The sequence below is a fragment of the Sipha flava genome, unplaced genomic scaffold, assembly GCF_003268045.1.
Source record: "Sipha flava isolate LNK unplaced genomic scaffold, YSA_version1 68_pilon_pilon, whole genome shotgun sequence".
NCBI lineage: Eukaryota > Metazoa > Arthropoda > Insecta > Hemiptera > Aphididae > Sipha > Sipha flava.
In genome coordinates this window covers 535,177-607,265 of record NW_020273608.1, presented here as the reverse complement: position 1 = coordinate 607,265, position 72,089 = coordinate 535,177, and the positions used below count along the sequence as shown (strand labels likewise).

General features: G+C 31.5%; 1 protein-coding gene and 1 long non-coding RNA gene across 3 annotated transcripts; one reads left to right on the top strand and one right to left on the bottom strand.

Moving 5' to 3' along the window:
- Positions 1-25,554: 25,554 nt before the first annotated feature.
- LOC112691968 lies at positions 25,555-48,866 on the top strand. 2 transcript variants are annotated; one of them, XR_003149367.1, is made up of 3 exons: positions 25,555-25,659; positions 25,774-26,016; positions 48,828-48,866. It is a non-coding gene; the product is annotated as an uncharacterized LOC112691968 (long non-coding RNA). The 2 variants fall into 2 exon arrangements; XR_003149366.1 differs by lacking the exon at positions 48,828-48,866 and adding an exon at positions 27,613-28,047.
- A 12,794-nt stretch (positions 48,867-61,660) lies between these two features.
- LOC112691964 (LYR motif-containing protein 4) lies at positions 61,661-64,303 on the bottom strand. The gene is made up of 3 exons (XM_025566448.1): positions 64,061-64,303; positions 63,849-63,969; positions 61,661-62,012 (listed from the first exon to the last, which is right to left on the bottom strand). The coding sequence occupies exons 1-3, from the start codon at positions 64,141-64,143 to the stop codon at positions 61,941-61,943; spliced, it is 276 nt and encodes a 91-aa protein (XP_025422233.1). The 5' UTR covers positions 64,144-64,303; the 3' UTR covers positions 61,661-61,940.
- Between the last annotated feature and the right edge of the window lie 7,786 nt (positions 64,304-72,089).

Genomic DNA, 72,089 nt, shown 5'->3' with positions numbered 1-72,089 from the left:
GAAACGTGTTCCGTGCGTGTTTAATTACGGTTTTTTTTTTCTCGACAAATTATTTATTCCGCATCAATATTTATTTATCCATTCCATTGCGAAATTCGAACAACATTTAACCGTTCAATGCACGAAATAAAAACTTATTATTATTATATTATTACGACGAAGAATAAAATAGTTTATTGAAAAAATAATTAATTGCTTTCTCTCTCTCATTCTCACTCACTCTCTCTCTCTCTCTCTCTCTCTCTTTCTCTTTCCATCTCGATCATTAATTCGACGGTAAAAAAAAAGTTTTCCCTCAAATTCATACAGACCCTGATTTTATATGCAAAGAGCGAAAATTAATCACTCCTAACCGTGCTTTACGAACTAATTTCTTTGGTAAGAACTCGTTGTACGAGGAATATTTTAATCACAATGTAGTTGTACACGGAAATCCTTTTTGATCGGTATTTTACACCACGAATACAATTACCTGGTTAATTTGAACAATTAACGCAATTAGTTCACATAATATATAATGGTTACAGTCATATGAAATATAGACACGGAATTTAAATTGTCTGATATGCACGGACACGTTTAAATTATTAATAGAGCAACTATAAGTATTGGTCGATTATTTTGTATACTAATGTTTTTCTTTTGTAGAATTCCGTTCGCATTTTAACGTACCGCTTACCCGTTAAGTTTTGTAATAATTGTATTTTGGGTGTTCAATAATATTTTGATAAGAAAAAATTACAAAGTCAATGGAATTTGTCAATAATTAATTGGTTTGGTGTTTGGCATAGAATTACGTGAACAAATGTTCATTATGTTTGATACTGTATTACATTTATAGTACTGTGACATGATTTATTTACCTTATACCAACGTACATTATTATAAACTATTCAATTTCACATTCTACAGATTGATTTATATTTATTTTTCCACTACATCAACAATATTGTAGTATAAGCTTAATATTTAATCACCTTCTCGAAGGTCATGACCTCCGGTCGATATCTTGTGGTTACATGCACAGACACATAACACGATGTGCATCGATAAGTACCAAAATAATATGCGCGCACGGCTTAATGTTTTGAATATTGTATGATAAATTCGTTTGAAAACGAAATAAAAGTAAAAAAAAATACGTCCATTAGGAGGGGATTCAATACCGATGTATGTTTTCTTCGTTCACACGTGTAGTATAGGAAAAAACCAATCAGTTTTTGTCCATCAATACGGTTGATAAATTGTAATGATATGAAACAAAATCAATACCGACTTGAAGTCTGCTTGATATCGATTAGGCTGAAGTGTTTTATATTAACTATAAAATATTTGCATTACAATATTGAAATTAAATTGATGAAAGTTGAGGATATAAATCTAAAAGAGTGGCCTATTTTACATCAAGTTGACCATGCTGAACTCGAACGTGTTTTTAGATTCGTTATTGCCATTAATGTATCAAACCGTGATGGAGGACAAAAAGTTGGTAGTTTTTACTCTATGTCACGCGTCCGAAAGACGAAGACAACACGTACCGGTATCGAATCTCTTTAATCAATATTGCGTTTTAACGGCTAACTCGCGTGAGTCGAAAACGAACGGCCTATGATACGGGAACGCATAGGAGAAGATTTGTCCTCGTCGTACAAATATTACACTGCATTGGACATTGAACCGCGTAGGCAGCGGACACCGCAGCGTGAAATTCGTCTAAAACGCAATATCTTTTCGTTGACGCGCGGTCCTGTCTTAGATCGTTTCCTAAGCACATAGTACATGCGTTACTCGTGTGACGAGAGACGAGGACTGAATAAAAAATAAAATCCTCGGGGGTGGTCTTTCGATTTCAAGGACTGTACGAAGCGAAATAAAAATAACTAAATACATACACACTAATTCGACGAACACGAGGTATTTGTTTGGTTGACAAACGACCGAGAGAACACAAATTGAGATCATTTACTACAAGGACGATGACGATACACGCAGTAGTTAGTATACCGAGCTCAGACGTTACGGTATGGCATCAATTACACGTAGGCACATGTAATCCCGCGAGGACATAATACAGATCGCAATTGGTTTTCCGTTTGTTTGCCTTCGTGACAACAGCGAGTAGTATTATTATTCGTGCAATAACAATATGTACGTCCTGAACATCTTGGACGAAGGATAAACCGACGCGCAAAACCGTTTACGCAATAATAGCCGCGACGAGTGAGAGACGTGCATGTGTACGGCCGGCAAACGTGTACGAGTTCCATCGACGCGTGTAATAGATGCCTACCAAGACGCAGGGACATATTTTCGCTAAACGTCGTCTGATTGAATACGATACACCTATAGTATAGGCAATAATAAAAAAAAAAAATAAATACATTGTTGTTTATTATTTTCCGAAACTCCAAAACTTATTCAATGCTTATTTACTCAGCAGTTCACTGGGCTTCGCATTGAAAACATTTTTTTGACAATTATATCGTAATTATTATTTTTTTTAAAATTACGAATACCGTTAAAAAAATAATAATATAGTATAGGTTGATGTTTTATTTGAGATTTTATTTTATTTATAAAATTCTAAACATCCGATTTCTTTCTTTCGTGTGTACAAAGAGATTATAATATGTTGCCGTTCCCGAAATTCCAAGGAAAAAGTACACGTATTGAGTATCAATCTTAACATGATAAATACACTCATTTTGTGCATTGTACGTAACCGTTATTAATCATTGAAATGACAATTTAACCTCAGCCAACCTTGTGAATATTACTCAACTGTTTTGAAATCTTACTGAAATCTAATTTACTTGCACGTTTATGATTCATATTGTTCATAATATATAAATATAGTTATATTATATAATAGGATTTACATAGAAAACTCATTTTGAAACAGTTTTTAAGGTTTCTTATTAAAAAAAGTGTACAGAAACCTATGAGCGTTAATTAATACTATTGATTGAAGAAATGGGATCAATCATATTTAGTTTTGATTTCAGATTATTATATTATATCTGAACATAAAACGTTAGTTTTATTTTATCATCATACGAATACAATACTGTAGCACATATACTCACTACACATGTTAATTTTGTGTTGTTTCTATTAAAACCTCGCATTTTCGGAAAACAGTCACGTTGAAATAACCTATTGGGCGTTTTAATAAAAATTCGCAACTTCAGTATTCACCATTAAAAACTTTTTGCTTTTTGATTCATAGAAAAATTATGTCTACTACAGTGGCGCACACAGGATTTTTTTCGGGGGGGAGGGGGTCAAAGTAAAAATATAATACATTTTACAATTATCATAATTATGCAAATCCTTAATATATTTTGACTTAAATAATAGCATTGATAATAGAATAGACTATTCTATAATCAATGATACTAGGTATTCAACACTAGCTTTTCATATTTCAAACTTGTACAATTTGTAAATTTTAACCTAGACATCGGAGAAAATTTCGGGGGGGGGGTCGACCTCTTAACCCCCCCCCCCTACGTACGCCATTGGTCTACTATGAATACATGTTAGTTGTATAGGCACCTTTATACATGTAAGTGATAAGACACTAAGACTTACCTAAGACACTCGTTGTCATATCACCTAAATGACAAATAAAGATCGTTAGTATTCATTTTGATTTTCTACTAACAAGAAATTCATAAATAAATAAATAATAATAATATTAATTATAATAATTAATTATTAATTATAATAATAATTCAACATAAATATTTATAAAATGTAATAAGTAGAACGCAATAATCGAGTACCGATGGTCAACAACAATTACTGGTCACGACTATATACACTGTATCTATTTGCATTAAACAAACCGAAGCGTTTCACATTTAACTTCGAAAAACTAGACGTAATGAGATAAATGATTATTAGTAATAATAGTAATAATAATAATAACAGACTTGGGTAAAATAATTTTTAAAAATATTTAGAATAAATACTCGAATATTTACAAAAAATAGTATTCTAAATATGTATTCAAATACTTTCTACAAATTGTATTTCGAATACATTATTTAGAATACTTCAAAAGTATTCCAAATACTTTTAAAATACTTCTAGTTTTCATACTATAAAAATAATAGATGTCCACTTAACAGAAATATTTGTAATTGTAGACTAAATATATGTTATTTTATTGTACTTTTATCTGTTATTGTTTATGGTTTACAATAATAATAAATACCTGATATAAGCTTATACAAGATACGACGGGGTAATAAAATAAGTAAATAAGTAATAAAATTATTTAAAAAAGAGACGATTTGACGGTATTCGAAATACAGTATTCAGAACACTTGTTATAAGTTTTCAAAATACTTTATTGAATACTTTCAAAAAAAGTATTTAAAAAAGTATTTAAATATTGTATTCGGAATACTACCCAAATCTGATTATTATATTTTAAAAGTTTAAGATTGCTCAACAGTGTCTAATCAAATTCCACTAAAAACAAAACATTTACAGAAGTGGTTGCGATATTTACGTTGAATATATTAAAAACAAAATAATAGAAATCGTAACGTATCTTAATTGTTGACATGCAATAATAATATGCCGAAAGGCAATAGCTTATATTGGTGCTCTAATGAAAAAGATAGTATATATAAGTAATAATATTCTATGAAAATAATTTAATTTATCATGCAATAAACATCTTATAAAAATATTGTGCCATATATACGTATGTACAGTAAATCAATAATTTCGATGAGATTTATATTTTTTTAAATTTTTTTTTAAATCATCATAAATTACATAAAGAAAATGCTAAAATGGATTTACATTATTGTCTATTTTAAGTTAATAGCTTGTGTCAGAGATTGTGTTATATATTGATAATTAATGTAATTAAGAAATATTTGTTAACATTTTAAAATACATACCTACGCTGTATTCACACAACAAAATAAATTTGTTAAACAGGAAAAAAGTTATTCGTGAACTATGATATGGTACTTATGTTTAATATTCATATATTGTTAACAAGAAACAATTTATAACGAGTTATATGGATTATTTTTTCTTCAATTTGATGATATTAATACTTTTAAAAATAAATCACATGTGATTGCAACCTTGATTTGTTTTTATTTGTTAAATACGTATAGACAAATATCTCCGTACAAATAGAGATTTAATAATGTCGACGCCTATTATGTAGCAGTAGGTATTAAATCCTATAATTTTATTGCGTTTGAAGGCGATTAAATAAATTATAATACTTAAAAATTTTGTCTGCGAGAAAATTAATTAATTTAATAGAATTTTTATTTTTTTTTTAACTTTGCCGTCTACCATGAATACCTATTTATACAACACTAATATAAATTTCTAATTGTATATGATATTATTGTTTATAATTTTTTTTAACAAAATTTCAAACATTTTAGAATAAAAAAAAAAAAAAAAAAAAAAAACGAAATATTTTAAATCCATGAATATATTTTAAGCCCAATAAAGTGTGCATAAAAATGTAAATTCGTTTCTGTATAAATAAAATAACGCTGAAATCCAGTTCTCTGTTCACGTCCCTTTAAACTTTTAAGACGGACATCTGCATAGATTTGTATAGTGTAATACAAACGCTGAGTCTATGTGGAGAGGCGATCGATGAAATATAACGTACTTATACATATAGGTAGGCATAATATAGAATTATATAAGAACTGTTGATGTACATAGAAATATGTATGTATAAATAGTGTTGTTTGATAACTCTTGAGCGAAGCACAAGTGAACTTCAGTTTGTATCAAGTGGCACTACTACTCATAAATTGTATGGTACAGTTCACACATAAAAACACTATACAAAAGTTTCGAATTCGAGAAGATTGTTGAGCATGCTAGTCTATGAATATATTTGTAACTGTTTAGTGCGTCCCTGGACTAAAGTTATACCATTTATAACACTAATAGCCAAATAGCTAAAAATTATCAGTTACTGCGTTTACGAGCTCTTATGTGAATATTATGTTGCGTTTTACAAATCATATACCTGTAAGTAATATTTTTGTATTTTTTTTCGAGTGAAATTCGCGTAGAAAACAGAAGCGAACCCTGACACAGACACACGCACATACAACCATATATATGATATTAGTCATAACTATCGGGCGCGGGAAGGGCCACAACGGCCGTAGCGCGCGTGCGCTCCAAAGGAAAAGGGATCCCGTGTCTCCGGGAAGGGTAACCACGCGTACGGTGGTGGCGAAGCGTGGTGGAGAATGGCGGGCACGCAACGCCCGGGGCTGCAAAACTTTTACGAGCCCGACCAATGGGGAACCACCGGCATTACCCCGCCGGGACCGTCATCCCTTCTCGCGATCGCGAGAACCCCGCCGCCGAATCCCCGTCCGCCAGCCTACACGCATCGGCCCCCGGGGCGACTGTGTTTCACCCCTTCTAAGTATAAAACAAGGAAACCGCCTAGGCCGCCGTCTTCATTGTCGTTGTCGTCGTAGTATAGTCGTCATCATAATAATATATATACACACACACACACTCATAGTACAACGACGATGACGACGACGACGACGACGACGGTAGTAGCATACAACAATATATGTACAATTTCCCTCACACCCCAACCACGTAACACCCCGCACACCCCCGGACCAAGTGAATATTGTAGTGTTGCCGTGTGTGTGTGTATATATATATAGTCTCTCCTTCATCTCTTCTCCTTAAACTTAAGCTTTGTTATCACTCCTCTCGCATACACCCCCGCCACCGCCGTATCGTCGTCGTCGCACCCTCTTCTTCTCCAGTCAATCGCCGTCTCTCTTGCCTCGTACATTTCTGCGTGTCCGTCCGCCGTCCTCCTCACGCCACCGCGCAAATACACACTATGGATACTGCAACTTTCTCGTTCTCTCTCGTTTCCAATCCCTCCATTGTGCGCATGCGCATATCACGCGATCCCTTCTCCATCGTTACATATACAACACCGCACAAAGATTGTTTTTTTTTTATTATATCTCATTTATTTTTATTATTATTATTATTTTTTGTTTGTGTGTTCTTTTTTCCCACTCTAAACCTCTATATAGTTGTCTGCCACCACCACTACCACTGCCGACCCCACTGTCTGTATCCACCACACAATGTCGTTCTTGATTTTATTTATTTATTTCTGTATTTTTTTCTTTTATATTTTATATTTTTCGTAAAAAAAAAAAAGTCGACGTTTCACTTTTGTTATTCTTGGTGTATATGTTGCGTACACTATAGTAGTGCATCATATGTATATGTTTTAAAAATATATGAAAAACTATTGGGCATAAAAGGCTTACAAGAAAAGGGCTTGATAATAGCAAAGCTTTTTCGACGTCGATTTGTTTTCCAAACGAGTATCACGTTCAAGTATATCATATGTTCCAATCTAAAACGACTACAAATCACGTTCATATGAATGTGTTGATAATTCGTAGATAATCACGTATCTCGTATTTATGCACAGTACGTATACACGCATATACATACACATACTTGACGGATAAAATAATTAAGTACGATGAAGTGGCATTAGAGTAGTTTTTTTTTCGTTTTAACTCTATGCATGTTTCTATATAACAAGGATGAGCGACTAGTGGTCCGCGTACCTTTTTAATCTGGCTCGTGCTACATTTTCAAATCACTTCATTAGATTTGAAGGGGTAATCAGTATTCAATTTTTTCACGTAGATCGTAAAATGTAAATATTATATTTTTGTTCAGCATTGAATTCCAGCTAAATCATTACGTCTGAATATAATTTATATCCATATCGCTATTGTAAACTTTGCTGTAGGTATTAGGCACTTATTTTGTTGAACTGGTTGAGTCGTAAAATGAAATTAATTAAAATAAATGCTAACCGTCAATTTTAATGACCTTTTTTTCATTTTTGTTTTCTTTAGTAGGGCCTGATAGATTTTTAAGTTCTAAACATTGACCCTTCAGATACTTAGAGTTGTCCATTCCTGCTATACAGTATAACTATCCACTAAAAACACACTCGCAACTATAAATTATCATTAAAAAAATAGTGCAAGTACTTATAAGTTAGCGTATACTTACTCTCGAGTATAGAATACCAAACAATGTACAGTAAAATCTCGATAACTCGAACCTCTGTAAGTCGAATTCTTGGTAACTCGAATTTCTCCATAAGTCGAAGTCATTTGGGTTGAATTTTGGCTTATAACTCAAACTGTTCGACATACATTGCCGAAAATTACTGAAATAATATAATAAATGTATGTATAAATACTGTATGTCCATAAACAACAATGATAATTAATAAAAAAATGCCTAACGAGTTAAGTGGGGAGGAGTCAGATATTGATGACAATGTGGAATCGCCTTTACCTTTAAGTATTTTTGCCCAGGCATTAAATGTTTTACAGATAGTACGTAAATATATTCGCGAACAACCAATAATTACAGTCGAAATATTTTTCGTACTCAACATAGTTGAAAACTTTACAGATACGTTCTTATCATATAATAAAAACAATCAAAAGTATGTATATTTCTTCCAAAAATAGTACTTCTTTATTTATTATTTATATATTTATTTTACTATAGAATACTTTTTGAAAATTTTACTACGTACATATATAAATAAATGAAATTATAAAATAAAGTCCTTTTGTTGTATAATAAAATATTTTCGGTAACTGGTATTTTTTTTTTTTTTTTGCTTCGGACCTATTCGAGTTATCGATGTAAGAACATACAGAAGACTGTATATAACTTATCTATTAATATCAATACTTATGTGTATGTGTGTTAATCGGATATATCTAGAAAATTTAACTAGTGTAATAGTCAATAGTAGCCAATCCCTGCAATAAATAAAAGTAGTCTTATGATATTTATACATAAATCTAAAAATATTTTACAGTCCGTATAATTACAATTTATATTGAATTGCCAAGTCAATTATTCAGACCAATTATTTTTAGACATGACAACAGCGATTTACTTTTACATCGAGTTACAACTATTCACATAGAATTGTACACTACGTAATAATATAATCTATATAATCTTATATCTATTTAATAAGATCGTATTGAAAAAAGTTTTGTTTTTAATAACAGCGTATCGATGTGAATGGGAGTTGTGTAAAAAAAAAATGGCGTGCACGTAGTAGATTATACTTTTTTATTTTTATTAGTTAATAAAAAGAGAAGTTCTTACGAAAACGAACAAAAATCATAAGTTTTTCTGATAAACTGTTTACGGTAACGATTAATTTTAAAATTCATGTCATATAAATCAATATATCATATATCAATACATCAATATATAACGAACAATAATATACAGCAGAGATGGGCAACTGGTGACCCGCGTAATTTTTTTATTTGGCCGGTCCTACATTTTCAAACCATTTAATTACATGTTAGCGGTTATCAATATTTAATTTTTTCACGTAAATCGGAAAATGTAGATATTGAATTTTTCTCTAGCATTAATAAAACAACGTTACATAAAACGTTTTATAAACAATAGGGATAGGTTCTCTCATACTTCAAACCCTCGAAAATTTTGAACTTTAATAAATTCGAACAGTTCGAAGTTCAAGAAAAATGTAAGTTCGAATTCGAACATAATACATAAAGTTCATCAAGCATAATAATTTAATATGTTCAAAACAAGTGTGTCGGCAGATACTCCTGATAATAACATTAAAATTAATAAACTCTGATTAAGTGATAATCTGATAAGTGACAGTTTATTTTATTCGTTATTTACTTATAAGTATAACTTTTAACGTTTCACAGTAGTACTTAGTAGTTTTTCTTTTTAGTTTTGTTTTAACATGGCTTCGTATGTGTGGGATCATTTTTTAGTAAATGATTACAATTTCGCTGTTTGCAAATTTTGTCATAAAAATATTATTATTATTTAAAACTTTTAAATAATAACATTACTTAATAATTTTACTTCTATTATAATATTAAACTTTTTAGTTTGTCATACATAGTTAGTTAAAACTCAAATTTTTAAGTTTTAAATTTTAAATATTTTAATTTGTCAAAGTTCGAAAGATCGAAAGTTCGAAAATAGTTCGAATACCAACAAGTTCGAGAAAAAAATTATGTTCGAATTCGGGTTTGAGTTTGTGAAACTTCAGTTCGACCCATCCTTAATAAACAATCTATAAACAACGTCATTCTAATTGAATGGCCAAATTGATGAAATATTTCGCCGGCCAAAATGTGTATCGATCACCGGCGGTATTAATATATATATGTATTGTATATTGAATTAATCATGATAAATGATAATAAAGCACACTCGAATGTCATCCTGTAAAATATGCAATCGCATTGACGACGTCGACGAGGTTTTTTTTTTATTCAAGGTACATCGCAGCAGCTCACAGGAACAATCAGATATCCAACCCGTTATCGACATTTCCTGTGAAATCGACTAAACTCGATAGAAAAGAAAAAAGTAAGGGTGCCTCAGGCATAACAACAAACCTCAGGGACATATCTGTCAAACCTTAGAAAACTTATATATTATTGAACTGCGTAACGATCGCGTTCGTATGCAAACAATAGTATTATCATATGATATTATACAGCCTCCTCGAGTTATTAATAATTATAGTTCGTAAATAATCATGGCAATACGAATTATAATATATTCGGCGAAATCGAACGGTCGGACCTCATCGAGATATAAACCAATACGGCTACAAATAATATTGTATTGGTCCCCGCACCTTGTATCGAAAACGCTTTGAATCGACTGAAAGACGTATTATTTTATCGTTTGTGTGATTTATGCTACATCCTTGAAATCGGTTTGTGCAATATCGCTCTGTTAATATATCCGTTACACCAAGCAAATTATTTCGAAGTAGGTGTACCTATCTATAATCGATGCGTCATTTCGATCTTATATTATCGTAGTAGAAAAATTTGAAATCCAATCGCTGAGCTATGGGATCGCGAAATAACGTACTCTTTTGTACTGCGAGCATTATAATTATTCGAAATATACATCTAATAAGGCTCAGAATAGTTATTGTACTCAATATTAACACAATATAATTAAGAAGAAAACGTAAACTTTTTATGACCTAATAAAAATAAAAAATTGTACTCTCCTTAAAAAATACTCTTTTAGTAACATGTTTTTAACGAAAGTTTTACGGAAGAGTGGATTTGTTGGGTAAATGTTTGACGGAGTTTCATCCATAACTTGTCTACATTTTAGTCGGCTCGATAACCAATATCATTATAATAGTTAATATTATTATATACATTGTATTATAATTTGCGTTAAAATAATGTAAGAAAACAATCACTCGATCAATCAATCAATCACAATCAATATATATACATACTAATGGATCACACGATAACGCTACTAATAAGCGATAACTACTTAACAGGTACACATAAATTTATCATTAAAGGAAAAGACAGCCGTTACTTTCAAACGAATGAGAAAATCGAATAACAGTTTACGAAAACGTATACGTGTATACTATACAACCGACGCAGGGGGTACGATAGTGGACAGTCAGATTTTTATATATATTTTTTATGTATAAACGTACGAAGTATAATTTTACTCGCTTACTTTTTAGCGACATATTTATACAATATTTAACGGACTCTTTTTTTTTTGATATTGGATTCTTGGTGTTCGTTTCAAAAGTTTGTACTCAACGCACGCCGTTGCCACATTTTTATGCAAGAAACCACTGTAGTCGAATCACGTATTTATTTTCATTTCGGTGGTAGAATCGACTATGGAACTTTAACCTAACCCCATCTATTGGTTTTTTTTCAATATACTTTTACGTCATAATAATGCTGGTAGATTCATCAATTTTTAATATCGATGTACTATCGCTTGTCTGCTTTAAATCGATATAATCATGTTGGAGGCAGCAAAAAACGATTACATAATTTATTCTTTTCCCCCTCATGAATTTTTTACAGCCCGTATTGGGCGGTGGTCCGTATTGATAGAATATGAATAAACAGTTTATTGCCTTACACATAAACTTCAACGTAACGTAGTGTTACATTACTTTATATAGTCTGTTCGTCAAGCATCAAAAAGAGACCATCGCGGAAAACGTACAACACCGTTAGCAGACACGAACACCGCTCCCCTATTAATAGGGCTGATATAATACAAACGTCTATATTGCTGCACAACAATACATTTAACTACATTTTGTTTTTTTCGATACAGTTCCAAAGGGCGAATAAAAATATAGCTTCCGCTCCACTAATATATACATTTTATATTAACACAAATCCCCTGTACCTACAATGTACTCGTACGTTAACATAAAAGGATACGAATGGTACGAACGGTACATAAACAGACCCCTGCTCGACGATACGAGTAACGAGACCGGTTTTCGGTGCCGGCGTTGGTACAGTACACGTATAACATGGGTTTTCAATTAGCACGAAGCTACGGACCCCTAGCTAGAACATAAATCGGACCGAAGACCCCCTTTTTTATTTTTGTATTGCAAGGTAGTGAAGTAACAAGTTACTTAAATTAACGCGTTGCGTTGATTTTTGAATATTAAGCTGTTTTCGTCGTTGTTGTAAATCCATTCTACTTCTCGTCCATTATCTCGTTTAAGTTTAGCACACTTGATATTTTCACTTTGAACGAAGCCTTAGAATTGATTCACGGCCGACCAGCGGATCGTCTGGCAAGAACCACCGATGTAGGATCGAAAGGACATCGCATCAGTTATAAGTGCTCGTGTACAACCCAGTGATACTGCACTAAACATTCGGTACGAGTGCAACAGAACGGAAAGTGTTCGATCGACGCGGGTAAAAAGGCAATGCAGAAATGTCGATCGCAATTGATTGAAACGTATCAATCGTGAAATGAACATCAAACAACGGCGATCGCGCAAGAGCGTGCGGCTTCGTGTTTTTCGATCGGTTGGATTTTCTCCGACGTGATTGCCGAACGGTTCGTACGGTTCGGCGAGACGAGAAAACACGGACGAAAAACCAACGTCGGCGCGCGCGCACGGTACATAACGCGAAAGAAGAAATCGGGGAGGAGGGGGAAAAGAAAAGGAATTGGAAGTAATTGAATCGAGTGCGCGCAATATGTACATTTCGGGCGAGCGTGTGGGTACCGTTGGAGGGATTACGTTGTACACGTATACGCACGCCCGACGTCGGTGCCGTACGCGATTTCTGCTACGTCGGGGTAATGGAACACGGCGCGCGCGGTATTAATACAATATATAGTGTGTGTGCGTGTGTGTATTATATACCGTCGTTAAGTCTTAAACAAAACAGCGGACCGGAGAGGGTAGAGCAGTACTTGACGTGGGTGCTTTTTCGCATGACACGGGAGGTCCCGGGAATGTAAATAAAACTCTTTTGTTGCGCGGCAGACGCGCACACGCACGCGGAGACCCCTTTTTTTTCCCGATGATTAGCCCTCCGCGCGCAGTGGTTACAGTTTATACGCATATGTACGCGGCGTACATAACGCGCGCTACGTTTTCCTCTCTCTCTCTCTCTCTCACATCGGTCTCTCTTCGTCTCGGGGTACATTCGTGCCCCGAGGACCCGAATCGGATTAACCACCGCTACCGCTACCCCGATCGTAGTCGCCACCGCGCCCCGTGATGCACTACCGCCACCACCACGCCGTCACGGTCGCCAAAGTACTGCCGGAAAACAACGCTATTCATATATGTATATATATATATATATATATATATATATACAGAACATTTATATGCATACTCTTTTTTTTTTTTTTATATTTTCGTACACGTGTGTGCGTATTGACAAATTGGTCGTGTGTGTGATCGCGGAGGGGTCGCGCGCGAGTGATATACTCGCGCGCGCGTATATAATAAACAAGCGTGCGCGAGCGGTTCGAGTAAATTAAAAACGTCATTAACGCGACGCCACAAACGGGACCTCGCAGTCGCAGAGGGGTGGAAGTTGTCGAGTCAAAAGCTTTTGTAATTTTTAGAAAAACTATCGTCGACACGATTACCGCGAGCGTCGCGTTTTCCGTTTAAAACGGTACCTACCGCAAGCCTGCGCGCGCGGTTAAAGCAACGCCGATGGACGTTTTTCGTAAAAAAAAAAAAAAACGTATATTTATAATGTTCATTACGTTAGCTCACCACTGTTTCAACAGTGGTACACGTATTATGCGCTCGTCACTGCGCTCCTTGTGTAATTCGGTACTTTGATGTACCTTTTGTATTTCCGTGCACTACGAATTCGGAATATTACAATGTTTTACCACAACGCGTGTTTGATGTTAAACATTACAAAGTCGATAGACTCAACTAACGTATTTTATTTTGATTTTTTTTTTTTAGAAAATAAAATGTACTCTTTTCACTTCATCCGCGGTGCGCGGAAATACATCCGTCAAAACTATCACCGTTTTGCACCACGAGTCGAACCATCAACAAAAATATTCGTATCGCAGCAGTAGTCGTTATGTCGAGTTCAAGCATTCGCGGTTGCACACCGACGAGCACTGCTTGCTGCAATAATATTGGACAATCTTGTTTAATAATTCATATTTTATTATCGCATTTACACACGAATGTATATTATATTTGTTCGCGGTACTTAAAAAACTTTAATGTTGTTGATCAAGTTCTCGCATTCGTTTTTATAGTTTTTGTAATTTGTTCTTCTGAAAACGTGTACAGAAGAACACTAACTACGTTTTGATGGTTGTTTTTATAGGTTTAAGAGCTTTAAAAAAGCGTTTCTTTTTTGTCACTATAGCCAAAAAGGGTAGTTTAAAAATTAAATTTTATTCACCCTCGGAAAAACGGAGCGTAAATAAAATGCCGCCCGAGGTTGGTAAGTCAAAATAAATCGTCAAGTTTGCTTGTTCAGATTTTTTTCCCCCTCCAAAACATTGTTCAAACCATCAGGTTATTTCTTACTCAAAGGCTTCTCTCATAAAACAGCCGTTTTCAATCAGGAAATTCTGTTTAAGATCTCTAATTTCTTATACAATAATCGTACTGAATATATGTCGGTAACAACGGGAATTAAATCCAATACATATTTATAATTAGTAAATAATAAATCAATCTTTCATCAACAATACTTTTTATTTAATCATTGTATGTAGTTTATATTAATGGTTTGTTGTCACTTGTGAATATTTTACACATTTTACTCGTATGACAAACATTAGAGCCAATCTACCGTAGGCCAATAATTTGCTTAAACTACCGAGGTGATAATCGTAGGTGAAAGTTCTGTCTTAAATTCGTATATCCATTACATTTATTAATTTTTCAAACGATAATCATTAATTTCATTTCATTCACTCATTACCATTAACTTATTACCTTTGTTTGAAGTTCTAATATCTATATTGGAATCAGCTTACAGTTAATAGTTAATTTATGAACTAAAATACTTCACTTCGTCGGTTATACGTCATGTCCAAAAGTACAAAAGTACTGAGGATATAAATAAAGTATATGAAATGGTTCTCAAACCGTGTTTCGCGGAATTCTAAAGTTCCGCGAGAGTAATCTATTCAATTTTATATTTTATATTTATATATATAAATAAAAATGTATACGTTATACGAATCACAAGGAAACGGAATAAAAAGCAAATCTTTGATTCATCAATTTTTATGAATGGTGGTTAGAAATTGGCATTTCTGGTTTTTGAAATTCCGTAAACTTTTTTAACATCATAAAAGTTCGGAGAACAAAAAAGTTTATAAATTGTTGGTGTAGTATAACAAAATTATAGAAATCGAGTGGAACTTCAATTAACTTGAAGGATCGACGTTTATTTTATGAGCAAAGCATATACAAGTTTTCACAATAATGAGCAATATCACCGCATATTACGTCTGTATAATATAGCAAATTTATTATTATGTTTTTTTTTATTTACTATGTACAATAGCGGTTCTCAAATTGTACTCCATTTGCAGTGGTGTATATGAGGGTGGATGGCAATAGGGACATTTGTCAACCCCGAAACTTTATTTTTATTATTTTGTGGAAGCTATGATATTAAGTTAAATTCCAATGTTATACTTGCCTATCATGCATCCTCACCAAATACGATACCCAATTATGTAATTAAAATAGACAACTTTACCAATATCTCGTTCTCTGATATAATCATAGATAATAAAAAAAAATCTATTATCTATAGTTATAATCAATAATCAATATTCTGTACTAATAGTTTATTTTTATTATAATAGTATTAATAGTTTATTAATAGTCAAGCAATTTAATGCTAACTTAAGGGTGTTTTTCTCATATGCTCTTCTGCTATCACCTGCCTAACTTGGGGTTCTTGCTTACGCCAAGCATGACCCGGCCACAAGTCTTTTTTTTATTTTTTTGTTACCTATTTTACGATACCAAACCTCTGGAACCACGTTTGCAGATCATTATTATTAAATATTCATAAACTGGTCCATATATTTTTTTAATACTCTTTCAAACATCATTAGCCTAAGTTCCTCTTATTTTTTCGAAGCGCACGTCTCAAAACCATATAGATCAATAGGTCTTAATGGTCTCTTATACATGCTAATTTTTAAATTTTGTGGAAGGGACCAAGGTCTAGTACTTTTTCTAATCCGTAATAACCTTTCTTTGCTAGTTATATTTTTGAGAACACCTGCTTCATTATATCGGGTAACAAGCGATCCCATATATTTAAATTTTACTACTCTTCTAAATATATGCTCTTATAACTTAATGCGTTCTTTAAGTCCATAATTGTTATTATTTCGGCTGGCAGCTAAGTATTTCGTCTTATCATCGTTTATCCCACTCTCTCAGCAGCCTTTATGAACATTTTTTTACAAGACATCTTATCGTTTCCATATCTTCCCTTAAGAAGATGACATCGTCATTATAAAAGATTCAAACCCATAGATTTCTGACGATTAATTTTTGATTTTTTAATTTTGGTATTAATTGAATACATATTTTGTAAATAAAGAATATTTTGCTTTTATTTATGTCATATGCATTTCCTTTAATAAATCATTCACAGCTTCAATACTTCACATCTGATAGGTGTCTCGCCACGGCTTGGTTCTTTTTTCTTAACAAACCTATACATAATATAAGGACATATGCATATTTAATAAAAAACAATTTAAAAGTCAAATTATCGATTTTTAATTTTTTATGAGTTGCGATTTAAATAAATTGGCATATCTGGCGTTTGAGGCTTCATGGATATTTCATAGCATCTAAATGGATCGGCGAACAAAAAAATTTGAGAATCTTTGATGTTCAGTAATAATTTGTGCATAAGTATACTTGCACATCCAATGTTAGCTATCTACTGACCGTTGATTTAATTTATCTAATAAAATAGCATGGTAAGATCTTGGATATCTAGTTATCTGTTGTAAAAAAAAATATATTTTAACATTCAAACGTGCAATGACATTGCACTGCAATGTCCAATGTTATTATTATTTTACAATAATATGTAAACGCATTCCACTGTGTTTTTGTCGAAAAATAAATACAACACATATGATTGAGCTTATTACGTTTTCTTGATTCGTTTTTGACCAAATTTACCGAACAGATACTATTAACTATTTGAACTCAAAACGAATGAAACGAGACAGTTTATACCGGCATTTTAAACCACTTTATACATTACGTTTGGTTGATCGTACACAACACTGTTCCACCACGTTTAATTATACGTATGTAATTTCTATAGACAATTAAATTGTATTTTGTTTATCCCTCTAGGCTTTTATTGAATAAATAATATGATAACATTGCAGATGTCATATCATTGTAGTGTACTGAAGTGGGTGTACGTATATTGAAGCATGCCAGTCAACATATCAGTTAACATAACTACACTCCCATTTGATGAACAACACAATTACCTATACGAACTTGGTTGAGGCATGAACTTAATTTTAGATTTAAAGCGAACGTGAAGTTTTATCGAAGTAATATTTTATGTACATGTAACACGATTATTTTATTAGATCGAATTTTATAATTAACTTAATAACAGCTATTGAGATCTGAACGAAAAGCAATTTATTTGTCTAGCATTTCAACACGCAACATTTCAAAGTAAAAGTATTCTCATGAATATTGTAGACATGTTTATGAATATCTATGTATTGTATGTGCACTAATATAAACGTAATATTAAATAAATTCCTTTGTCGATCCGTAAAACACATCGAACCGCAATAGTATAATGGACGAAATCAAAATCAAATAGTACGATAAAATATCAGCACGACATGTGCATATTACAAACAATAATCGTAATGATTATAACGATCCGCTAATAATGCACGGGGCTGCGATGGAAATTCGCAGACGGACGGCGTATATCCTTTTTCGAACGAAAAAGAAAAAAAAACGATCCGATCGATCGTGACGTTTTTACTCCGATTCCCTGCCGTTTTGCGTGTGCGGCTATTTTTTATTTCTTCTTTTTTTTTTATGATGCGTGTATTTAAAATAATAATAATAATGGAAAACCCGTCCTTTTGTTCGTGAAGTGTGACACGAGTACAAAAGAGTACCGGGTTGGAAATAAAAATAAAAAAACTCTAAAAAACAACCACCCACAATGGCCTAGTACTACCCGGCGTGCTGCCGCGCGCGCATACACGCACACACGAACATTATGCACGTACACGATGCGGTCGTGCGTGCGTATGCGTGCGTGGGTGTGAGTCATCGGCTAACGAGGCAAACCTCATGTTTGCGGGAGGGCGACTGTTCCTCGTGGATCTGATAATAACAAACGTAGTCGTTGTCGTACAGAGTCGTTTTAAAATTGATAATAATATTCGTCCCTTTAAACTCGCGGGGTCCGACGCCGGCTCGTACGTACGTACATTATTATTATTATTATTATTATTATTGTTATTGACTACAGGAGTGAGCGGGAAAATCGTATTAATAGTTGAAAAAAAAAAATCGACCGGTTCTTTTGTTGAAGTCATGTACGCCGCCGCCGCCGATGTTTTTTTTTTTTAATTTTTTCTTCTCGTACGTTTATCCCGTATAGTATATAGGGCCGCTCGTTATAACCGCAACAAATTGGGCCCTCGGGCGCGTGTTTTCGTCTCGTGTACACTCGTATATATATATACGTGTAAGTGTACGTACGTACATATAATATTTTCGGTCGTGTACACGGACGCAAATACGTGTACATACGGCGTAATGGTACTGCTGGGGTGTACGAAGACGGGAGAGCGAAACGCGTTTTAATTTACGCCGAGACCTCGCGGTCGGTGACGAAAAAACTATCGGCCCACGGGGGTGGGGGAGAGGAATCGACGCGGTCGAAGTAACAAATACATTGCACCTCGCCGCTGTCGGAACGTTCAAAAGTTTTACCCGCGCACGCGATACCGTCAACCTATCTCGGATGGGAAATTCGTTCGGGGCCCATCGCACGTTTAGATTTTTGTGCAACGTCGTGGACATCGTATCGCAAACACTCGTTTCAAACGGGTTCCTCTTGTCCGCGGCAATCCTGTCCCCAAACGCTTTGCCCGCGATTAACTATCCGTCGTCGGTGAATCGATAAATTGTAGTCAGAGACAAAGACAATTGAGAACGGGCGCGAAACGCAAGATATGATTGTTTTTGTTCCTATTCCCGATCGTTTCCGTTTCAAACGGCCTTTGTAACGGTTCGTGCAACACTGCGTCCCGATGGTCTACAGTCAGTGCATAACCGTGCGCGTTTGACTTTCATTTAAGTACTTATAACTCGTTTTTGTTTACGACGAGCTATTTTCATGATTTTTTTATTTTATATAATAAGGTAAACTGATTTGAATTTATTTTAAGCGTTCCTCTCTAGAATTATGCGAAACGTAGATTAATTTATTAGAATCTAGAATTCGCTCTAAAAAACACCGATAAGTCGTAGAACTACCATATTTAAATGGAAAACAATTAAAATGTTAGTTTTAATTTTTCCCGTTTATTTATATGCTAAAAAAAAGTCATGTCTATAAATTTATTCGACGTGCTAACTTGTATATATATATATATAGTTTGGAGGAGCGCATTTCTTGTTTACATACTTAAAAGCTTAAAAAACAATTATTAGTTGTTCATTAAGTAAGTATTGAGATATCCTTATAGTAAGTATTTGAAGCGATAATATTTTTGTTTTAAATATACTTATATGTTATTATCACTGAGTTCTGTTTCTTGTTATTAATAAAAAATAACAACTTATTCACAAATTAAAAAATTATAAGTAAGAAAATAAACACACGAGTGTAATACAACGAACTATATGTACTACGTCAACATCACAATGAATGACAATAAATATTATAAATTGTAATATATTAGATGGTATTTTTACGTGAATTCTTTAGTTAATGTGGTATACCAGTCTTTTTCAACAATGCATTAACCAAGCTTGGGACTAGAGAGCAAAACAATATTTAACCAGGAAAGGCGCTAAAGATTTCTTAAATTTGTTGCTTCAATAGCAATAGAATGTTTTCAAATAATAATATATTTTTGAATCCTTACTCAATAATATTTTTGTTAAAATCATTATTGTACATTGTTCCTATCATGAATTTTGTGTGCAAGTCTCACACGATTTTCTAATAGATGTTCTCGTAAACCATTAATTTAATTTGTATTTATTAGAATGTTTTAATATGCCGTAGAGACCTTTTCGGAAACGAACTGAATACACGTTGATAATACTATTATTTATTAAGTTTGTTTAAAATATTTTTTATAACTGATCCATGTAGTGAGATTGTTTCACTGAACAGTATTTTTTCCGGTAAATATATATTATTGTTAAGTCTCGTTACGAATTTAATGCACCTATATAATTTAAATTAAAACACCGCAGTATACGGTTGTCTTTATCTCGATAGATCTTAAACAAACACTATCGCTTTATATGGTTAAATATACCTATGAATTCGTGTACGATGGGTTGTACATAAAACAATGCTTTTATTTCAATCGAACTAAGAATAATACCCTTCGTGCACGCCGTAACAGTTTTAATATAGTAGTTACACATCGTAATAGGCACATCTGATAAACTAAAAAAACAATTGCCATCGTTTATATTATACACGTAGGTACGCACATGCGGTAGTTTGGTTCTGTAATCTCTGACCAACCCCTTTTGTATAAAATATTCATTCTTGTTATTTTTATGTATATCTACAGTGTTAATAAAAAATATTTCATTCCACAAGTATACTCTAATAATAACCGCATCGATAGTTTAGTTCAATGGTTCAGGTTCATAATACACACTTCGATGACAGAATCATAATTGAATCAGTAAAATGTCGAGGTAGAAAAATATGGTCGAACAAAAAATGAAAGAGATACAAGTGTCTTGACAGTGTTAGAACTTTGGATTTGAAGATTATTGTATACCTGTAATGCTCGATAATTGGTTAATTTTTTAAACAACAGACCAACAATGATTTTGATCAATGTATTCTAGCAAAACAAAAAATTTACCAATCCAAAAAAAATCCAGGCTATTTGATGACCTATTGACCAATTCAGTAACTAACGAACCCTTTTCTTTTTTATGTACAAAACAATCTATAGTGGAATTGACGATTATCCATTATTACTTATGGAAATGATAATATCAAATAATTTAACATAATATTATGTATCATTTTCTATTGAAATTTGATAATTTGTTGTAGATTAATCAATAATAATCATCTAACCTAACATAACAACGTCTGATGGGTTTTTAATCTGCAACCAAGAAAACGTGGTTTAAACGGAAGATAGTAAATGGCCATATAAAGTAAACGTTAACATATGTAAGTTTCTACACAAAAAAATATACTATTACGTAAGTTCCTAAGTGGACAAAAGTACATTTTTCATAGCTAAAACCTAGATAATAATAAAATAAAAGAACTTTGCATTTATTTAGTGAAAAATTACACAAAGGAAAATATTACTTTCCTTTCTAGTATTTGGGCTAATGCTAGTTATTGTAGAAGTTTTACTACAAATGCTTGTGAACATTTTCAATCCGAATTAAACTCAAATTGTTATCATCGCCATCCTAATATGTTCAAAAATTAAAGTCTTAAAAATGTTTCAAACAAATACATATACTATAATAAGAACATCCGATACCAATAGACCTCAAAAAATAAGCCTAATAAACAAGGTTATATAAACAATCAAATGTTGAAATACAACTTTAAGCACAGTAACATTATGTTAAAAGTTTGAGCTATCCCAACTTAACCTAACCTAACCTAACCACAAAATATAATTTATATAATTATCATATTAAACACAAATAATATGTGGATGACATAAAACCATTATAAATATTATTATAAATGGATAAGATTCAATTTGAAATCGGATTATTTTTATATATAAAACACAAAATAGACCAATTACGTCATCGGTCCTAAGTCTGAATTAAACGAGAAGAAAATTTGTATCCGTTATTATTTGTATTCGTGTAGGAACTTGCGTACCGGTATATTTTGTTTTCGTGTAGAAACTCACGTTGGATAATCCTAAGGGCGATTTTTACCTGCTCTATCTCGTGTGGTAACATACATTGTTCCGTTCAAACAGAATTCAAATAGTACAGTGCGAACTGCTAAAGACGACGAATAAAATATTATTCCGTGTTAACGAAAACGTGACTGTAACGACGCAAAGGGTTCGACGATCGGATATCAAAACAAATTCGTGATTTCGTGTGGAAAAAAATTCAATAAATACAAATCGGCCATCAGTTACCGCGTCCGACATTAATAGGAAGGGCGTACACCACATGCACGATACGTGCTTCGGTTGTTTTCTTAACACACACTCGTAGTAGACTTTAGCCGATCGTTGTGAGGCCCCACGAGTCGTGTAGCACGTGTTTCGATCGTCAAGTACGAAGATTGTTTTTTTTTTTTTTTTTTTACCCGCCGTCTCCCGGACGATAAATCGAATCTCGGATTCTTCCTCGAAACGGACCGTCGTGTCGGCAGTAGTCAATATTTCGATCGGCCAATACACTTGGCGATTACAAGAGTGATCGCGCGAGACACACGAACACCGTCGTACGGACCTGCACATGGGTGACACCGAGGTTTCGCGGCGAAACCGCGCGCGAACGACGCGCGTTTTCGGAGCGGAGGTGCGGCCGCGTCGCCCGCCAGACCGCGGTGACGCGCGCTTCCCCGCCGGCCCGTAAGCCGTTCTTTTGTTTTTCCCGTTTTCGCGTTTTCTCGTTTAGCGCGCGCGGTTGAATGATTGACCGGCAAACCGACGGTGACAAGCGAACAACGCGGACGTCATCGGCGACGTCGCGTCAACGTCCATTTAACGTTCAATCAAACAAAAACGGGCGAGCGCGCGTGCGCGTCGCACAATTATCTCTCGCGACCGCAAACGCGCCGGGATCGATTGTTTCGACGCGCCCGGCTAACAACGGGATGGGTGTACCGCGCGCGGGGCAGGGTGTGTGCAGCCTGTGCGCAGCGTTGTTGTGCGGCCGTCGACGAGCAAGGAACACCTTCCTCCGCCGGGCACGGGGTAAACGGACACGCGGTTTCGCGTCGCAAACAGCACACGCCGACCGTAATTGATTTCCCGGATCTCCGAACAACTTGGGGGGTTGGGGTTTCGCCGGACACGTGCGTTTCCCGATGCGAGTTGACGCGCTCGGACCCGATCGTTACGGCACGCGGTGGACACGCCGCTCGTAAGACTCGGACGTCGAGTGAAAGTCTTGTAACGGGCGAATCGACGGGGGGGGGGGGACCGAAAAAGCGTCCGAATTGATTAACTGACGCTTTACTTTGTGCCTGTTTTGCGCTACGTGTTAGATGTTACGTCCTCATTGATCGAACACGCGTATGTTGTTGGTTAGAAAAAAAAAAAATTTTGATTCTTGCATGTCCGCTCATCGTTGTCAACTGTTTCCGAACCACGTCGCTCGTACTCTTATTGCAAGTGGAAATCAACACCTAGGCGACGAGCAGCTCGGAGTGTGTTCGCTCGACGGTGGTTCAACTACGACGTCCACGTCCACGTCACTTCCGCCGTTCTCGTATATAATTCGTTTGTACGTGCACCGGTAAGCGAACCCTTGACGTCACAGTGCGGGTTTAAAATATGACGTTCTTATTGGTCGATTTCAAATTGCCGCGCTTTTATATATTAATTATTATTATTATTATTATTATTATTATTATTGTGCTATCATCCTAGATGAAATAAATAAGAAAAATTCAAGTAAATTTAATAATATTTGTACATCAGGTCATCAAATATGCATCTTAAAAATATCATAGATGAAAGAAATAAGAACAATTGTCCAGAATAATGCTAGAATATTGTATATTTATTTTGTGATTTACATTATATCACCATTATTTTACATGGCCTCTTAAAATTATACCTACATTATCTTCAAGACTTACTTTGATTGGTAAACATAATCATGACATCAAAACCAGTGGCAGTTATAATTTTTAGAATAAATCCAGTTTTCAAAAGTATGTGTTAAAAATATACAGTTTTATCATTATCTACCCATTAATTTATTTGCTCATTGATGTAATTTAATTTTAAATTTTCAATAACTGAATAATTAATATTTGTAACACTCTTAAATGAGGGTGATGTAAACCTTAGGGTTTCTTAAAGAAATGTCCTAATTGTTTTGATTAATCTGTTGCAATATTGTTCAACTTTGCTAATAGTTAATAGGGTTAGTTAATAGTTAACCTTACTAGGTACAACTTACAATTTCAATATATAATAGTTAGAATTTAGATACAATTATTGTAAAATATTTATCCTAATTGTTTTTCATTTCATATAGATAATATTAAAATTACTATTACCAGTCCTATTTGGTATTAACATGAATATTATATTATTTTAATCAATATTATTTATAATATTCAGTGATATTGCTAACAAGTAATTATACTGTAGTAATGTCTATGTCTTAAAATTTGACATTCAAAATATCATTAAGAATGTCTAAATATTAAGAATGGTAATAATAAATATACTTAATTATATATTTTTTACACCTCACTGGATTATTTAATTGTCCCTGAACAATCCAATTAATGACACTTTTTTCTTTAAATAAAGCAAAAAATATGTCAACATCATCTTCAGTATTTAAATTACAACGTATCACTTTGACATCATTCTTAATAATATCTACTAATTCGCAACGCAATTCGCTATTACTTATATTTATTTCATTTATGATATTTTTAAGATTCATTGACGACTTGATGTACAAATATTATTTAAAAAAATAAAAAAGTAAGTAACATTTTTTCTCAATATAATTATTAAGTGATAATCAATAATAACAATGATGATTAAATGATAATTATCACATAATTAAATATAATAATAATATAATTATAATTTAATAATCAATAATAATTCATATATAAAAGCGCAGCAATTTGAAATCGACCAATAAGAGCGTCGTATTTTAAACCCTTACTGTGACGACTAGGGTATCTTATATCACCACCGGTGCTGTGTACAAAAGTTAATTTCGTACGATTTTTCTTACGGAATTCGAGACTTGCGACCAAAGTGGTGAGTCTTTGTAACAGGATTTTTTTTAATATTTTTTTTAATGCATCTGTCAATGTGTATCGGTCAATTTTGAGTGTAATCAGCGGCTGAACCTTATACCCGTAATTCTTGCAGGCGGCGTACACTGTATTGTAATACCACGACATTCGAATCTGGTCCGAATTTCTTTTCATTTAAAAAGTCCCTGTACAAAACGCTAGCAGTACGGTTATACGTGTACGCGTCAGCTTCGACTTGTACCGCCTGTTGTTCCGTGGAACTTTAACGTCGGAATAATTCGGTATCGGATGATGCGATAAGAGCGAGGATTGCTTCACGTACAGCCTATTTCCGCCACACGAACAAATCCTTTTGAATGTAAGCATGCTAATTTACAACATAGTACGAACATAGTAACATAAGTAAAACGAACATAGTACGAGAACACGCATAATGGGTACAATCATATTACATTATCGAATCATTTGCTGCGCTTTACGCGTGCATATAATACGTGGAGACGGATGATTATTACCGCACGGCGTAGTATAAATTTTATACGGTCTACCCCGTATGCGCATTACAACCATGAAAATTATAATAATAACAATGAACCGATAGTCGATATTAAAAAATCATTCGATGGCCAATAATTTTCTCGTGTACAGGAAATCATAAGTTTTGGCTTCTGTGGATACGATAGAATTTTTGAATAATCGAGAACCGCCTCCGGTGGGGTGCGCAGCGGCGTGTGGGGACGTGGAAACGAATATATATTATAATACTAAATAATTATGCATATTATACGCTCCGCGCGGTGGTAGCCGCAGCGGTAGCGTATCATTGAATTCAAATACCAATTCACCGAATAATAGGATTCGAAAAGTAAACGCGCGGTAGGACTTTGAAATTTCGTCTGATAACATTGTTCGATTGTGCACGTGTATGGCATAGACTACACGTATATAATGGTATAATTGCGGAGTACATCGTGTCATTATATTTACATAATGTATGTACGCATCGTGTAAAGAGTTGAGCCATGACGCGCGGTCGTGTACTCGTCATACGTTGTTACTCTACAATTACAGTCGCGCGCGCGACTTAAAACGTTTCCAACGGAATTAAAATGATTTCGTCTACATACGCGTCTGCATACAAGTCACCGTATTGGAATAATACTGTTATTATTTATACACCATATTATGTTATTATACTGTTATTATACGTAACGTATGATACGAAGGGCATAGGAACACATTTGGACGTTTTCGATTGCTCGTCCGTTCGTTAAACGACCCGATAATAATAGTACCATTAAAATCGTTCGATATAGATACGCATTTCTGTACAACGCACAGAGGTTCTAAAAAAACATGAGGTGCCAATTTGAAACCATAACTCGTAAAAAAAAAAAAATTACGAATCAAATATTTGCTTTTCCGTTTGTTTCTCTGTGCTTCGTATGCTCTAAGAATAGGAGGAAATGCCACCGGGGAATAGACGAGTTAGAAAAGTTTTTTCATAAAAATGTCATTGTACCATAAAAAATTCGTTATGCAGAACATTTTGTTAATCACAGGTTTGACTGTATTGATTTGTAATGGACTTTCGAAGAGCTGCGGAATAAACGCAACTGTTTTCCGCACGCTCCTGAACGTTCGTTGTATTATACTTGTTATTAATGTATATTTCGTACATCACGGTCCCTTACGTAATAATCGTTAGAAACGATTACAGTGGCGATCACGAGTTACCCCGATTGTTCTAAAGAATTTCGACTCGTCTAGTAAGTCTTGGTATGACTACGTCGTAGTCTTAACTCGTGTAGTAATTTTGTATAAATTCTGTCTACCGTTTAAGTTCTATACTAAAGTATTTATGTACCTATCTGCATTACTTAAATAATTACCTGTATATACTCACTTAGTGTTAATTTTGCTATTATTTCATTATTATATGGAAAATTATTAGCTGAATCACTCGACTTCGCACGGAACAGTCATGACCGAAATGAAAATTGAAATCTAAACCAGAATGATACCAAAATACCGCAAAATATTACATTGATTTTAGATTTGTATGTATTTTCGTGTTTAAGTTTTGTTCCCTAAATTTCGGATGTGTATACGAATGCACGCTTATAAAAAAAAAAACAGTTTATTGGCCACAAATAGTATTGTAAAAAATATACTGACCAAAATCAAACCGATTATTGTATTTAAAAAATCAATATCCATTACGTGTTTGACAGTACATACACTAGTATACGTTACTTTAGTTACTCAAGTTTTCAGAGTGTTTAATTTCCATAGTTTTTCGATATTTTTTACGCGTTCAGATTTCAGAGCAATATGGTGATTGACTAAGAGCCTATAATGGTCGGACAAATTATGGTGAAAAAAATATGAAAATTTGTGTCACATTCGTATACTAAAAAATGTTTAGTTACAAATTTATTTAATAGTTAATGATTAACAACTAAGTTAAGCTATATAAATTATTATAACCTGGTAATTTAAACTATTATTTATTTAGTAATAGTCAAATGTAGTTAGAATAATATAGCTGTAATGAACTTAAGTATTTATTAGTTATAATAAGATAGTAATAGTTAATTGTAGTTAATATAAGTAATTATTTAACCATAGAATTAAATATTTTAAGTGCAGAGAAGTGTTAGTCATAAGCATTCGTAAAATTGTATTTTTGACAGAATCAAAATAACATTTTCGTTGAAAATACTTTTTTAATAAACATTTGATTGTATATAATTTAATAACTCCTGCTTGAAAACACAAAAATATTATTTAAAATAGAGTGAAATATAATCAAGGATTTAAGTAAAGATTTACGAGGGGGATTGATATATTTAGGTAAAAATTATTTTTATTATTACTTATTTATTTACTAGCTGGCATTTCGGCAATAAAGCGGCGGTTGAATCTCCCTCTCCATCTTTACCTACTCTACTAAATGTAATACAGTATATTCGGAAAACTCTGTTTACGGTGAGAAATCTATCGTCGGAGAATCGATCGACTTCCAAAACGAATTCAACCTCTTACGCGCCATCTCATAAGCATAGAAAAGAATTGTTCATCAAGATGTGTATAAAATTACAATTATTTTAATCAAAAATTACATTTGCACTCGGAATGACATATTTGTATTAGTTGCAGCTAACAAAATTATTTATGTAAATAGTTTAGTTGGTCAAACGATGTTAGATGTATCGTGGATGCAAAAAGAGTATAAAATGTTGCAGAACGATTGGTGAAATAAAAAAATATGTACCTCAATCCGTAGTTATAAAAATCAAAATATTAAATAAAATCAATTATTTCCTAAAGTGATAAAATAATTTCCTACTAAAAAGTGATGCATGTAATAAGTTCATTCCCTCAAAATTTCAAATAACTCGGTATTGTAGTTTAGTTGTTCGTTGATCAATATGTGAATGGTTTTTAAATTTTGTATAAATATATTAATTATTTATTTTAGCGTTCCATACCTATACAAACTACATGTTATACATTTTTTTTAAATAATACATTTAAAATATTTTTATTTTATCATATCATAACTAATGTGATGCATATATTTATTATATTACGAATAATAATTGTATATCAAGTGTTCAGACTCTGCTCTGAAAAACACTTTTGTTCGATCGTCTAATACACTACGTCATTATGCAGTGAACGTGATTCACGAAACATGTTTCAGCAATAATTGCAATATTATTATTATTTATTCAATTACCCTAACCTACCAATACGAATATCGTATAATTTATTATATTAATCGTATTAAAACCGGTATCGGTCGTACAAGTACATATAAGATTTAATGTGTCTGGATAACTGGTGTATAAAAATCTTCGATTGAAGACAATCGAAATATTATTTGATCACAAATTTCTGACTGATTTTCAAATAATTTTTCTGAACCAAATTCAACAATAGCATATAAAATCTACAAATGTAATATGTTGCTGTGTAATGAATATTATCGGACTATCGCAACGTAATAATTTTTATATTTATTTTGATTAAATAATATTACAGCTGCAACGTATTTTTTAGTTATTTAATTTAAAGGGTATTCACACTTATTATAAAAAAACATCGCTAGTGGAACTAAGACTATCTATCAATAAAAATATAAATAAATAAATAAATATATTCTTACCGTAACGAAACAGTATTATGTACTTTATTATTAGTTTATTATTAATAACTATGGCGGAAGACTTGCAGTTTTAAAAAAACACTAAATGTGCAAGCACTTATGCACTTAAAAACCCTATAATATACACTAAAAATATGATCTTATTTTTTTAATGCAATTTATTTATAAAATATATAAATTATTTGAAAATTGCGTAACATAAAATAGTTTTTCACAATTTTCCAAATTTAACATCACAATACTTACATTACAGGATTTAACCGTCTGTCGAAAATATATCAACATCTAATTCCGATAAATAACTTTTTAGCCAACTGTTAAAAGACTGCTTATCTTTAGACATTTTAATGTTAAAATAGTAGACTAACACGAAAAGTTGAAACGAATTACGAATAGACGCACATATGCACTGTAGAGCTAAGACTAAATTACTATACATATTATTAAATTATTTGCGAACACTGACAAAAGTCAGTGCTATGAAATTTTTTATTATTGTTTATAGAATCGTTAATGTCCTATTGGAAAATGATTGATGTAAGCTACGTGTTTACTGTTTATAAATAAAATTAATCTAATCGCCGATCATGAAGACATGTTACTAGGAAATCGCGCGTTTGCTAACAGTCAACAACCATATGCATGATCAAAATTTAAAATTATTTTTAATTCCACAGTACTTTGATCGTATATTGATAAAATTATAAATTATTTGAAATATACTATAAAAGTATAAAACGGAAGAAATATGCCCTAAAACAAAAATACTCGAAATATGCAAATGCTACAAGTTCTATTAGTAACACTTCTATAGGTTGAACATTAAACCGATGTAACCACTATATTGTTGTATCTTATGTAATATAACTTGTCCGGGGCCTCACAAAACACAACATAATAAGCATGAAATATTTATACTGCATAATAATATAAACATTAAAATAATTGTTCGGTATTTCCAGAAAGTGAAATTTTTTCAAAAACCAATGTTCGAACGGTATATTAAATATATCTATGAAATATATCATAAAATGAAATTGACTAAAAGAAAATTATTACACCTAAGATATAAATAATAATAAATAGCGTTTTAATATATTTGATTTACCTGATTATATTTTTATGAAATTTCAAAATTACTTTTAAAATTAAAATATGTAGACTTTAATTTATAAATACTTAGGTAATACTAAACTACAACTTACTAGAAAGTCTATTAATGTAGAAAAAATGTTAGACAGTTCAAATCTTTTTAAATTGGTTAGTCACAAAAATGATTTAAAAAATATATTTAGTAAAAGTACATTTTGTTGTTAAAATGTACGAAAAAAGAATAAAAATGCTTTTTCAAACGTATACTTTTACGTTGTATATTCGTATAATAATTAATATGTAATTAAATTTGTTAAAAAAATTTAAAAATTAACCAGTTCATAATTTAATTGTTTTTTAAATTTTTAAATTTTTTAAATGTTTAAATTAACCTAAACTATGCAAATATACTGTAATGTATTTACATTTTTATACTGAATACAAATTCAATACTAGTTACAAACCTTACAAAATATTCGAGTAAAATTATTTGATGAAAATTATTTAAATACGTATTTTAAATATTTTCATGTTTCTAATTATAATTATTGACTTGTTAAAAGTTGCATTTTCAATTATAGATGGGATACAAGTATTTTTGAGTCATATGATCTTAACATACTCGTAAAATAAAAATACAATATACTCGTATTATTCATCATTCCATTTGGTTAGGTACTTAAAGTGCATACATGCGTAAAGATTTAATCCGTATTTAAGAGTTCTAACATAAATCACAGAAATTTAAATTTAATTTTTTTACAATCTTTATTTTTCTTTAGAGAATTAAAAAAACTAAAATGCTTACCTTTAAAATCTCAATCCTAAAGTAGTCTCTCGTTTTAATACTAATTAGGTGTATTTTTAAATACAAAACATAGAAAGATGTGACAAATTTGTAAATATTTACAAGTATAATATCTACCAGAATCAAAATTTTTATTAATTTGTAATTTAACTAAAATACTTTTGAAAAGTATCTCTTATAAAAATATAATTTTATAAGAAATAAAAATAAAAGCAATAAAAGTTATTGTAATGAATGAAAAAATAAAAATTGATTAAATTAAATTATTTAATTACAGGTTCGCCCTTAGTAAATAAGATTTACGGGTCGGAATATTTACAACTCGATTGACATAGATTCAAACTTAAATTTTGGAGTTCAGTGAAGACCCCAAAAATATTTAATTCCAACACATTTACACATAATATTCCCATAAAAAAAAATCACTAAAAACTAACTACGAAAAACTGTACAAATCTAAAGGATGTCAATATTTTTAATATTCAACCGTGGCACGTGTTTTGTGATCGCTACGGTGTCCTTCGTAGTGGTTTAATGATTGCACCATTTGCAAATCCCTCTTAAACAGTTTCTCCGATAGACATGTGCAAGAAAACCCACAATAAAATGTCACGCTCGTTTGCTTGTCGTAGTATTGTATACAATTTTTTGTTTTTTATTATGTTACGTGCCAACCGTTTGATCCGTTAACTCAGTTACAACGTCTCAGTCAACGCTTGTGTGGAAGTGTAGTCAGGAATAATTAAGACTTCTTTTTGAAATAATTAAATTTATTTAACTTATAAAAATTATTCTAACTACAAATTTTGTAAATATTCTAGTGATAGAAATTATTTAAGTCCTAACAATTGTAACTTATAAAATAATTGGAAATATTTCTAAGTCCAGACCATAACATACACTGACGTGAAGGTGCTCAGTGCAGCATAGACAAGACTCGTCTGATTTGCCCTTGTTTTCGGGTCCCTTTTATATGTGATATTGTATGTGTGTATGTAAAATCCCAAGTGTGTGTGTGTAAATGAACAAGATAATAAAATAAGATAATTCCTATAAATTGTGAGTGTGTGTGTGCGTCAATGATAATAAAATAAGACAACTTCCACGAATTGTGAGTGTGCATGTGCGCTAATGATAATAAAATATTGTTAATTTCCCATCAATTCCGCACATGTGTGTATTACACAATTGCTGATGCAGGGACACAGGATGTGGTCACCACATCATTCCGATAAACTATTTTATTACAATTTCCCAGAAAACGTTTATGTGAACCCTTTCACTTGTCTACGTATCTGCGACTCCAATATTCATATTTTCAATTAAACAGACAACCATGTGTTAACAGACAACACGCCCAGTTTGATGTTCATGAGAACCTCTTATAATGTGTTTTATATTATGTGACTACGCAGTACGCGACAATTAGCTATTAGTCCAACTATAATAGCTCAACGATTAGAAGCGAATAACAAAAAGATAAATTAAAATGTACAGTAAAACGTACAAAAATGTTAACAATTATTAAAGTGTAATATTGGTCTCTACTATAAAGTTAAAGTGCTGATAACAGATTTGAAGTTTATGTTTCAAATGGAATAGAGACATAGAGGAATTAGAATTTAGAGAATTAATATAATTTAATAAATTTATGCGTTTAGTAGCAAGGGAAGGAAATTTTAAGAGAATGAAGTAGAATGTGATTAAAAGATTTTTTGAAAATGTGTGGAGATTAATTGATTCGGTCTTTTCTAAAAGGCTATTTCTCCACACATTTTCAAAAATAGTTTTGTGTAATAGATGTGTTTAACTAATAATAATGCATATTTCCTACAAGACCGCTATATCATAGTTGGTTTTTTATAAGGGAATTTAATGATTCAACCATTTTTCAATTTTTATCAATATATAATTTTGATCTCTAAAAACAGTTTTTTATGTTTCCTGACAATTTTTATTGTATGGAGATATTGCCTTTTCGAAATGACCGATCCAATTAAGCCCCAGTTTGTTGGCATTGACAGGTAATTATTATCTGCTAACGCATGACCAGTACGTAGACAATTAAATTGAAAAATATTGAATCTAGTTAGATCAGAATTATTAAACCAAATTTTATTTAGAATGTTTGGGAAAATGTTTTTGTTACTGGAGACGAATCTAACTGGGAATTTGTTTCAGAAAGTGGCTCAGAGATAAGTTAGGTAATTTCGTATAATTAGGGTGAAATTGGTGCGGGTAAATTGAGTGCAAGGACACATTAGAATAGAGGTGCGTGCTTCGGGAATCCAAAAAAACTGAATAATGAAATTTGATTGATGAAGTTTGAAAATGTAGATTTTTTGTGAAGAACTTGGAAAGAATGGTATGAGTTAAACGAATTAAAATTGAGAGATAGTACACATGGCATAGAATCGGAAACAATTATCTATTTATTTAAAGCAAGATCTGAGATAAGTGTTATTGCCTCTATAATAGCATAGCATTGAGCTACGAAAGAAGAAGATGAAGGTGGTACACAGTTCAGGGATGTACATAGGTATAATTAATGACTGACCGAGAGAGGTAATATTGATTAATCGGTGTAACCATAGTTTAAAAAAGTTTACAAAAAAAAAAATTCGAAAAGATTTTATTGAATATCGGAAAGTTGGACATTGAACATTGATTTAAGTTCATTAAGTGATGGAAATATTATATTACATTAAATGTGTATATTATTAATACTATATCAAATAACATAATATTAAGTGATGTAATATACACACTTTTTTAGAATTTTAATATAATATAAATTAGCATTATTATATTAAAATATAATACAATCATGTTCGAAGAAATAATAGCAAATATACAAATAAATATGTCAAACCTGTGTGGTACCCTACTCACAGTTAAACATGTTCTAACTAAATTACACCAGTATGAAATACTAAAAAATTAAAACAACATAACAGATCAACTACATGAAAGCCTATTAAGAATTAAATAGCCTAAGAATTTCCTTAAACAAACTATTAGCTTATTCAAATTAATTTAGTTTATTTTTTATTTTAATTTTAGAAATAAGAATACCAACTGTAAAAAAAAGACGAAAAACATTGCATTACCATAATTATAAGCTAATAACAATTATAGTTAAAGCTAAGGGGTCAATAAAAAACAAGGAAAAAATACGCAAATAAAAATATGTTCAAACATCGTAGCTTAGCTTATATCATCATCTATAAACTACTACATAATCGTCTGAGATGACTTTCGATGTTTATCCATTCGAGAGCTTCTATATAGTCAACTTCATAATATAATTCAATCCTTCTTGAAAGTTTCTTCCTTGCCAGTACCATAGAATGTGTTCCACTACAGTCTGATTTTCACTGTCCCATGCAGGGCCATATTATACCATACAAAGTATGTGGCTTACTGTGAGCTACTAGTGTACACGTATGGACGGGAGAAAGTTTTGGAAATGTTTTCAGACCTTTTCTAAACGCCCGCAGTGTATGTCGTAATCCCATGACGGCACGACAACGACGATGACAACGGTAATTTACTGTATAATAGTAAATTATAATACATGTAACTATATGAATTACCCGGCCACGCCAGGAAGATATTTTATTACTTTAAATTAGTGAAATTATTATTACGATATAAAAAAAAAAGTTAGGTTAAAAAAAACTCACAACCGTCGTAAATTTTAATGGTATTGATTTAATTTATTTAATAGAATAATAACAATTATAAAATAGTTAATACTCGTAGATTAATGTATAAATATAATTACGCTAAGCCTTGAGTATTATTATATTTTTAAAATACCGCCTGTTACGAATTAAAAATTCATCGGCAAGTATATATAAAGTCAATAAAATTATGACTGAATATGAAAAAATAAAGGGAAGGAATGTATTGAGAAAAATCGATCTTCTGACATAGAGATTATTTATAATACGAGGAATTATTTAAAATGATTTTTTTCATTTTTATCGTATCTAATTACTTGTATTTATATGTATGTATAGATTAAGTGTTAAAACAATAGTACCAAATGAGACGAAATTAAAAATATTTCACGTCCTACGTATTTTACATATTAATAAATAATCAATTATAGAGAATATATAGTGTCGTTTTAAAAATAATACAAAAACGTTTAGTTTTTACAATTCACCCGACTTGGAATAGGCATTCAGTAGCTGGCCAATGTAAGTTGAACACAAAATGAGTTTTACAAAACGAATAACGACAAAGAAAAATAAAAATAAAAAAAAACTGATTCAAACTTCATCTTTCGAATTCCGACGTAAAACTGCCGAACCGTTTGGTGTAAGTTAAAAATCGGCCGGTTAACCATTTTCATTCCTGAACATCGTCTCGAAATACGACATCGGACGTCCTTGTTGCCGAGCCACGGGTACGCGCGTGTCCAAAAGATAACGTTGATGCGCTCCGATGACCGACCGCATGTCGCGTGATATTGACGCGCGGCGGATCGCGGTGCACGCACCCGCGGCAAGACGGTCATACGGTACCGACGAACGCACGCAGACACGCGTGCGACGGCGACGTTAATCCTCCGACAAAGGACCGTCACGGGCAGTGGTGGCGGAAACAGCGAGCGTTTGAACTTTCATCCCTTATTACTGCGCATACCCTTTGATCACCGCGTGCGCGCACACACGCATACTATGCGACGAGTAGTGCACGCATACGTTTTAGACGATTTCCGAATGATCGTTCGAGTTCTCGTTTCGACATTTTTTCCAATTTTTTTTTTCTTTTCATTTTTTGACAGAAAACGATTAATTTTATGATCACTATTCTACACGCCTTACATCTCGGGAAACATAACGATCACAGCAGTTTATTCGATTACGCACCCGGCCTGAGTTGTAGATTCATCGAGCGAGCGTTCCGGTACACACGATACACGTCGTGCTATAAATTTGATTGTTTTGACAGATTATGAAAATCAAGCGTCGGTTTCAGCGACTGAATACAATAAAATGTAAAAGAGACGTTCTTGTAATAATTTACATTTTGAAAAGCCTTAACGCCGATTTTTTTAGTTTAGTTCAGTGTAAAGAACAAATAAAATAGTTTAGAATTGAAAAAATAAAGACAACTCTGGTGTCTATGTATTTTTGTTTAAATAAAAAATATAAAATCAATTTTTTTTTTACATAAACGAACAATTATATAAGTTTATTGTGTTAAAGTTGAATAAAGTTGACTATAAACTGCACGCAATACTAATATTGTTACAAATTGAAATTTGTAATTTTCAACTAAAAGACTCAATAAAGCATAGTGTATTCAATACTACATTCAATACGTGGGTAGGCCTCTGTTTTGGGTGAGCCACTGTATAGGTGGGCTACTGAACAGGAGTGGGTGTATTAGAGGTGTGTTTTAATATTCGTAACCTATTATTATCACATTCTAAAAACGATTTTGAACGGAGTCGTTTAAAAAAATTATTTTCATTACATTTTTAAAGTATACATATTTTACGAGTTCTTAAATGCGCGTTTGTATTAAGAAATTATTTTTTTCATACACGAAGTGTTCAATCAAAATATCAAGTCTTATGGTTATTATTTTAGTTAAAATACAGTTCTGGTGAATTAAATAATAGAGCCGCTTCGGTACGAATCAATTTTGGTGATATATTGAAAACCAAGACTTTAATTTTAGATATTTATTATTTTTGTAAAATGTGTATTATAATTATGTATTTAATTATTTCCCTCTATCATCCTAAAAATATCCAATAGAGGGTCGTCTAGTTAAAACATATTGTATTACTAGTTTAGTGATATACTTTCTTTTAAATAAAGTTTTTTTTTTCTTTACAACATTTTTATTTAATATTTAATTTAGAAACACTATAAAGACACGCAAAGTTCTACTTAATATAATATACAGCTGTAAATTTATCTCGATTTTATTATTCTCATCATTGGCAAACGAGCAGGGTTTTTATTTTTCATTTAGTTGTTTCACAAAGTGTTAATATCCCTTGGGAAGGACTTACGTCTTAACGGGATTTATTTCAAGGGGATCTAATTTTCGGTATTTTTCTTCTCTCTCTCACACTTCTTTCCCTTCGCCCCATAGCGCAATTGCGATCGCGGAGGGAATAAATACAAATTTAATCAACTGGCGGGAAATACGTCAAACGGAAATAAAGGGGTGACGCGCGACTTTATACTATATTCACGGTAAGTTACATCCACCACGGCAAGTACATTTTATTTCTTTTCGTTTCCGCTCCCTGTTTTTTCGCTCATCCGAACGATGCGGTCAAATAATGAAATTAAAAACTTTCATTTTTTCGGATTTGAAAAACTTATATCAACTTTAACATAATAGATGTTGTATATGTTTAATTATTATTTTTTTTCTTGGTCATAATATATATTATACAGACTACGAAAAAAAAAAAAAGAACAAAAGAAAAACATCAATAATTCAAAGGAGAAATAAATTAAAATTGAATCTCCGAACTTACCACTAATCGCGCTCGATACTGAAAAAACAATATCAAACCACGGTCGCATATTTATAACAATATATCTCTTTCTTGTTCGGGGTTTATTTTTGAATGACGATTTTAAAAACACTAGCGAAGTGCTTACCTCGTCGTAACCTAGGCGTACGTCAAGGGTGTAGTCTAGCATCTAAATGTTTTGCCTTATAATCTTGTTTCGACTATCACGAGAGTACTAACGGGCCTCATCCTTCTCAAGATCCTGTCCAGTAACTGGATTTTATAAAAACTGCTATGGAATTAAGACAAAACTTTCAACTTTCAAACGTAATGTATCTGTTTTTATTTATTCCTTTGTTATCCTTATTGAAACTTGGCTGACACGTGCGGATTGTATTCTTGGAACGTTTGCGTCTAACGATTTTTTCCAAAAAAATAAAAATTTAAATTGTCATGGATCAATTCTATTTCTTATTTTTTGTAATATTTGTCTCTGAGTTGAAAAATCCTTTGAACCTGTAGTCCTTAGTGACTCATATCATCCGCCGCTTAAACTATTCTTTATTCGGATCATACACCTCCTTTCGATAACCATCACTCTTTTTATAATTTTCGTAAAGCTTATTACATTAATGTAACCTCTTTTATCGGAAAGTTTAATTGGGATACAACTTTATCAACCCTCGATCTTGAGACAGCATTCAATACATTATTTGATGCTCTGCATTTAAGTAGTTTAAAGTTTGTACCCAAAAACAACTTTTGGAGCACAACCTACCCACCATGGTTTACTAGTGAATTAAAAGGTATCAATCTACAAAAAAAAAAAAAAAAGCACACGTTGAGTAAAAATCTAATTCTAATGGCGAAAAATATTTTAATTTTTCGTTACTTCACGCTCGCTTCAAATTTATGTCCATAAAATGTTTCAACGAATAAAACAAACGTGTTGAATCTTCATTGACTAAAAACACGTGTGACTTTTGGAAATATGTTGAAAAAATCGTGCTTGTAATGATATGCCTAAAAAAATATCTTACAATGGTTTTGTTTCGTCTAATAAAACAGAAGTTGCAGATATGTTTGCTGATATGTTTCGTTCGGTGTATACAACGAATTATAAAAATATTACTGATGATCTCCCATAACGTCTTGTGGAATTTCTTCCCAAAATATTTTCAGCTAGTTTGACAAAAGTCAAGATCATCCCAGTCAATGTGCCAATATAAAAATAAGGTCCGAGTAACTTGCCACCAAAAAGTCCACACCAGACGTTTGTTCCCCAAACGTTTTGAAAACTCGTTTCATTCGTCCAGAATGGATTTGTAGCAGACTCATGTCGATTTTTTTATTTGTTAACAACACCATTGTTAGTAAATTTGGATTCATCGGTCCTACAAATGTATTCTAAAAATTTAAGTTCCTCTTGTACATGTATCAACAATCAAGCATTAAAAGTTAGACTTCTGAAACACCAGGAATCAACTGTTGAACTAAATTTGGTCGATATGGATGTAAATTGTTTTTTTTTTAAAATTTCGTGCACTTTTTCTACAAAAAAATTAAATTCTCTAGCCAAATGTTTTACGGAAGAACGAGGATTTAAATAAACGTATGCTAATACCTGTAATTCATCAGTATAATTGTCTTCGCGTATCTGTCGTCTTCAATTTTAGTTGCCATCAACAGTTTTTTTAGTGAATTGTCCGTATTCTCTCAAACTCATCTCAATTCTCACAAAAAAGTTGTGAGGTGGGTGATATCGATCGGGGTACCATTCAGCATAAAAATTTGCATCATTACGTGAATTTTTATGGCATTCACCGTAAAATAATAGGTCTATTATTGAAACTAATTTTCTAATTGGTCAGCTACTACGATGATATTTCGAGATTTTTTTCGAATATTCCTGATTGTTTATTTTCGATTTCGGGCGGACCATATAACGCCTCAAGAGTAGCATACGGAAAATCAATTCGTTGAGATGAACGCGAAACTCAGCACGTGAACACGATCGGGTTTTGTGCGCAGTGCGAATCCAGGCGGTGGCAATAAGAAGCTGACAGGTGTTACGATATCGCACAGAGTGTAGTACTGACCAAACGAAACCGAAACACCACAACAGACCGGCATCTGTACTGCAATACCACTTGACCTCGGAAAACTTTTGCTTCGAACATTTTTTTTCCGACGGAACAACGTTTTCTGCCAAACGCACCAAACGGGCTAGCGTACGAATATGTACGAAATACATACCGAACTATACGTAAATTTCGATCGAGATCGAAAACCACCAGTTTACGAAAAACGCGGTTCGTGGCGCGTGTGCAAGTGTGGGCGCGTACACGTGTGTTCGGTCGCACTTGTCAGGGCGTTTAGTCACGGTCGGATTTTTATTTTTGGCCAGATGGCCGTGCACGTATTCGCCGCAGCCATCACCGTCTAAACACTACGTTGTACAATACGATATTAACGTCTTTATGAAACCATAAATTAGTTACGCGGTATCCGTTTTTTTTATTTTTTTTATTTATTTTTTTTTACTCCACAAAGAGAGGGCGTGTCCCGCATCTATACACGTGTGTACGTGCGCGCGCGCGTTTAAAAAAAAAGTACTCGTCGTTGAACACCGTGCATTATTATATACGCACTCACCCCCGCGCACGGTGTACATAATATGTTGTTATCTACCCTCCGCGATAACGTGCGCGCGCGCGACCGGTCGACCCCTTCACTCGAAAAGGACCGAATTGAGATACCATCTCCGCTCATTCGTGCCCTATTACGTACATATACATATATATTATATCATCGTGATATTGTAATGACGTCGGACCTCGCAGATGTATATACATATATATATTAATGTATACGTATAACTAAGGACCGAGAAGCATAAGCTATTACATTATTATTATGGCTTTTTGTCCTTGTACAACCGATTGCCCGCGATGTTAAATTACCCTTGACAAATCACTGGTACACATTGTACGTATGTACGCGCCGCCGTCCCAGCTTTTTGACGTTTGTACAAATAGTGGTGTAACGACGATAGTAATAATAATAATAATAATAATATGTAAAACGGCGTATAAACGGTTTAATTTACCGTTTTTAATCATTATTGCACGATGCGTGCGACGCTTATGCTCTTGAACAGATAACACATGTATTATTTACGTAAAGTAAATGCACGGAACAGTCGAATCCGCGTCACGTACAATATCGAAATCTTATTCCGTCGGACCAGTTCGGTCAGAGCAGCCCCTATTCCGCGTTAATCCGATGGAAATAATGCTAATATACTGTTGCGAATATTTAGCAAATAGTTAAACATTTTTTCTCGAGATTAAACAGAAACGAAGTGCACTATTTTGTATATCGATTCGCACTTTTATTTTGCTCACAACCGCGGTATCGATTAGTGGTGTTAGATTTTGTAAAGTAATAATTGTTTGAATTTGTAACCAACGCATTCATAACACACGATTCCGTGCAGCGTCGTCAATATATAGGTATTGATCATCATAAGAATTGAAACGTTTCAAATCAATTACTTTCTTTTTTAACTAAAAAAAAAAAAAAATCAAAAAAATTAACTCAAATTCGCCCCCTTACCTTACTGCACCCTTGTTAACCACCTATTTTGCCAACCTCTAAGTTATGGCACTGGATCTTTTTAACGGTAAATCCAGTCTAAGGTATAGGTTAATTTAGGTTAATTTCAATCATTTAACTCGACACTTATAAGACATTGAAAATGTTATTTAATACTAAAAAATATTAATTGCATATTCTTTTCTATAAAAAGAATAAATAAATAAAATGTATTTCATAATTTTAATTTAAAATTATTAATTACAAAATAAAAATGATAATTTGTTTCAAAAATAAAATGTATTATAATATCAATAATAAACTATACAATTTGGAAAAATCATACCGGAGGTAATCCACGAGAAGCTAATCTTCGTGTTTCTATACGGGCGCATGTAAATTCCGCCCAAAATGAACTAAAGGTAAAATAAAGTACATGTAAATTCCGTCCAAAAAAAATTACAGGCAAAGAAACATACATGTAAATTCCGCCTGAAAAAAATTGATAATTAATAAACACTTCCTACACATAACTTATAACTTATAAGTAAGAAGTTCTTATTATTTAATGAAGTTTAAAAGTTTAAAGTTACTTTTATTTGTATTTTTCGATCAAAACCGTATAGATATAATAGCCAATAGGTTTATAAAGAATACATTTATTATTTACTGTTAATTAACTAATTTCTGAATGTGTCTTATTAATCATATTATTACTGACATAACATAGATTAATCCTTATAATTTATAAGTAGGTATTTAAATAAATATATATTTCACATATTACGTCAATAATTAGCACATATTATAAGCCATGTATAGTGTATATCATATAAAATTGTTAAAAATCGTAAAAATAGTAATAATTATAACAATAAAGACGAGTCAGAATATCACTTCCATATTATTGGAATACAATTTATAATATTTCTCTCTGATAATTTCAATTATTAGATCCACATGTGGCAAAGCTGATAAGATACGACATTATTGATGATTGTCGTCTGAGATAAGATTGTTCTGTTTTCGTTCGAACATTACAGTCACAGAACGCTTAGTTTAAAAATATTTATATATATTTATATATATTTATTTTTTCGGGCGGAATTTACAAATTTATTTTTGTACCTGCATATTTTTTCGGACGGAATTTACATATACCTTTTTTACTTGGATATTTTCCCCGGGCGGAATTTACCATAGATCTTGTTTTTACCTATTCATTTTGGGCGGAATTTACAATCGCCCTTCTATACGATATCTTCAAATTGATTTCCCTTGTTCGTAGAACGCCATCATTTCCTTCCATAAGCTAATACTTAGAATATGCTTTAGAGTAGTGCTGAGTTTTGTTGCCATCTTCACTTTGTTAATCCTCGGTTTTTTTTTTTTTTTTATATTAATGCCAAAATGAAGGAACTATGAAAAATGCATTACGTTATGACTAAAAGTACAAAATGACGAAAACCATAACTGCATTAAAATGACATTAGAAATGAACAATATGATTTATCACTGTGTATAACAGATCCTGATTCCGTTGCATTTCTATGGTTTGATGAAAAATCTCTGTATTTTAAATAATGTTTTTTTTTCATTAAAGTGCCGAACAAAAATCAAAAACCCACTTACTACAAAATTCTATAATTTCAAGTTTGATCAGTTTTTTTTGAAATGTAAATTATATATCTATTGTACTACATTATATCATCGTTGTGTGCAATAAAATATAATATAAAATGCTAAACAATAGCTGAACTCTCTATAGTTGAAGAACATATCGTTTCTCTTCAACTCATAATAGAGGCTGGAGCACTTTAAGTTTGGATCATTTTAAGAAGCTCCCGATCAATAACATCTAATAAGGAACCCGTTGAAATCTCCTGTTCGTGCATAGGCATGATTGATTCCAAGATAATTGTTTATCGTTCGAAACTCATATTCTACAGTGTCTGGCCTAAGTACCACGGATGTACACGACCTGTTCGAATAGTGTTGCCGTTGTAGCGGAACGAAGTGTACTCGTATTGTACTCGTATATAATCACAATATCCAGCGTATCAATTTGACATTTTAATTTTCCAACAGCTAACCGCGGTTACTTGGTTTCGAACCATTATTTTGACACTGTAGCAAAAATATTTCATAACCAGTGGTGTTCGTGTTACGTCATCATACTTTACCAAAAAAAAAAAAAAAAACACACGTAGGCGTCAAGTGTTATTTAATATATATATAAATAATGTACTGGTGCACACCGCGAAAATGATATACTGTGCCATTTCATGCGCATGTGATACGACGACGTAGGCGCACGGGCGACGGTTAATACGATTTGTTTTTACGCGTGTGGTGTGTGTGTGTGTATTTTTCCTCTTCGACGAACGCTAAACGGATCGGTCGTGTATCGGTGACGGCGGCAGCGCGCGCGCGGTATCTCATGAATTTTTATCGGATCCCTTAAACGTGCAGTGTCCCTCGAGACCCGCGACGACCACCGTGTGTTCAGTCGATGTCGCCGCAAAAACTACCCCCGCGACAAACCGGACGTCATGTCTATACTTATATCGTATAATACGCACGCCGCGCGCGCGTACGTATAGATATATTTACGCACGATAATAATTATGATAATATATTTTATCAACATTCGGCGATGCGGACCCTTGCGCCCTTCCACGGGGCCCGTACCACTGCTCCTCACGCTCTTGTTCGCTTCCAACCGACCCCAAGCGCAACGCGTGACGCGCTAAACGCCTTAATTATTGTACGCGCTGCGGCGGACCACCACCACCACCACGTTGTGTTCACCGCATTTGCCGCGGTACGAATAGAGCACAATATCACATGACACGAAACGTCCGCGACAAACGTCATAATAATAATAATAATAATAATAATAATAATAATAATAATAGTAGTAATGAAACGGCAGTCGCACCGCATTGTACTCGTAAAAGACACATACGAACGGCCGAGGAGACGTTAACGACGGGGACCGTGTACAAATAACAGGGCTGGTCGAGCGTGCTATTTACACTGGTACGTCCCCCGGCCGCCCAGCACGCGTGTGAAGGGTTCGGGCGACGGCTTTCGTCCTGCTGTCACGTTCGAAAGTTCCGCGGTAGGAACCTTCTGTTTCGTGTGTTTTTTTAATATTAATTTTTTTTTTCGTCCTGACGTCGACGAGCACCAGCTATTGTTCGCGGTGACTTTTATTTGTCGCAACGGAAAAAATTTTTGTTCGCCGATCGCGATTAGTAGGGACACCCGGGTTTCATAACTGGCTATAATATATCTTTACCGATATTGCGTTTGCAACAACGATCTTTTTCCTTACTTGAAAAGCAGAAAGCGTAGAAAGTGGATTATTTTTAAGCACAAAAAAACCTTGCCCATCTGACGTTAAATTCATAAAGATAAATTGTGTTGCTATAGGAAATACGAAACGTAGAGACTGACATCTTGTTTATGTGTCGGTACGGTAACAAAAAATTTTTTTATTTAAATATGCATATTTGCATCGCTGTACCACGTACGTTATGAACTGAAAGCAAACGACATCAAAAATCGGTCGAGTAGTTTTTAAATCTATTCATCTCAAAAATACTGACAGTATGTCTAAGTGATTCAAATCACTTAAAAGTTTTTCTTTTTTACTTTGCTTATACTTATATTGCAATATTTTATGTTCCTCGCAGATTTCACGAATTTCTATTATCATTGTAACGATTTTCATTTTAAAATTAATTCGTTTTACAAAATGCAAAACGTTATTTGTACATTAAACATTAGATAGGTATATGTACCGGTTTAATCGCATCGAATTTAAACTTTTAATATTCCATATACATTTTAAGTTTCTTTTAATGTGATTTTTCTTTCCAGAAATTCTTCAACATATTATTATTATTTTCAACAGTAAATGTAATACAAAACAAATTATGGTAAGCACATAAGATGTTTAGACTTTGAAAAAATAAATAACATCTTTTTTTATTTTATTCGATTATTAGATAACTCAGCATCACGAGATTCCATCGTGCAATCAATATCATCATATACTACACAATGAGGTATTCCGGAATGATATTTTAATAAGTAACACGCCATCACAATTGAAAACTGATCTCATGCTACCTTTTCGAGTACGAGTAAACGTTTAAGAGTATAATTTTTCGTTGACACTATCCAATACTTATGTTGTTAAACTGTAACACATAATATATAATATTACACTAATAAGCGTAGTGTGACAAATTACGAATCACAAAATGATCAATAAATCGATCGTCAAATAAACACTCGAACACAATGTTGACCTCAAAATGATAAAATTATGTGGCGTATCGATTACAATACATATAATATATATAAATATACATCCTGTCCGTTACTTACACTTTTCGACAACAATAAAGGATCGATAACATATTATTAATGTAATAAGTGACCACTGCGATCGATTGATTTGCATCACTTCTATTGGTGCACTCGTTACAATAACTAGGTATTGAATTTTGCAGATCTCGCAAGTTGATCGAAATCTTACGTGGATACAAAAAATCTTAAGAGATTGCAATACGTATACATATGTATATATAAATATGTAAGACCTCTCAATGGGTGAGATATGAAATACGTACCGACAGAACGTGGACGATATGGGTTTTTTAGAGTATTCTATATTTTTTGTTCAACACACGCACGTACGAACAAATATTATATACGCTTATTTATTTATATAGGTATGCATATATATTTATTTTTTCAACATTTTTTTCACTATATAATTACGGACATAAAAAATGATTTAGAACGTCCAGAACGCCCGCGGGATCGAAAACCTAGCGAACCGCCGGCGCCGCCGTCATACCGCGATATCCGATACGAAACGTAGGTACTACACTTGTACGTCGTCCACATAAACCCGTATTGTTCGCCGACGAAGCGAAGAGATAAATGATAACGTTTCAAAATTAAAAAAAAAACAATGAAATTCTGAGGGAAAAATAATCGTTCCTAATGTTATCGTATGCTTGATACGTATAAAAATATATTTTACGTATCACAATGCGTTACAGACTTAACGACCGTTGTCCTGACCCGCCTATTTCGTATGTATACCATTCACGTACGGTTCTCTCGACGAGCGCGCGCGTATTTAGACTTACATCTAGGGGGAGGCGACTCAAATTATTTCTTTAATTCAGGCTCAGCATTTACAAATAAAGTTTTTGGTAATATTTTAATCTGGCGAATCCTTAATAATTAGGTTTTTTTTTAATGCCAGATTTTTTATGCCGGATACACTTTGAATCAAATTTTGTGTAGTTTTTTTTCAACAGCTGTCTGTGTTTTGAAAGTTATGCGTGTTTATTTGATTTTTCACTAAGTATGGACCCGAAAAAAAGCCCAATTCAGTATTCACAGACACGCGTAATTTGATTTCGTTATGAAATTAACCACATTAAAAAAATTTTAAATATGCATCTCACATATAATTGATTCTTTAAATACAAATTTAGGGCGGCCGCCCCTTCGTCCTCCCCCTAAAATACGTCTCTGGTTCGAACTTCTATATTTAACCAGCCACACGCAAACGCTCGGACTTCAATGGTGTGCATCCGGGGGGAGGGTAGGACAAGGTAGCCGATGAAATCATCCGATACCCTCCCCTCCCACGGGGGGCCCTCAACGTTCCGCGCCAGATGCATGTATTGATGTACAATTAATTTTGTTCAAATTGCATGTACACGGGTAAGCAATGTTCACGGTTTATTAAAAGTTAGGAAACACTGGCTTCTTCCCAGTTTATGACAATCGTTATTACGCAAACCTTATAAACTTTATTTTTGGTATATTATATATTTCTATATATGTGATCTTTATAAATCAGTTTTCGTGCTATCGATACCATAAAAATTGAGCTCAAACAGGCGCGTACTGATCCACCGGGATACCGGGAAAATCCCGGTAGAGCCTCTCAAAAATTATAAGACCTAGGCCCCTTATCAAATAAGTATCTGTAGTTTCAGTTAAATTCAGGGTTGCACCTGAATTAAACCGAACCCGTAACACCCCTGAAAACCCTTAAAAGATTAAACACCCATAACCCATGTAACCCGAATGATTTCTTTTTTTTTAAATCACCCGAATAAAATATTGGTTTTAACCCGAAACCCGAATAATTTTTTATTTTACAATCTTTATGTGACATATCATTTTGTATGAATTGTTGTGGTTATTTCAATTTTGTCATTAGTTGTTTAACAGTAAAATTATTATTCACAGGAATAATTTCACAAATAATATACAAAATTGTTAATTAATCTAAATGTATAGACAATAGCAATAGACCTAGCAATAGCAATGACCTATATCATATTGACAGGTGTGCATGAATGGTATGGTATGTTGAATGTTCAAGTGTTAAAAACTGGGATACTATTTATAAAATTATCCCAAGCGGATACGTCGTATTATTATAATTTAATAGGTAATAGGTCTTTTACGAATCACCGAGTGGCTATTTATTGCAATACTGTAAGTCTGAAATAGAATTGATATCTCACGTATGATTACCTAAATTGTTGTTCCCGTTAATCGTATTTGTTCAGTGTATGGCGTGAATTGTCAATTTTTGTCGGTGTAATAATTTCATCGTAACATTCATCAGTACAAGTTGTCAATATTTTTGTATTACGCTATGTCTTAGCTAGTGTGATTTAGTGTGTGCACACACCACAAACCATAAGCGGAAATTTGGTTAATTTTGTGGGTGGGGGGCTGAGCCAGTGGCATAGCCAGGATTTTTAAATGGGGGGGGGGGCTAACCACTTTTTTGGATAAGTAAGGTAAGAGAGGATATGAGAATTCACCCTTAACCCCCCCCCCATCATCTACCACCAAGTTTCTAAACGTAATTCAAGCATTTTAGTATAGTTTTAAAAATATTTATTAATATATAATTTATAATAATAATAATAATTTTGGTTTCAGTGTTCAGTCACTTGCTCCACTCTGACAGCTGCATTCTCTAAGGCGAATTTCTGGCAAATTCAGTTATTATTTCACTTTCATGGAATTGCTCTTTTTTTATTTATATTAGCCATAGCTAACCCATTCAGTCTGTTTTCCGACATGGTGCTACTTAAAAAATTTTTTAAGCGATTAAGTGCTGAAAACGTTCTTTCCGGAGTGAAAGAGGTAACTGGTAACGTAGCGAATAATTATAAAAGTATTTTAATGTTAGGTCGAAGATTAAAGATTGAGACAGTGAATCAAGAGCAGAATTCGGTTTTGGAATAGTATTTTGACTCCATTGTTGCCTCCATATGAACAGGTCAGCCCTGATTATAGATGAGGTATCATCATGGAGATCTTGGACATATATTTTAGTAGCTTTTATAATATTTTTATCGTCATACATATTTAAATTGGCCGGAATAAGTCCTTCAAGTGGCATAACATCAATAAGCCTTTGATTAAAACGAGCATTGATTCTATTAAATAGTCAAGATACATTATACATATAAACACGGCCCATGAGGGAGGCTATAGCCCACTTAGCCCCCCCCATGGCTACGCCACTGGGCTGAGCAATATTTGCTTATTACACCTATAGATACTACTGTGCCCAATTATTTATTTCATCAAGGCAATTTACGAAGTTTGACAATTTGACATTTTTAATCAACAATTTAAACAAAAAAATAATTAGGTGCCTTATCTTAAACATATTTGGAGTAGGTATTCTAAACAGAAATTATTAATTAATTAAATTAAACAACCTATACGGGTATTATTACATATTATTAATATTACATTAATTGCGATCGTTATGACAAGAAGTTTGTAAAATCTTACGAATTTGATTTAATTTTTATCACAAAATATTTCTTTTAATTCAGTTATTAAAAATGCATTTTACAATTATAATAATTATTGTATTTTTAATCACTTAACAATTTTTAGGGCTAGGTGAGCTAAGACCTGTACTTTATATATCTGGGGGGGCTTAGTCCCCTCAATCCTCCCCCCCTCGATTTCCGCCTATGCCACAAACACAAACGCAGAATACAAAATAGTTTGTTTTTTGTCACATGCCCGCATTAACTAGGAGTAAGTTAGTTATTTTTAATTTTAATAGATATTATAATTTACAAGCTTCTTACACATATAAAATAACCCCCTTTTTCCCGAAAATAAATCGTAGTTACACCATTGCTTGAAATTAACATAATGATAGTTTGGTCTAAGAAACTGTTGCGCATTTGTATAAGAAATTGATATTTTATTACATAGGCAGGTAACAAAAAATATAAATATTTCATTAGTGGAGGGGGTCTCAGCCTCCCCACCACCCTCCATCAATGAAAAATAATATTTTTCCTTGAGTACTTAACACGCGTATTAACCAATATTAACCCGAATAATAATGGTTATTAACACCCAAACGTTTATTTATATGTTGTATTGCGGTGTTTGAACACCTGAATATATTCAACACCCGAAACCCGAAAACATTATTCGGGTGCAAAGCCTTGGTTAAATTCAGTATATTTATTATTTTTAACAGTTACAATAGAATACTGATGAACAGTTGACTTCTTAATTTAGTACCCAATGGGAAATAAGTAAAACACACAATTTTTCGAATAATTAAATTGATTTGCTTTTCGTAAATATATCTGTTATCATGATTTCAATTATTAAAATCATTCGATTATTCCATTTGATGATTTCCATTACTAGTTGTAATATCATCAGCAGAATCGGTAAATAATGTTGCTGAAGTTCGGCCGAAAAAACGACCTATATCAGTTCGGGAATACAGTAAATTTAAATATATTGCAATTTCTTTATGCATATTTCCAATTTTGTTTTTTCCAATAACTTGTTTGATACATTAACCATTTTTATAACTAAAAAAAAACTATCTGACTTAACATTTGTGGGTCATAAATCCATATACTTGTATTTCTTAAAAATATCATATAACTCCTCTTTAATAGTAAATTATCGTAAACAATTTGTTTTTGAGTAGAGAAGTTTAATGTGTAATACATATTTCACTAATGAATATTACATATATAGTAATAAATGAACATAGAATGAATAGTCAAGATATACAAAAAATTTTATCTCACCTACCTTTTTACTAAATATTGAATATCAGGAGCTTTGTCAATGAATTTTTTATATAGGTTGAGGTCAAAACTTTGGAATTTTTACTATTAATCCACTCGATTTTCTATTTAAAAAAAATTGTAATTTTAAATAAGTACCAATGTTAATATTATGTTTTATATTTTTCATGCTTTTAAGCATTGAATAAATAGACCATAGAGTTGACGGTTTAATTTCTGTAGATAATTTGTAAAAATGTGTAGGAAATACATTTTCTGACAAAGATTTGGTTTTAATTATTTTTCTCAATTTTAAAAGGTTTTCATAAGCCATTATATATCTTTTGATTTTTCAGGCAATAGATTTAGTGAAACAGCATTTGCTGTTTTAATCATATATGATTGAGGTAATGGTTTAATACAACTACTGTACTGATTGTCATCTTTCGTATTTATGCTTGTTTCCGCGCTTCGCAATCAAACCATCACTGGTTCAACTTTGTGACGAACTCGTGTCGTTTGCAATAAAAAAGAACACTTAACAAGGATAATTAATGAAATTATAACAAATGTAGGGATAACAAGGCCAAAAGCGCCACAATAATATTAACAAAAAAAATAATAATAAATATGATAAATCTAAAGATAATAATAAAATCACATATGCTCCAAACGCGTTGTAATAATATAACAAGACAAATCGTATAAAAATAAAAATAATATTTTTTACAAATATAAGGGAAGATACCTTGAACGGTTTGGCGTTTGAGTGGTTATGCCCACGCGACCGTGTTTACACGTGCGACGAACGCCACAACCGACAGAAGAATCGGTTGATCAGTGACGTCGGTCTCGATTTACAACAACTGGTTTCTTCGCGTACGACGATAACCGAAAGACAATTTCCCGGACACGGGTCAGCTATGCTTCGAACAGTCGTTACATACACGAAGTTGTCCCCGAAGATAGCGACTCCACCATGCTGACCACAAAAACACAAGGCCGGTGGCACGGGAAAAACGACGAGTCGGAGAGAAAGTTTCGGCGGAAAAAAGTCCCGGCAGTAATGGCGTCCACGGACCGGTGATAATCGTACCGCAATAACGCGCCGATCGAAAATGTTTGAACATCACACGCCGACACCGTTATCGGGTGCTCCGGTTAACACGAAATAGAATAATTTGAACGGTGACGTGACACTTGCGCGAACGATCTCATTTTCTAATTCGAATAATTATATAAATCGCGCAAAACAAATTTATCTGTAACGTCCAAAGCACTTGTGTGGGAACAGTTAAAACGAAATATGTTTAAATGTTCATGCGTCGTACAAGGAGGTTGTAAATATGTGTATAAGATTTAACCGAAAGTTTATGTTTTGTACGGACCGTGGTATACATTTAAGTCTTTGGTTGTGCTGGGAATACGCGGCCAGCGCTCTTGGAAATTTCCATTTTACTACACGGAGTTATAGGGATTTCCACTTTCCTTCCACCCGCACTTTTTGGGATTTCCATTTTACCGACCACCACTATGGGATTCCATCTTACCGCCCGCTGGACGGATAAATGGGACATTACAACGCTTTGACCGTGGTCGAAAACCAAACTTTTGGTACAGGTGTGACAATACCTATAGAGAGTCAGGTTTTAATTTCGATTACCGTTTACCTTTGTGTTTATCATTTCGATATCTACGTTTGTATAGCACTTACGAGTGTAATGAGAACTTTGAATGGCTGATGAAATTATCTTTTGGGATGAAAGTAATTCAACATGTTTCATGAAATATTTCAAAGGCGTGAAATATTTCAGTGTTTTAAAAAAAAATGTTTTTCTTTTAAATATGTTTAATTTTTATGTATATTTTACATTTTTTAGGCAGAACAAATTAATAAGACCCATTAGTCATTAAATTAATTTTATTTTTAGTTTTTAAAGCTTATTATTAGTTAAATTTTGTTTATCAAGAAAGTTACATGTTAAGATTTAAATACAGTAAGATTTAACACTATGAAATTTCAGTATGTTAAGTTTCAAAAACAATAAGGTTGATAAATAATTAATGTAAATAATAGGTACTTACTACATATACCTACCATATAGATAGTAGATACCTACTCCATTTTTCTATAAATAATTATTACTTTAAATATCCGGATATCTATTCACCATATATGGCCATAATTACTATGTGTAAAGTGACGTTAAAAAGGTTTTAAATTCACGGATAAATGATAATTTTGTACCTATATTTTACTACTTAGTAGGTAATTAAAAAACTACAACTAGTAATAAGAAAGTGAGTATCCATGGATTTAAAACTGTTTTTAAGTTACCTCTGATAAAATCATAAAATAAAATTGAAATTTATACCACGTACTTGTATCAGTTGAATGAGTTGCATCAAATTTAACCTGGCTATTGTTATAGATAGTATACATGTGACTCATTTATATTGGTATTTATATTAAGTGGGCCCTAATTATATCCAGCTTCTCGATAGGGAAAATGGACCCAGTATGCGCCTGAGGTCATAATCTATAAAAAAAAAAAAACTGTTAAAATCGTTCTTATTCACCTCAAACTACAGTACATTATATTTGAGATACAATTTTATGTTTTTATAAATAAGTTCTGTAAAGTATCAAATATACAAATAATAAAATTATAAGTATTTATTTAATTAGATTTATATTATTATTCCATTAAGCCTATTGATAGGTAACTTATAGCCTATATGATAAGTTAATAAATTAATTACTATCTTTAATGTTATTATTTAATTGGGTAAATTGAAACATTCCATGTTCTTTGTTTATCATCATGACATCATTATTCATAACTAATCTTTACATGTTTTGTTTCGTAAAAATAATTTATTGATAGTCTATGGTCCATAAATATTAAATATTTAAATACATAGGTAACCATAATTTTTTAAATATTATGAAGTCGGCAAATTTAATCAGTTGCCCCATGCTTTCAAAAGTTGAACGAGGAGCGACGAACCCGTACGTGGGTGTATGTTTTTTTATTTTATTTCATATTTTTTTCCGCAAGACTTGCGTTCCTTTTTTCTGTTCCGAGTGTACAAGAGACGTTATGTTCCGACGGACATACAAATTACGGTACAAGATATAATGGGGTGCTTCAAATTCGGACGATTTTTTAACATCCGTTTCGTCACTGCACTAAAAAATTATAATATTATCAGATACAATGCGTGTTTATTTGTGAACATCATTCGTGGTCACGAACGAGCCAAGACCTGAATGGCACTGTTGAAAAAGATGATGCGTTAATGGCTGGTACTGAATTGGTTCCCGAACTCCAAACCCACTTGCCGAATTGGTTCCCGTTTAATTACGCAAATTTTCCTTCTCAATTTTACAGGCTTAGGACTGTTAACTTTAAAGTAGGCTTGGTAAAAAAAGTACGTTAATGTGTGTTAAAAAAAATGATAAAATATCTACAATTTATATCGTTGATTTGGAAGTTAACTTGTCATCACTTTAAATACAAATAATAAAATATAATAAATACAATTTAAAACAATTGATTTGTAAATTTGAAGCTAACTTTCTTGAAATTTTTTTATTATATTTTTATTAATGTAGTCAGTCATACAATTTTCCAAATATTTGTTAATTTTTTCCTGTTTGCTAGTATGTTTCCTTTAATTATGACTTCGAAATTTAATATAATTTAGTCTCTGAATGCTGTTTAAAGTTTCAATTGTTATCTTAATATCGATAATTTTCTAATCTCTAGTAATCTATAATGTATTATACTTCAATACTTTATTTTATCCATGTAATAATTGTGTCTATATGTCATACATATAGCTTTTAAAATTTTGTTTTTATTCTCTATGCACTGGCCTGCTGGATTTTAATTTTTAATAATGTAGGTAAATTGTGTTAAAAATTAAAATTATCACTATTTCACCTGTACACAAACGGGAGTACCAATTCGGCTATACCTAATGAAATACCTTTTTCAAACGGGAACCAATTCGGCCAAATGGGAACTAATTTGGCTACTCCCGCGTTAATACTAAATTCACGTCGAGTCGTACGCGTCTTTCGACGCACCGAACTTGTAACTATTATTCGAATAAAAATGCGTTTCGCCGCCATAAGTCACCACCACCACTATCACTGGGGAATCGATTAACCCGCTGCGAGTCCCGATGTTTAGCGATTGAGTTATAAAAACGTAAACAATCGAAACACCTCCATGTATGCACCTGCCGTACAACAGCCCCGGAGACCGAAGACTTTTAACGAGTAAAAAAAAAAAAATAAAATAAAATACCGTCCTCGTAGCAATAATAGGTTTCTCTTCAGTTAAGTCTCATTTAATGAGATGTACGGATAAATATACGTACAACTGCAAATCACTACAACAATAATTCATCTAGTGCACGATAACGAAGAGTACATGCATAATTTACTGCGCTGTGCGATTCGTTTGGTATTGTATTTCAATCATATTATAATACACGTATTATACGTATTATGAACGACGGAAAAATAATAATAGTAATAACGTGTTGCCGGTACCGGTTCGCGATGAACACGAACGATACGAATGTTTCGAAAACGATTAGACCGCGATTTTTTTATTTTTCATGATATCAAGTGTTCGTACGGTATTATACCGATGTGAAAATTAATTTCTTTGACGATGCACCGCTCTACACAACATTTTTGACATATTTATGTTGTTTGACGTGTATACGTGAAATTATAAATATATCAGATAATATAATATAATAATATATATATATATATGTAAGGGCCGGGCATGAATATTTTATTTTTAAGCGCTTCGGTCGGAACGCACACAACGTTATGTACATGTGTGAATTTCGTTTTGTATACGATTTACATTTAAATTAAAATAAACACGATTATGTACATTTTTCGGTCGACATGATGCAATTACGCGTACAATAATATAGGTACAGTACAACGTACTAGGTATAGGTAAGTAGATTTACACACGCATAAACATAGTCAAAACAAAACGCTTTACCGGAGTAATTGTCTAATAAAAGCAAAATTATAAATATAATGTATTATAATAATCAAACCGGAAGGTGACTTTTCGCTGTCATATTTTAACATATTACTCTCGTATTATTTCCATTATTGTACGTATAATCTTATAACTTCCTGAAAATATAGCAAATATTTTTAATACTCTTATTGAGTTAATATTTATCAATGAAAAATAGAATTTTCTTTCTAAGTACAAAAAGATTTAAAGACTTGTTTTTAATGATAATAACTAGAGTTCGGAAGTTATAGGAGCTAAAAAAGGCAAAATATGCACGAAAAAATGATAAAATATGCATGAAAAAATGTGATATATGCAAAAAAAATATTTATTTATTAAAAGTTAATTAATACATTTTAAAAACCTATAATTTAATAAAAAATTGTATTATTGAAAACTAAAATATGGCGCATAATCGATCGGCATTTGAGATTTTATTGAAAAAATAATTGAACAAATATATTTTCATTATTTGTGAAATACAAGATAAATATATGTTGTATAATATATTATACCTATTATACCTGTTAAATTATTGCATTGAACCATCAATGTTTTTGTTAAATTTATAGTAGACATTAAAAAATAACAATAAATAACCAGGAAAAATAATATTGAGTTTTATTTGGTGCATGTTTTCCGCGTTATTAGCGTTGTGTTATGTAACATTATTTAAAATAAATCGGTTAAGAATGAAAAAAATTAATTTTTTTAGGAAACATTAAATATGCATACAAATATACGAAAATCAATGAAAATCGTCGAAATATGCACTTTTTCTCTGAAATCAACACATTATGCAAAATATGCATTTTCAATTTTTAATTTTTAAACTCAATATTGTATTGCTTGGATTTCTAGTTTGATGTGCTATAAATCGTTTGAACAATATGCAACTCCTTTAACTTCCGAGTCCTAATAATAACATATATGCGTTACACCGTTACATTAGAACTGTTCACATTACATTTTGTTTAAAACCGTACTACTGTTTGTATTTTTTTTTCTTGTCTTCTGTATGCTATAATAGTTGAAAGTTATGATACCAGTATTTCGCAAAGATAACTACAAATTTATCTAGGTAAAGATAAAAGATAAGACAATATTTATCTGGATAAAAAAAAGATTAATTTATTTTTATTTTATTAATTAATTTACACATTGTTTTTATAAATTTACACTTGAAAATTTTAAATTAAATTAACTTCGATCTAATAGATACTTCCAATATAAATAATGAATAAAAAATATTTACATTTATGAATGGGAAATAAGTAATAAATAATAAGTACTTAGTTTAAAAAAAAAATACATTCTTTGTAGGTAAATTATAATTTTATAAAACAATTCATTACATATAATACTTATTAATTAATATTTGTGGTTAAAATATTAAAAAGTTAATTCAACCATTATCTGTATTATTTAATTATATTTCTGAGGAATCAAATACTGTAAGAGTCACTAGAAAGCATTGATTGAATAGTCTTTATTAAATATGTAAACAGTTCTTAAAAATAATACTTATAGGCACAATTTAAACAGTATAACATATATTGCAGTAAAACAACTTTTAAAAAATAGTAATTATTTATAAAGTTAATAAAGATTTCTTTAATTTTTAATTTTTATTAGTTTTTAACTTTCAAGTTAAATTTTTCGAATATATTGAATAAATATACTCGTATTTATATATATATAGATGAATTACGATAGATAACTCAAGAAATTATCAAAGATAATTAATCATTTATCTAAATAATGCTAAACACTGAATACCAATAAGAAAAACGATAAAATCAAACTCAATAATAGATAATATAATAAACATGAGCAATGTCATATGCAGTTCTTCCATAGGGTATACTTCGTATACACCGTATAATCTTAATATTGTTTTGAAAACTCACGGGTATAATACGTCAGTGCATTTTTTAAGAGATTTTCACTGATCGACAAACCATTTTTTTCTCAAAATAGTCGATTTATAATGGTACGATTGTAGTATTTCATGTTCGCTCCACATAATTATTAAAAATAAATTTTAATGCTATTAGAAAAATGAAATATTTATAACATGACAACATGTTGTATTATTTACAGATATGTATCTATTGTACATTACCTGGATATTACTTTTTACCATACATAAATTTAAGACAATAAATAAAATCTTCTTTTGACAATTTATTGTTTTTTACCTAGTCCTTCCAAACACCACGATCTATACGACAAAATATTTTTACTGGATGACATTTGTATCACCTAGTTAACTAGTTTAAAAAATGCACTACGTATATTCTCAAGTCTACAGCACTTCGTGTATTGAATGTAATTAGTTTTACAGTTTTTTATTTCAGCCTTATTTTGTAATAGACTTTCAGTTTCCCGTCAAACGGTTAGCATCCACGACGTTATCAATTTATTTTTTATTTATATTTTTTTTTTTTTTTTTGTAAATATTTACAACCTTTTCTTACCACCACCGTTTTTATATCATAAAAACGTCCGTATTCAGACGTTCGTCGGCGTAGTGCAGGCAATCTAAACAAAATTTATGAGAACATAAGACTGGTTATACGTCCCGGACCACCTAGTCTGGATTAAGAGGGGTCAAAAAAAAGGCCGGTAAATAAAGGGCTATCTGGCTGTAATACGCGACTAACCGTAACAATTATAAATATTACGGCATAACCGCAGTGTATACGTAATTTAGTGTATAATTATTGCCGTCGTGCGCGCACAAATTCGGTTTCGTTAAAGATTCCGTTAGCGAGATAAACCGAAAACCTAAACTCGTATCGTACCAGCTGCTGCGGCGGAACGCGCGAACCATGTACACGGCTATTATACATCCGTGAGGATGAAAACATTTAACTACGGCGGTGTCGGGTCACAACGCCGATATCGAATGGATTCAACTGATAATCTTTAGACACTTATTATAATAGTCCCAATTAAAACGACGAATACATAGTAAACGCGTACAGGCAGATAGCGGCCCAAGATTGTAAGTCGGTTCCGTGCTCCAACACGTTTTTGTGTAGCCGGGCTAAACGTCTTTTTTCTTATCTTAAATCTTGTTAAATTACGCATCTAATCCGTTTCACAACTTATGGACAGATCGATGTAGTCAAAAACACAAATCACGTCGCGATTGATCTCATTGCGCAGTACGTATAGAAAAACTATAAACCGTTTTCTACAATAATGGTTCGTAATTTTGTAAATAATTATCCGAAAGAACGACTCATACTCTTGCGTGTAACCATACATTTTACGCGAACAACACGACGTGTTTTCTAAAAAGATGTTCACAGAATATTTTTAAAAATAAGACTAATAAATAAATTTTAGTTTTATTGTGTAAAAAACAAGTGGACGGAATAAAAATTTATAAACTGATTTCTAACAAAACCTAGAACAGAGGTACAAATCAAAGTGTGTTCAAAATTAAAATTAGATAATCAATTGTAAAGCTCACTAAATAATATTTCTCACGCATCAATACAATCTCCAGTTACATAGTTGTCAAATAAATTGCCTAGTCATTGCCCCTTAACATCTGTTTTGTTTAATTTTGGTAATCTTTGCACATTTCATCGGTATTATAATTATAATTTTGATTCGGTCTTATTTCTTGATTAAGTACACAAATTACATGAGGTACACCATTGAGGTATACGTAGACACGCCAAGTCACTAAAAAAATGCTCAAAACAGGAAAAGCGCATGATTATAATTAGTGATACGTCGAATTTAATTTTTTTATGTTGAACCGAACTTTGTTAAAGTATTACAAACCCGAACAAACGAACTATTAAAAATTTTTATTGAACTAACATTCGAATTCATAATTTTTGTTCCTTTTATAATTAGATTGAAATTATGAAAATTTTACTCACAATGTACAACATTTAATGCATCTAAAAATATATAATAAATTATAATAATTATTTATTAACATCAAATACTGTTATTTCTAATAAAATTTTTAAAAGTATAGAGGTCATTTAAAAAACTTCATAAACACATTTATATTTTTCCTTTTCACTTTTCCAAAAGTAGACTTGTGGTTTTGATCATATTATCATAAATAATATGAAAAATATTTTGTGGTAATATTACCTAAAGATATTTATAAAAATAATCATATGTTTCAACACGGAATTATTTTATTTTATCATACTTAATCGTAATAATATAAAAAAAAATAGTTAATACTATCTTGATAATGAATATAAACTATAAAATATAGAAAATTAATTTTAAATTGTTTGATTAAGAATATTTTCAAGTTCAAATTTTGAACATACCTGAATGTTAAATAGTTCGGTTCGACCAGGACCGGCACTACAAATTACGGGGTCCCGTGCAAAATAGTTGAAATAAAATAATACACAACAATTAATATTTGATACATACTCTTTATTTTTTAGTTATATATATATATATAAAATAAATGTATACAATAAAATAATATATTATTTATTATTGATTATATATATTAGAACGATTTTTTTCTTGACTTTTCGCTAGGATCTGTAGTTTAAAATATTATATTTTTATTAATAATGTAATATTTTCTAAATTATAATATTTATTCAGTAAAGATTTGTTTTCCGCGGGTCCCTGTGCAGCTGCACCGGTTGCACTACCATTGCGCCGGCCCTGGGTTCGACATTCGAACAGTTTGATCTATCAATAATTATAATACCTACTTGGTATCTAAGTATAAATAATAAACCTACTATTTCTAAATAATTTTATATTTATAATTGTTACAAACTTTTTACCGAAATTATGACTTGCATATTCAACACATTATATTGTACTTTTATACTGTTATTATTTATATTATATTAAATATAATTATTTATTATGAGAAGACGTGAATTTATTTTTGTTGCTCATCTTAAGGGAACATAATTTATCTGATTACTGAATTTGCCAAGTGCTTAGCAATACTTTATATGAATTATCATTTTAATAAGACCGAATACCTCCTGTATACTAAATGAAGGGCTAGTAGTGAGATCTAATGGTTTGCATTGTTTTACAAATTATCAAACTTTTACACTATTTATGATTTTTTTAGCAATATTCAAACACTTTTTCAACATTTAAACGTTTTAATATACATTTAAGGAAATATCAATTAGATCAACAAACCTAAACGTTTCAAAGTTTTTTTTGTTAAAAATCATTAAACATAATTATAGTAACTTATCATTTATAAAATAGTTTAGAATTAAATATTTACAAGACATGAAATCTGAAGGATAATTACAGAAACAAAAATATTTAAACAAGGTACTGTTTAAAAATTATAAACTAGGTACGGTCAAAGTATTACATCGTATTTTGTGAAGTTGTTTAGTAATTGCTTACTATATTAATATATTAATATTACTTATAGTAAAATTACTTTGTGAAGTAATTTTTGCTCTTTATTATTGTTTATAATTATATAGTTAGCAAGAAATAAAAATATAAGAACTAATTATTATTTATAAATTACATTTCCAGGAGGTAAATTAAAAAAATTATTCTTTTCTAATTTTGTTGAATACATATAAAGATTTGAACAACGAAAAAAAGTTTCAAGTATAATAATAAAATACCACTAAACAAGATAAATTGAATTTATCTACTTTTCTTTATTAACATAAACATTATATAAAAATAAAATATACTACACATCATTTCATGAAACCAACCACTTTCTCTTTTACACATTTTCAATATAAATTTGACAATTAAATCTTACACGATGAGAGACGATATCAATAAACAACACAATATTATATACTAATTTTAAATATTAGGAACAATAATCGGATGTCAAACTTGCATTCAACGCAGTCAATTAAAATTCACTCAACAATTTTTCTCCAAATGTAGTATAATACTACAAATTAATGTTTGTTGTTGTCACCCTGCATTTCAATAACCAACTTCTCAAATTTATATAATTCACCCACAATTGCCTGGAAAAAAAAGAGAAAACAATTTAAATTAATACATTCCAATGTAAGCTATCAGTATATGACTAACTTAAAAATAATAGAATATTATATGTTAGACTAGTCAATTTATAACCATTTTAACTTTTTCTTATTTATCAATATTTTACTTCTATTTTATTATGGACAATTAATTTATGCTATAACCAATAGTTTAAATAAATCAATTTCTTAGAAAGCATTCAAATTTGCCACTTAAATCTTAACTTTACTCGGCAAACATAAATTCAATTGTGATTTAAATTATAAAGAAAAGAGAATATAATATTTTTCTATTATAAGCACTAGGTATATAAAATTTATTGACATAGATAATATATTTTTTTAATTATAAGATTCTAATCTAAATTATTTAATGGCATTATGTTTTTCTAAAGAAAAAACATTAAATTACTATTAAATGTGCATTAATAACTATTTTAATTGAAAACATAAATAATGAAAGATAAATTATTGTAATACAATTTGAAGTAGAAACATAATAAACTGGAAATTTATGAATTGCTTGATTATATTTTGATAGACATATATTTCTTATACATCTATTTATTTATTTTATTTTTCAAATGACATTATCGGGTTATAAAAATAGGGTAAAATTACAATAGAGATGGTAAAAATATTAATAAACTTAAAATAAATTTATTATTTCCTAATATCAAAACAAAGTTAACTCATGGATTGAAATTTGATAACAACTGACAATAAAAATTATATTTTTTTATTATTCAATATTAATATATAAAATATAGTTAATAATAATAATATTAACACCAAGATTGTATATGAATACTTCATGTAGTTTTGATTTATCGTTAATATAACTAAGCTTGTTTGGTTTAAAAAAATATTAAATATTATTAAAGAGAACAAAATAAAAATAAAATACCAATGGATAATACTTAATTATAAAATAATTATGTAACATCGTTAACTATACTTAATGAGTTTTCGAAATTTTTGATCAAAAATATAAATTAAATATTGTTATTTACTATTTAGGTACAATGTAATTTTTATTTTTGGAATATGAGTTTATAATTGCTTATTGTTGTTTACAGTTCAAAAACCAAATTCACTGATTAAAATTTAATTGTGTTAGATAATTGATACTTAGTATAAAGTCCTTATATGATATCAAATGAAAATTATTTAAAGGGAATTTAACTAAAATGTGAAGGAAGAACATATATTTCTTTAAGAGTGTACATTTTAAATTAAAAATATCTTAGGAAAAAAAGATACTAAAAAGTGTTAAAAGTTCAATAAAGACAGCACAAATATATTCTGGAAACGAAACCCGAATATTAGAACCATAAAAAAAAAAAAAACTAAAACTAAATAAGATCAAATTTGTCACACAAGGCTTACTCATGATTATTTTATGGTAAAAGTTGACCCACCAATATGCCAATCATGTGGGACCATGTTCACAATGAAGCACATCTATAAGTAATGCAGAAAGTATAAAAAAACTAAGAGGGAAACTCAACATAAGCCATCTTATCGGAACAAGTCTAGGCCCATATCCATACAAAGAAGGTTACACAAGAGAATTTTTCAATTTAATCAAAATACTAAACCAAATATAGCCAACAATTGTAAAGTACACAATAAAATAATTAATTTAAACTGTATTATTTTATTTATTTATTTTTACAAATGTAATACTAATGGCCTAGTGGTTGAAGTAGAAATTACTAAAATTTCAAGAGCCATAAAATAAATTAAAAATAAGTGTTATAATAGAATAAATGTAGATATTGTGTTTATTTTCATAAACATTTTTCAAAATATTACTTGTCGTTTGATGATGTTCAAAAGCCTATGTGCTTCGTTCATGTTTCGTTGGATTTCCAAGGGGTCGCTCATTGATTTATGCTCCCTGAATGAGTCCCTCACACGTCGCAACGCGTACATCCTGCAGATTAGATCAAGAAAAACACAATGTCAGTCGTAAAAACGAGAATGGTAATAAAGAAAAATAACAACGTTGATGCCGAACGTGTTACCTATAGTTATAGAATGAGAACTTGCTGCTTTCCCGCAACATGTTTTTGTACATTTTTAATACATCAGCACGTGTCGCTGCCATCACGACGTAGAGAAAACGGTTCTGTTGCACTCAAAATACACAGTTGTCTGCCAGCGCTCACGTACCAGTCAGAAATGAATACGGACAGTTTTCAGTTCAACGCTAGATATTACATCAATTGTATTACAACGAGCGGTCCGGCACGAACGGGAGCCGATAACGTTTTCCAAGGAATGATAAAATTATATCGTCGGTGAATTGATAAGAGTGTTATCGCAGTAGTACACAACCATAACCATAAATAATAATATATAAATAGGTATAATAAAATCTGTGTCTATATTAAATGTTTATATTTTATAATCCAAGTTGTGATATTCTTTTTATTCAAAAAATATAGTTACAGTTAAATATAGTAAGTAATTATTTGTTCTAATATATTGTTTGTTTATTTGTCATACAATAACAATTATGTTTTATAATTTAAAATATATATTGTTAAATCAAGTAAACCAAAGGTAAACATGTAAAAACTGTATATACCAGATAGTGTAGGTAGTAATCATAGACTTATACAAGTTTTATAAAAAAAAAATGGTAGTAATGTAGTATACGATATTAATACTCGCGAGCAAAGCGAGCGCGTTATATTTTTAAATTCTAACGAAGTATTCAGGGTGTTAATAATGATATGGTATATGTGGTAATTGTGGTAATATTTTTATCACGAAATGGTAATACGACATTTTGAATTCGGCAACACTGGCCGGCTCTCAAAATCTAAAAATTTGCAACGGGTGCAAATCAATATTTATTTATTTTTTCGACGTACAGATCGTTTTAACGGAGTTAGAACAACGACAACATGCATCGTGCTGAGTGCGAGAAAACGTTTTTTTGGATCAGAAGACGAATGCGAGACGGTTTTGTTTTATTCGATCCGTGAGGATGTAGTTTGTTCGAAATGTCTCCGGATCCGTTTTAAAATGGATTGAACGGTTTGTATTATTCGTATAACATCGCGTCCAGTGCCGTATCACTCGAAAGTTCGCCAGATCACTCCAACCAAGAGCGCTGGTCAACGCACAGGGACGTGAAATCAATTGACCGTTTACATATTTTGGTCTTCGTTCGCTAAACGGATTTCATACGGTAGTAATCGGAATTATTGTAATAAATGTTAAAATAATACTGTACAACGGTTTCGGAGCGACGGAACGTCGTAGCTAATACCGCGATATAATTTACGGTTGTTTATGACTGTGTTGAAAATTGCCAAGTCTAATAAGAATATAAATAATTGTGTACCAATACGGCTTGTTTGTGTTAATTATTATTCACTCCATTTTGCCGATTTATCTGATAACACTTATTGTTTCGTCGACATACCCGCACGTAGGAAAACAGACAAATTTCTGTTGCATTTCTAGATTTTCGTCTTTTTCAATATTGATTGCGATGTCCTTAAACGATGATGAATTGAAAAATGATGACGTTTTTAAAGTATTAAGCAGCCTCTATTTTTCATTAAAATTCGTAATACACATTTTTTATTGTACAATGATATGATACAAAGCCTCTCTTTACCCCCTTTCATATGATTATAATTTTTAATACAATGTCAATAATAATTTTTAATAATAGTTCTTTTTTATTAATTAAATTGTGCATCATAATTAGGTAACTACCTATCTGTTATTATTTTTTAAACTGAAAATATACTTTTGTCTGGTATAAATATGAAAACTATTTACAAATTTTTACTTTAATGTGAGATATATAACTTAAAATTTAATAGATATATTTAAGCCCTCATCGGCTGTTTTGCTTAAACTGGCTTTCTGAAAAACATCTTCATAGTAATCTTATTTATTAGTACTTAGTAGGTACATACTTCTTGAATCCGTTGTGCACACTTCCAGTTTCGGACTAAACACTTTGTGTCGGGGCTCAATAAAAAATAGGGGCTGGAAGAAAGAATGGCTTGTCATATCAATATTCTTAAATTTAACCTGTCCTTATTACGCACGCCTTGTATTTTATGTATATTAAATTGTTTTCAGATGTCTGTGGAGTAATTAACGACTTTTATTATCGTTGCACTATCTTACAGGATAGTTGAAAAATGATCAATTACTGATATTGGACATTACCCAAGTGAGTGTTTCAAATATTTCTTTAGTTATATCTTACACTTATGTATACATTTTGCATTGGCTGGTTTTTCTTATTAAAGTTCATTTATTTTTATTTATATTTAATATTTGCAGTGAAGAAGCCAGAAACATTAACATTTGTAAAGAGACATATAGCTGAAGCTAAAAATCATATAAAGATTGCTGATGATTAAAAATGAGGTATTATATTGGTAAAATGAGTAATTAAGAACTTAATAAAATATTTATACTTCACAACTGGGAAAAACTAATGGTATAGTAATTATGGGTTTATTCTAAAAGACAAGAGTAAGGACAACCAAATAAATAGTTATGGTACACATTGGTAAATTTAATAAAACAAGGAGTTACTCTTTCAACTTATACAAGTGCTTTCATAGTCTGCAAAACAGATTAAAATAGTGTAACATTCATTTACGACTCAGTCACTGAAGTTATATTTTTAATTTTTTTATTTATTGTATGTAATCATCATAAATTAACAATATATATATATTAACTTATATACTATTTTATAATTATCAATCCCTTTTAAGCTAAGCTTGTGTTAGAGATTGAGAGTATACCTTTTATAAAAAAAAGATTTAATAAAGATTTATTAAATTGTGTACATTAAAAAATATTCATATATAATAGATACAAAAAAAATATATAAGTAATAAAAACAAAGCAAGTTGTTAATTATACACTATTCAATTTTTTGAATTTTTACCTAATATATAATAATAATGAAGTAATACAAAATAAAAAATAAAAATACTAATTTAGACTAGTTCTAAAAATAACCAGTTATATATAATATTTTTAACATTTCCTTGATGTAAGTGATAAGATCCTTCATGTAAATGAATATTTTTTTTGCCTCTTAAGGCATTCAATTAAAATAGGTAGGCCCCAAATAGTCAAATGATTGATCAAAGGATTTTTTTGAGCATTTAACAGGAATGTTATAAACTCTATTTTCTCTTTTGTTTTCATGAAAAGGATTACTGTATTTTTTTATTAGATGTTTAACATTAAACATAATTGCAATTTTTTTATAAACTGATTCTACTGGCCCAAATCTAAGTAATCTTGTGTACACGCAAGATGTATTTTTAATTATTTATTACCTAATATAAAACCAAGTAAAATATAATATATATATTTTTTGTAGCAATAGGCCAAATAAACATAAACGGAGAATAAGTATTCATACGTATTGGATTAATTGAATGTATCATTAAGTATAATCTGGTTATGGAAACATTTTCTGTTAAATATAAATACAGTCAACTCGCGGTATAACGAAGTTCGATATAACGAAAACCTCGATATAACATATAAAACTGTTACACCCTTGAAAGTATCGTGATATAATGAAAAATTAAATGTATTTTGGCTCCTCGATATAATGAAAATTTTTTGGCCAAAGTTTACGCAATGTAACGAATTTTTACAATTTTGGAGATTGATACTACACGTTTTACAAGTTTGTTTCAGCTGTTATTATGTGATAAGATAATGTTTATGTATCGTTTATACAACACACGTCTGTTAAATTTAAATATAAATTTGTTGTTATCGACAAAGTTTTGGCTATTTGTGGAGTTCTCAATGACTATGAGATTTTTCGAATAAAACTGATGACGAAGAAGAGTGTTCCTAAGATCGTTAGCTCGAATGAAGCATAATTAGGTCTCCCCTCCATCTTAAATTTTTTACAAAAACATGATATTGATGACAGTGTATTTTGTAATATTCTAAATTTGGACAACATTAATCGTAAGTGCAAGTTATACACAATAAAAAAAAATTACTAATTTTTTAAAAAAGTAAATAAGTATGTATGTAATAAACAAAAAATATATGAATGTATCTAATAAAATATTTAATAATAATCTAATATGTTTGTAGGTATGTAAATATAAAAATCTAATAAAATCTAAATTTTCTTTTAAATATTGTTTAAACAAATTTTTTTGATTTGTACTTTTGATATAACGAATTTTGATGTATCGAACTTTCGAAATAACAAACTTTTTGCTCGGTCCCTTGAAATTCGTTATATCGCGAATTGACTGTAATATACCTATAACTACTTATATAAAACTAAATTCTCTTTTTTTAGCTTGAGTCATTTTTAACCTAGTCATGCATTTTCTAAGTTATGTTATTATAATATATTACTTTAATTCTATAATTCAATTTGAATTAATCAGATAAATTATTATTTATATTTTCTTAAAGGTGGTTTTCCATTAGAAATGTATTCAATAATACAATGTACAATGTACAATGTATAAATAATCACTTAAAGTTTCCTCTTACAACCAATTTCTAACAAATATATATTGTTTGATATACATATATAAACAATATTAATGAAAAGCTTTTAGATAAAATGTATATATATATATATATATATATATATATATATATATATATATATATATATTTATTACTTAAAATATTAATTATTATTAAAATAATTACAAATTACGAGTTTATTGTAGATAAAAATATAACATTGAAAATTGTAACATACCTACAATGATACACTTTTAGAAACGTATCTTCATGTTGGATACTCTTAATAGTTAATAACTTAAGTATGTTTTTTTTATTTTTATTTTTTTAATGTTGGTTGTGCTAACTTCTTTGAAACCATAAATATTAATTTTATATTATTTTATATATTTTTTGTTTCGTTATAGTTTGTAAGAAGACAAATATCTTGGCTGAAGAATCTCTACAACTGGTATAATGAAACATCAAATGATTAATTTCGGGTCAACAAAAGTTACAATTTTTCTGTCATAAACAAAATCACTATATAATCATCAAACAAACATCATCATAATAATCAATTATTCTGTTATGGCTCACATATGAAGACATGTTTCTACCAATTGTAACACTTAATGAAAAATTAAGTTTTATTAAGTTAATCATCATAAATTGGTTTGTCTAGAATACCAGAAATGGAAGTTGAAATTAGTAAATCCATATACTTAGTAGTGAATTCCATTACAGCAGATGAATCAGATAAATCATTAGATGAGTAAAGAAGAGAACAGTTCGATTGAAATAATAATGTAGATCATACCATGTGAATCCCAGAAAACGTTAGCCATCAACTTTCCGGCTGATAAAACAGACTTCACCTTCTTTAGAGCGCTTTCGCTGGATGAAGTTCATTGATCCAACTGTTCCTTAGTCAATGGTGTGTACCAGTGAGTCTGTTGTGGGCCAGTATGGTTGAGTTCGTCGACACCACATAATGTATATGAATTTGCACTTTCAGAAAAAGGAACGAGAAAATTGTGGTTATTGATGAAAGAAATACTTGGTAATGCAAGAGTTTGATTTTAAAGAAAAAAATGTTTATTTGTATTTCGGTCGTATAATTAAATTTAAGTTTACATATATTGTTTGTTTAGTTGCACGGTTATAATACAACTGACTGCTCGACACTGTTGGTGGTGACAGTCAACCCCCTATATACAGAAATGCCCATACAGCATTTATTATTTCAACATTTATTTATTACTACTATTACTAATAATAATAATAATAATAATAAGCATATTGTGCTTACAACACCCCTAGTGCTAAATGAAAGTTCATTGACTATTGAGAAATTAAACTATCCTAGATAATGGATTTTCACGGTTATGTGTGTTGACACTTTCGTATAACTTACTTACTATTGTATCTTCTGTAGAATTTCTTATTTTACAACATTTATTTTTTAATCTTAAGTATATGCTTATGACTATTAATAAACCTATACTGATGATGATACTTTCTAATATTATATAAAAATGAGTATTTGTTTTTATTATAGTGTCATTGTTCGTTGATGGTAGTTTAGAATATTCCAATACCTTATACAAATTATTTTTAATCATCGACCAACTAGTGTCCTGAAGTTTTAAATCATTCAAAATTAAATCTTTATTGATAAGTGAAATTTGAATGTCGATTGACATATTTAGTTGACGTGCAATGTCTTTGTATATTTTTGTAATTACTTTTATCTTTAATATTAGTAATGTGCCATCATCTGTATTGATTTCATGTTGATTGTTTAATTCTAAGATACCTTAAGCATTTATATTAGTTATTTCTGCTTTAGACATATCTTTACATTTAACTATAACATTGTCCTTAACTATGCCAAACTTTATCAAAAGCTTGTGCAACATCAAGGAATGCTCCACAACAATATTTTTTGACCTCTAATGCCTTGTTTATCACATTTATGACACGATGAACCTGTTCAGTAGTTGAGTATTTATTTCGAAATCCGAACTGGTATTCAGGAATAAGCTGTCTTGCTTCTATTATTGGTTTTAATCGCTTTAAAAATAGTTCTTCAAATAATTTTGATAAGCTCGGAAAAAGTGACATCTGTCTGTATGAAGTTACATGGTCGGGTAGTTTCCCTGGTTTAAGTAGCATGATTAATTGAGCTCGTTTCCATTGTTTAGGAATGTATTCTGTACACAGGATGGCATTGTATATGCTCGTTAGATGAATCATAGCCTTTTTGGCTTTATTTGGTCGTAGCCAGGTGCTTTTTTTAGATTGATATTCGTATCGATTTCGTTTGTAATTTGGATTGGAGTGAAGTATTTAATGTTATCTCGTATTTCGTTCAATAGTTGACACTGTTCTATATTGAGTTCAGAAGCGATATTTGACTAGAATGTACGTTCCAGATGACGTGCGAATATTTCAGCTTTGCCTTGGTCACAGTATGCTCATGAACATCCATCTTTGAAAATTGGTGATACGTAGGGTCTGGGTTTTTTCATTTGTTTCGGACCACTAAGTGGACCGATTGAACTGGGAGGGCACTGTTCCGATTCATGAATTGCACCGGTTTACATCGGGCATCCCACCCGGCCGTGGTACTAATAACGTCCCCTTTCGGAAGACACATCAATTGGTGGGATGTTTCGACCGAGCGTCATAGATGTTATTCTCTACTGAGGTCTCTCATGATTTTGAAAGTGGTCCATGGCTCATGGTTGGCCGATTTGACCTTTTAGTCGGCTTTTACGACAGGCAGGTCATACCGTTGATATATTCTAGTCCCCAGTCAACAAGGTGGCCATGTCTTCTCATTGGTCCTCGTTTGATTTCTTCCTTTCTAAGACTTCATCAACAAAAGGCCCTGTAGAGTGCCTTTGTTGTTATAAAGATTGTCGGTTCGCACGGCCATAAGTGTCTTGCTCTGTATACTTCTAGTTCTAATCTTTGTCTTGACTCGGAGTGCAAAATGCATTCATAAATTAAACGCTCCGGTGTTTCGTTTTTGAGTGCATTTGTACATAGTGGTGTGTCTTTAAGTTTGAATTGGTGCAATTTAGGTTAGATTTAAATTTAAAATCTAAAATTTTCGACCTTAAATATTCCACGTGATCTTTGTAGTTTCTCTCACTATCAATTATTATGCCTAGGTATTTTGCGTGTTTTTGTGATGAGATGGTGTCCTCAACAAAACTTACTGTAAATTCCGGTACAAGATTGCCCTTCATGGGAACGGTAACCGACTTTGTACTCGAGAAGTTCAGTTTCCGGAGATTCTCCATCTCAATATAATCGTTAAGATCTCCGATGCCCTCCTCAGTAACGTTAGCCTGTTGTCTGCCGAGACGGACATTGCAATGTCATTCGCATACGCTTATATATGCGAATAACACGGCAACTCGGTCCTCAATAGTAGCGTTCCAAAGAACGGGTCCATATATGGAAACTTGGGGGCCTCCCTTTGTCGCTCCGATGGTTTTCCTTGCAATACCTACATTTATCGAGGTTGTTCTTCAGTGTTGGTAACTT

Bases quoted from the DNA above. Each gene is read 5' to 3' on its own strand.
- LOC112691964 (XM_025566448.1), bottom strand. From the start codon at position 64,143: ATGGCAGCGACACGTGCTGATGTATTAAAAATGTACAAAAACATGTTG. The intron at 63,970-64,060 runs GTAACACGTTCG...TCTAATCTGCAG, and splicing joins TTCTCATTCTATAACTATAG to GATGTACGCGTTGCGACGTG. The intron at 62,013-63,848 runs GTAATATTTTGA...TTTTTTTTCCAG, and splicing joins TGAACATCATCAAACGACAA to GCAATTGTGGGTGAATTATA.